Raw genomic sequence first — 72,089 nt, 5'->3', positions numbered from 1 at the left:
GAATGAGTTTTTTGGATGGAATACTGCACGACCTTTGGAGTGCAGTATATTCATCCGACAAAACGAGTTCATATTTTCCCATACAAATGCAGTAACGTTTTTATTATATGCTCATTTTGTTATTCAACCTAAGGCTTAATTATATAAACAAAATACACTATAAGAAACAACGTAAATGAATGTATGCCGTATTCCAAACTAAATGCACAAGCGCCGATTCATCATTACACAACAATAACATTATTAATGTGCACATAACTCCGTCCAGCTAAATTTGAACTTGTCTCCCGCTACCAAGTTTCGAAAGAAAATGGCGTTTTTGTCTACTTAAAATTGAAACTTGGAGTCATATTGTGAATGAATGCGCATTGTAACAAGATTTCCATTTGATCTGGAATGAATAAATTTTGGTATTTTTGCGATTCTACGAAATTTCATGATTTCGGACTGGATTCATCTGTGCAAATTGTACATGAAATACATCGGATTGAAGCGACGTGGGAGAGGCGTGTTTAATCTGCAAGTGTGATTGTTGTCGTTGACTATTTGAAATCATAATGTGGGAAAAATATTGAAGTGTTTTAATTGCAATTATCAAAAAGATGCTATTGAATTTAATGTTTATTTCATTTTGAGTGCTGTAAGGAGGATGTAATTGCACTTGGAATATAGTCGAAATTACAGTACAATTTCGAAATGTGTAATCAAGCTTGAGAATTCATGACATGGCTCATGTAATTCGGATTTTCAGAATTAAGAAATTACATTTTGAGGAAATTCAGAATGTCAAATTGTAAGTATGTTTTTGCCATTCTTATTACCAGCTAAAGGAGACAGTTTATGCCTTTATAACTTGCATGTTATTTGTAGGTACCAAGCAATTTTATGAAATCTGGCGTCTATAACCAAAATCCGAAACATTGTATCAAAAAAGTTAATGCAGAATGAAGCAAAGCAGATGGTATGTGGCAGTCCACAAAACATCTGCTTTAGTTCATTCAGAAACAAATTTAATCAACCAAAACGTAAAGCGTCTGCTACACGAGAGTACATGATTTGTTTACAAAGTAGTTCCTAATACACTATTGGGCACACATGTCCTGAGCATGAGTGCAACATGAAGGTGTGCAATATCGTAAAATACTGAACGATTCTGACAATGTAACGTTAACGGAGAAAAAAAATGAGCATATAATAATGTTTGTTTCATTGATCACTTAGAAACAGAACTTATCACATAGTAGGTATAGTTTTCCTATAGTATGTGCAGTTTCATATTTTTGATATTACCGAATGTTAAAATATCACTTTATGTGATTCTGATTGGCCCAAATAAGGCCATGAACTTACTGTGCAGTATCCTCTTTATTGATTGGTGGGGATCGTGGGAAAACATTTTTAACTCCGCCTTCTTGAATGTTTGGTTTTGAATGAACATTTTTGGCGGCCATTCTTGAACTCGACTCGCGAAAGGAAATTGAGGAAAAATTACCTCCGCTGTCTGAATTTGGATATGTTACCCCCACAGGGGTTTGGTATGTCATGTATAACAATATCATAATGAGAAACATGGGGTAAAACTACAAAACAAGAACAAACAATAAGAAGTAAAACTAAAGATATTGCTTATTTGAAGGCGGGTGGGGAGATGGAGTGGTATATCTGTAACATAGATTTAGAATCCACCGTATATACAAGCGAGGTTTAAATGTTAACTTACAGAAGTAAATAAACTCACCTCTGTTCACAGAAGAATTTGGACATATATGAGTCTCCTAAATGATAGAACTTTATCCAACCACAGCATCTTTACGCAGTATATATGGGATGCAAATCCGACTCAAAAAGAAATTTGTTTACATCTTCTGTACAGTTTATTGTTCTAGTCAAATACTGTAAATATCCGGTCACAAATGCATTGCATCAAATGTAGGAATTTCTGCATCCAGTAATCCTATTTCACATAAAAATCGCAACAATGTAACGTTTAGTTTACATGTACTCTAGGTCTACTGTTCGCTATATCAATGTGGCATTACATCGCATTAATCAATCTGTTTTGAAAAATGATTTTGTCGTCATAAAATGTTCTGTTAATTCGGATGGAGGCCTTTTGCTTGATTTGTAATTTGTAAAAATGTACAATCTACTTTCACTAGTTCAACTTTGTTTGGGACTATATTTTATGTACAACAAATGAAATTATTCGTTCTTCTTTCTATCTAAATAATTTCACTGAAATAAAAACTTTGCGATAAAAGGAATCTCAAATGGGTAATGATTTAATATTAAATTTACGAAACATGTTGATTAATGTCCAGATTTTGCTCGACAAGGCTCGCAAGAGACTTACATTATTCAACCCGTTTCATAAATTCAATATTAAATCGTGACCCATTTGAGATCCTCTATATATTTAATGACGAAAGCAATGATATTGAATTCAGTTTGAATTCAGTCTGATGAAGCATTAAAGCGAAACCGGTCACATATTCTACGTGTTGGTGTTGTTTATTTTATATATATATGTGTGTGTGTGTGTGTGTGTGTGTGTATGTGTGTATGTTTGTGTGTGTGTTCTTAGTTTAATTAAATGTACTTCAGATAGCGACATTGAAATATTTGGCTACGTTATTTATTGTTAAGGCCAATAAAGATTAGGCCCCTACTTGAACTTTGAATGTATATTAATATTGTTTACAAAGTATGTAGTGGCACGTGATTAATAGATTTTAAAACTACTGAGATATTGAAGAAAAATCAACCTTCACCGCAGGACTGGAAATGTGGCATGCACTGTAAATTTAGGTTATACAATAAAAATCAGCTGAGGTTTAGAACTGAACCTTTATTTTGTAGAATTTGCCTCTATTAGTGTATTTTGAACCACATTCAGGCCTTACTCAACTCGACCTACTTTACATTTATTTCACTTAAATTTATTTTCATCGTACTGTTATTATTTTAATACAACGGTTCCCATCCACCAGGTTGCGAGGACGTTCTGGAGGGTCGCCAGTATATTTTTTTGTTGTGGCAAAACTTATCAAAACTTGGAAACGGTGTCGTGCGGCTCAGAAAAAATATATTTTTTTTGGTCGCGGCCTAAAAAACCTGGGAACAGCTGTTTTAATGGAAACATGAGCATGCAGTTTGATAAATGACAATAAAGAATTCATTTAATTCATATGACCTAAATTCCCACAAAAAGCACCGAAAAAAGAAGAAGGAGAATGAGGAATATCCTTAGTGTGAATCTTTCATTACGTGTAATATTATGTCAAAATGATATGGTAGTAAAAAATAGGACAATGATGTAATCACTCATTATGCTTTAGGTGCTAACTTGTTGACATTCGCAATAACTATCCTATTTATTTTATTCTGTTTATATCTCTAAACCTGTAAATCAATGGATCGTCCTTACTCAAATGTTGTGCCCATGTGAAATAAACAAGGATTTAAAGTTCAATTTCAAATATTTATTCTTTTAGCATATAATGTCGACGAAGCGTGCTACGGTAGCCATCAAGATGATTACGTGCAGCCTGCATGTCCTGCTGGTCACGTGATCTATGTGTCAGATGTGTACACGTATGCCAAGAAGATAAAGACTGGGTGTTGGGAAGAGTCTTCATATTTTTTCCACAATGAAACATACTGCTGTCAATATGCCAATGCCACCGATGATTGCGGAATGAGGTAGGTCAAAGTCCGGTTCGTATAGAAGACATTTAACAAAATATGCAAGATGGTAGTAAAAAGATGTTACTGTAGAGATGTTTCGATTTCAAATTAAATTCCACCCATATACCTTAAAGTCAAGCCTTTATCAATCTTTAATAACCTGGACAAGAGTGTTTCATTTATAGTACCGTCCGACTTGCGACCTATTATAAAACGTTAGGTACCGTGATTGAAACAGAATTGTTTGACGTAACCGGATCTGAAGAGAGTTCTTTGCGAGTAGCTACTTTTCAGTTTGGAAAATAGTTTCAGTCTGCCCAGGTACTGGAAGGTTGTAGTGTATAAATCTTGTTATACAGCTATGAATCAAATATACAATTAATCCATTAATTATAATAATTAAATTGGAATATATATATTTCCAATAAAGGTTACAAAATAAACATCGCTCATTTTCGCAAAAAACAGCTACCATCAACTTCTGTGCCTGTGTAAATTTTTCAAAAAATTCGTAAGGTCCTTTATTTTGGCGTATGACTGCTGGGTGCAATTTTGGTTAAAATTATATAACTTGACCTTTCTTCAGATGTCCTCAAAACTGCTAGCTCCGCTGGGTCAATTTCACTTCTTGGATTTCAATGTAGGTTGTAAAGAATACTCGATCACAAAATTAGTTTTATTTTTATATATTGTATAATACATTCACTGCTCTTTCAAATGTTGGTATTTTCAAGTGTGTCATAAGTCGTTTTCCCTATTTTAATAACTGTTAAAGGTAGTGTAATTTAAACTAGTTCAGGCTGATTTTTCGTCATACCGGAGCAGCCGTTTTGGTCAGATGAGTGCTCAGAACCGACAAAAGGGGGAGGGGGAACGATGATATATCCCCGGGGCACTAAACCCGTAACGAGGCCCGGGCCGAACAACACTTTTTAATTTTATAAAAGAAAATTTTTCTTTGAACAAGAACTATGAGAAGCCAATGGTGTATGTTACTCCAGGGAACGTGATTGCTCTCTACGGCCCTGCGTGTGCTCAGATCATGCACAATTTCCACTTGTACAGAATCCAAAGAAATTTCAACCACATCGCATGAAAGTATCATTGAGGTATAGCAACATTCTTTCCACTGCTCATATTTCAAACGCAAATAACTTCACCTTACACCTGTCACACTGTCAGAAGTGCAAACTATCTGTAGAGTGCCCCGTACGTCGTAAATTTCATGCACAAGCACTTTTAAACTATATATATATATATATATATATATATATATATATATATATATATATATATATATATATATATATATATATATGTTACAAAACTTATAGCTACTGGCAAAACCATAAATAGCAGCAAATGTGAACGCCAACAATAGTGTGTTGCTGTCCTAGCACATACGCTAAGGGAGATAACTTTTATCGGTTAATCACAGTATTTTATCAGAAACTTATTTAATATCCTTTAGCGACTGAGACCAAAACATTGAGAAACATATGCCCTACGCTATGATACCTGGTTATATATGCAATAAAACTGTAGCTGAGACTACTTTCTCTCATAAAGGTGGAAATTTATTATTATTTGAAAAGAAAACATAGATAAAGCCCTTGCGTTGACCGAATAATTATTTCCAGAGATGCAGTAAGGAGCTCCAGTGATTTATTTGCAAATTTGCATAAATTAAAGGTATAGATGTCCTAAAACGTTTCGTGTCAATTTAGGAAAGGTATCCTTTCAGTTTCTGGTGTGAAAAAAGAAAACTAAAGGTGTACCGCTAAGGTCGCGACCCATATCAGGGTACCAAGGAACGTTTGGAGGGTCGTGGAGGGTCGCCAGGATGTTTTCCTGAGGTTAGCAATAAGGATCAAATTATTAAAACAGGACCGTGAGGCTTAGAAAGAATATTGTTTAGGGCCACCCCTCCACCAAGTAATCCTGCTATCCTTGATTGTACCTTAAATAATATATCAGGTTTTGATTTGGGAAACAATTTATTTTCAGAAGAGGATTTCCATATTGTCATAAATATATTATTTAATATTTTCAAGTAATAATTATACGTTGAAATGATCTAATTTAAGATACCAAAAATTGCAGGTCACAAGAAGTTAGAACAGTTAATTTGGTAGCTTTTAACATGAAAACCTGTTGGAAACGTTTTTTATTTTCTAAAATTAAGGTACAGGGGACTTCCGTCTGGGTTCAGCCATTACGTGAATTGTAATGGATACAACAACTGTACTGTCCCTGTGGCCTGGAACTACACACTGCTGTGTTGTGATCAGGACGTGTATTTGGCTAGGACAAATTACATGCGGATGCATTACCAGTGTATTGCAGGTACGATAGACCCATTATTACTCATGTGTACATTAAATTCATTCATAGATGAAAGGTAGGAAGACATTTATGCAACCTTCAGTCTGCTCATCAATCATTATTTATCTATTATTATTCGCAAAACTACAAGTCTTACAAGGTTTAGCTGCTTTATCTTATTGTTTCAGTTTATTGTTTGAAATGCTATAGTCAATCACTTGTGGACAGAACAAGAAGATGGGTTTCATTTGTCCGGATTTTGAGTCATCTTTTGAATCTATTAAAGTTAAATGTCGTCAATAGTTAAAGACTCATTCAAGTATTGCTGTTTTTTTGCGTGGAGTGTATTTCAGTTGCGGTTCATATTCATATTTCATAATACTGAAATTTGGACTGCGCAGTGTATTCATACATGAAATTGAAGCTAATATTAAAACCTTTTTTCTGTTCGTAAAAGAGTCCAGCATCGTAGAACTCCCCTCAACGCAAGATTTTGGCCCCATGAAAGAGGTACACATTCAGAATGTTGGCTATCCACGTCAGATTCAGTACTGTAATGTCACCTCAGGGCATATTGCCATGATAAAAAGTAGTTCTGGAGCCATCGTCATTAGGGCCCTCGATCTGAGGCTGGCTTTCAACGGGATGGGACGCTGTGCGCAGAAACTCCACATTATTGATGGGAATCAAGAAGCAGACATCACGTGTTATGACAATAACAACTTCAAGGAGACAATTTTGTACAATAGCACCACAAACAACATAACCATGATAATGGACAATACCTTATCTAATGATTCTGGCAACTTTTGGATCAAAGTAACAGGTAAAGAGCGACATAGTAATAATGTACTAATTCTTTATTTTCTGTTGTTGAAATGAACTTATTTTTTTCAACGAAGCAACGCTATTGTGCTGAAGTATTAATACGTATCTATACTCAGATTACAGAATCCAGAACGGAAGTTTGATACATATAATTAAATATAAATAAATGAAAACGTTTAACAGAAAGCAGAAAGAGATCTTCAAATCAACAGTGTTCTCCTAGATCATTACATTATTTAATGTCACGAGAAATGTCACTGCTTGTTTTACCTAGTCATCGCATTTTAGTTTTCAAAGCTTAACGTAAACGAATACTACAATTTACACAACGCTATGACACGATGCGCAATGATATGAATCAAATTGGTGAAGCGTAATCCCGTATATGGGCCTGGACTATAAATGACATTTTAATATTTGTCAAGCATCATCGTTCAGCTTATATTGATATGTCATATAATCGATAGATAAACACGAGGAAGATATTGATATATGTTAAACATATAACTGGAATCTTTAATATAAGTTACAACATATGTTAACATACTTTGAGTACCACCTGTGTTAAACATAAGAGAGGTTACACATATTAAATACCTATGGCGTCACATATGTTGAACATGACAAATATATTAAACAAATGTTTGGAATACAATGTGCAAATCATGCTAAACTCCTTCCATGCTAAAGTTGTTTCAAGTGGAGCATGTTTAAAATTTGTATTATCTAAAACATGTTTTGTATGTATTTAACAATAATGAGACTAAAAGATGTACAATATTTATGATACATAATGTACGTTTGCCACATAATCCGTCACAAATTTCACATAGTTACGTATATTAAAGATATGTTTTACATATATTGTCCTCTCCTATCGCTTTTATGCAGTCTTTACATTTACATTTTTAGATATTTTGTTGGTACATTGATACTTTTTCTGGTGACGTTCAGTTAAACCCCAACACACACACACACACACACACACACACACACACACACACCCCTACCAACCTACCTACCTACCTACCTTCTCCAAAATCTGACCTGTGCTGTATCTGGGCTCTCAAGTTTCTACATACCTCTAAATTCTACTGATTATCTTTAAAAATAACTTTGATCAGCTGTAATTATTGTAGCTAACGACACGAATGCCACTGTGTCCATGACCTTCGGCAAGGTGCTTGATATTCATGGCTGTGGAGATGATTTAAACGTTGAAGTTCCAAGTGACTCTTCCACAATACTGGCTGAATGTTCGTCTGGAAAAATAATTTTCATCAATGCCAGTCAACAAATAACCACAGAAAACCCAACCAGCGTCGCCGATCAAATTGGTACAACAACAAGCCAACAAACTCTGACCACTATGGAGACCGAAGGCTTCACATCCGCATCTCCTACCACCATGGCATCTGGAAATTCTTCGTCCTCTATCACTGGTAAGCTGATGCCATATAGTGATGAACACAAACTAATAAAATCGTCTGTCCAAGGAATCGTATCCTCAAAAATACTAGAAGATTAATGAGCATTATTTTTAAACTCGGAATACATATTTAAGAAAAGAGTCACTGTCAGAAATTTGGAGTGAAGATAACATGACCGTAATATCAAAATTGATTTAATTTCTTTCTGTCAACATGTTTCAAATTTTCTCCGATCTAAAATGATTTCAAGTACAAATATCACAATGCGTCGAGGCTGTGTTCAGATTTTGAGCATATGTATGTTTGTAAATAGTTTATGTTTCATATGAATTCGTTTTGGCAAGTACATTAGGTCTCAGATCCTGTAGAGCGTTTTAAAAGCAATTAAGCGAATACATAGGAAATGTATTTGCATGTATACTAGCAATTGAGGTCTGCAATAGGTTTTACTTAGTAGCAGTTGATTCTAGGTGGGTAATCAAAATATATAATGGAAATATATGGCTTTTAAACGACTTGCATGTACAATGTTCATCGTAACTAGGCCCATCTGCAGAAACATTTATTTTATTAGTCATAATTCTGCTGGACATATAGATTATAATATAGTGATTAGAATGGTACTTTTTATCCTGAACTACATGCAGGGAACGTCTTGATTTTGTTCCTGTCCGTCCGAACGTTTAAACAATTTGTGTGTATATATATATATATATATATATATATATATATATATATATATATATATATATATATATATATATATATATATATATATATATATATATATTATATCGGAATTCCACAATGACTACAAACATATATATATATATATATATATATATATATATATATATATATATATATATATATATATATATATATATATATATATATATATATATATATATATATATTTGTGAATATTTTTCGGACTTGAAATATGGGACGATATCGCTTTTAATGCGACCGTCCGTTTCGATATGCATTTAAGCACAATGACATAAAAACCACTCACCATTTACAAATCAAATCTGGCTAGTATATTTTTGTATGCATATCAAAATATTTTTTTCTCAGATCATTGCAGTTATTTGTTTTGTATATATTTTATATATTTGAGAATTGTTTGGACTTTTCGGACTTTAACTATGTGACGAAAACGCTTTTATGACGAAGAGAAGCAAAAACCACTGAAGGGAGACAAATGAGATACGTTTTCAAGCGATTGACGAAATTCGGTTTTCAGGCTACTATACTAACTTCTGCATATTGTAGACATTTATGAACTTTCTGAACTTACATCGTTTTGATGTAAACCTTGCTAGCACGATGGAACGAAGACCATGTAGGACTTTCGACATCTACATAAAACAGAAGACACTGACGGACATATTCAGCGCACTAAATGAAACTACATTATTTTGTGTACAATAAGCATTTATTATCATAATGCTGCGGAGATATAATAAACTACACTAGACTGGCCAATATACGATAACTAGGAACACAATGCACAAACACGCAACAAAATTTGGCCAGATTAAAGAAATAAAGCACACAGATACAATCATGACAACTACAGATATATTAGCATAAAATAAAGCATAATACTGTTGATAGGAATGATACGAGTCTGCATGCAAACAGACGTAACCTTGTAGATTTATGCCCAAATTTCCGTCCCTCAGGAAATATTTTATAGAACGCGTACACGAGTAGAGACAAGTCAAATGTCTGGTCCCCGAATAAGAAAAGTATTTTTAGCTTGGATTATACAAAGCACAGTTACAGAGAGAAGGTCTACAGTGAAGGACAGTAAAGCGCATACATGGATGCTATAAATAAAGGTGAGACGGATAAATATGTAATTAATCGTAAAGCTTTCTTTAAGTATCTTCCTCCATATATATCAGAACCAATTTTTCTCAAGTAGGCCATAAAACCAGCGGCAGTTTTCGGATCCCTGTTCCCTATTTTCCCCATCGGTGTGTGTGTGCGTGGGGGAGTGCGCCGTGTTTCATGACACTACTTTTTCTTGTCCATATATCTTGGATCCAGTTTGCACGAGAGGACACTGACTGCCTGTTATCACATGTCGCATAAGTGCAACATAGGATCTCAAAAGTTTCCGTGTCCTCAGCACAGGTTCACGGGAAATGAAGATGAAAAAATCCGGTAGCCCCAACTACAAAATCAGATGCCAAACGGATATTTTACTGTCTTTACGACTAACAGAATACATTAGGAGGGACGGACAAGTCGATGGCAGCTTCGGTTACGTATGAATTTTTATCAACGAGGTACACTAGGAAAGCACCAAATATCCTCATCGCAGTGATCGTATTTTGAAATCCCTTACATTGAAGAGAATTCCGTTTGATGAAACTGTATTTTTATTAAGTGAACATGCCGGAAATGATATCATTTCAATATGAAGCCAACCGTATTCCTAGTCAAGATCAGTCTAGTTACAATGCAGTCTATTCACTAAAGGCTTTAATTTATGAAAGTATTTTGACATTCTTCTCGCTGAGACACCACACTCTCTCCCCTCAATTAGGTTTCAAAATTTCACCGGCAGTCCCACATCACATTTTGTACCTAGTGTATACGCACAGTATTTATAGGTTACTGCATTTGTATGGGAAAATATGAACGAGTTTTGGGATGGAATACTGCACGACCTTGGGAGTTCAGTATATCCTTCCCACAAAAAGAGTTCATATTTTCCCATACAAATGCAGTAACCTTTTTATTATATTCTCATTTTTTTTCTACCTAAGGTTTAAATATATAAACAAAATACACTACAAGAAACAACGTAAATGAATGAACGCCGTATTCCAAACTAAATACACAAGCGCAGATTTGTCATTACAAAGTGACATCATTATTAATGCCCACTTAACTCCGCCCAGATAAATTTGAACTTAGTCGCGCGCTCGACATAACTTTCGAAAGAAAATAGCGTGTCTAGTTAAAATTGAAATTTGCAGTCATATTGTGAATGAATGCGCATTGCAACAGCTTTTCCATTTGATCTAGAATGAATATATTTTGGTATTTTGTTTCGATTCGACGAAAGTTTGTGATTTTGGACTGGATTCATCTCTGCAAATTATACATGAAATACATCGGATTGAAGTGGCGCGGGAGAAGCGTGTTTACATGTGCAAATGTGTTACTGTTTCTGTCATTGAATGTTTGAAATTATAATGTGGGAAAAATATGAAGTATTTCAATTGCAATTATCAAAAAGACGCTATGAAATTTAATGCTTATTTGATTTTGAGAAAATACATTTTGAGGAAATTCAGGATGTAAAACTGTAAGTATATTTTATTTTGCCATTCTTATCACCAGCTACAGAAGAGAGTATATGACTTGTCACTTGTATGTTATTTGTAAGGACCTTATCTTCCGTCTGTTATATAATGTAGCTAGCATAAATCCGTAATATTGTATCAACGCGTTATGTGCCAAAACAGCTGGGTTTTTTCAGTCCACGAAACATGTTTTAGTTCATTCAGAAACAAATTTAAACAACCACAACGTAAAGAGCCTCTTACGCGAGTGTACATGATTTGTGTACAAATCAAAAGTGCTGGCGTCTGCGTCCATTGTTTGTTTACAAAAGAAAGTAGTTCCTTTATGCATGTGAATGCTATATGTGTATTGTCGCGCGAGTTCAGTATCGGGTAATATTGAACGATTCTGACAATGTAAAGTTAACGGGGAAATAAATGAGCATATATTGAAAAATATTTAAGTTTTCTGTTTTCGTTTATAAATGTTAAAGCATTGTATTTAAAATGTGCAAGGATGTTTTCTAGCTGACTCCTTAGTTTGTACCTTTGGTGACTCTGACTTTGATAACAGTTCTATACTTAAGGTTTGAAATTTACCTACCAGCGTTTGCCGACAGTACTGCCAGTGGTATAGATAGTTAAATACTTTTACTGCGGCTTTGTAGATCATATAGGATAAGGAAGATGTCACATGCAGCGACTACCATTGCTTCAATTTCACTAAAACGCAAGCATTTGCAGCTTTTCCTGTTTACACAACACACAACTACGTTTTATTTGTCATTACCGTTTCCAATGGTCGTTTCAGGACTGAATACATCAATATCGTAGCATGGCATGATGAAGACATCGCAAGGGACGATGTGGCTAATACAGCTTTGCATATTTCATTCTTAGCACGTCTCAAGGCGTATTGTAACCAGGGTAGAACGACTGAATGGACACATAGAACATACGTTTTGGCAATATTGGGTGCGCTATCTCAAATACAAGACACAAGAATATGACCGTGAAAGGCTTTTGATGCCGATAAACACTATGACTGTTTTGCAGACGTACAAGCGATGACCGGACGCGCAGAAACATCAATGAGCCGTCGAATAAGTAGGAGGAATTGCCTGGATATGACTTGAGCAGGATGACTGACATCATTGTGGACGACATTTACAAGTCCCAAGTAGCACAGAAACTAGCAAAGTGTACTATGTGTTGTGTAACAGCAAACTACTTAGAGTGGATAAGAACATGACCCTAGGCAACAACACTGATGCTAATTCGGTAAGGGCGACTGTACAAGTGTTCAAGCAGGTAGAAAGTACCAGAATGATCGCAGTCAACAATGCAAAGAAGATGTAAAACGTTGACTCGTTTCTCTGCTGCTGAAATGCGAGATGGGTGAACGGCAATTAAAAAATCCGCGTTAGTGATGACTGCAACCGTTTTTAAGAAAACAACTATTGGTTGTGCCACTCGTAAATCGATCTTTAGTTGATAATTGCGTACCAGCTCCAGACCTGCAATGCGATTTCGTATCTCTCGGCTCATAGTTTCATCTTCTGCTTTGGTCAGCTTTCTCGTCTCTTCAATTAGACGTTCATCTCGCTATGCGGTCTTCGCGAGGGTAAGCCAAAGTGCATCGCGGTAAATCTAAAGTGTTTTGGTAAGGTCGAAGATATCTTGCATCCGAAGGCTGTAAGATTCTTATCCTGCCGCTTCTTTGAGAACTGTGTCCTCGGATTCATATGCAGCGATGAGATCTATATATTATAGTCTGAATGTGTCGGTTGGGATCTTTTCCCGAACTTTGTTTAACTGTTTTCGTGTTTGGTCGGTAGCTTACCCTCTTTGAGCCCTATCGCTTGAGTAATGTGAGCCTGCGTCCCCTAGCATGAATGGGGCAAAGAAGTACTCGGGTAGATTCTACGTTGTAGAAAATTCCATTTGCACCATCAGTTTACTGCGAAGCTGCAGACTTATTCGTTTTAAAATTGAGTTTGATTGTGCTTTATTGTTGCGATATTCATCTATGCGTTGCACTAGTCACCTTCCTGTAGACATGTTCAAACTTTCGGCCAACTTGCACGTCATCACTGATTGCCCAAGAAGGAATTTCAATCTGAATCTTCTGAAATGATGTTTAATCTTGATCGGTAAAAGCATCTTCAAGACCAGTAATGTCTTTCACTTGAAAATCGCCGCCTTCATACATATATTAACAAAAACTCATGAAACACAAAATCAAGTCTTTACATAATAATAAAGGAAGATCACGTAAACCCCAACAACATCACAGTTTAATACGTCTCAGTATAGATCCCGTTTCACACTCTGCTCCACGAACAAAATGTGAATAGAATTTGGAGCTCAGTCGCAGTGATGAATACCAACATCAGCTGCTTGTAGTCAGATGTTAAAACTTCAACAGCAACGATGTCATTGTACCAGGCAGTTTTAGTCTAGCGTTTACAATTATTCTGAGCAGTTGAGCACCATCGCCGGAAGCAAACCGTACATTGATAAAAAAATCCTCCGCCACGCCATCATCAAACGGATCAGAGTAAGTTGGATAAGGACGAAGTGTCCTGCTTAGAAGATGTCTATGTTTGTGGGTTTCTTTCAGAGATATCTGGCTTATGAACCATGAGCGCACTAATGCAGCTTATGAGGATGTACAGAATATCGATACTTCCGCCACATATGTAAGTTCTGACAGTGCCGTCACTAATACCTAGCTCAGTTCTTTCTCCGCTGACGTATTTTAAACTGATTTGAGTGCCATTTTACTTCGAGAGGACATGTAGTGGCTAGGGCAGGATAATCCATAGTTCGTGTGAACGGGCCAGCTACACCTTAGCTGGCATTTCTCTAGAGTTAGATGCTCTGGCCCACTCGGAACTCGCAAGCATGATCCGTCAGCAGTACACTTGAAAGGGCTTTCACAACTTAGGCTGTGCAATCAAGATGAACAAGAACGAGCATGTGTGGAACATTACCTTGTATGGAACATTAACTCGAACATGCCGACAAAATACACGAACACATTAGTTTTGCACTTTGAGGGTGGCACAAAGTTCATTGAGCCTGAGCGTGATATGGAGCATTTCTACAACCCCTTATATGCTGGTGACGATTGAAGGCATCAAACACCAGATCTATGGTAGCTGAAGTATCAGCAGTCAGAGGAGGCCTAAATCTGTTGGCGAGGATTTCTCTCAAGGAAGCGAATGCATCGTTACTTGATGTTGGCACATTTTAACAAAGCAGATTTGCTCTAGTCCTCAGCATGAAGTCAGCAGAAAATCACCCAATCCATGTGTCGGGAATAGACATATAAAACGCAAGCAGAGGTGTATCGCTGCAGATGGAAAAGATGGTCCAGGAGGTAGGTGTGTTGCACAATGGGCATCTGAACCGACAGAATGTCGTACATCTATTAGTTAGCGTTAGATCTTTGACAACTTACAACCACACTTAGCCATAATCGCCGGGCGCAGCAGCTGCACGAGTAATAACACCATTGCGTCCGGCATGAGGAAACGGTCCTCGCTAAACTTGCATATATTAGTTGAGACGCCGTCACAAACAATTGGGTTTATTACCCAGAAGTACAACGCCATCTCACGTGCTATTCGCAAGCGAATCTTGCGACTAAATCAAATTTACTGTAAAGGTTATGACTCAAGACATAAACCCTGTTGTCGTTGAATGGCTGAAATTGAACAAACATATTTTCGTTGCAGCTGTATATAATCGCTCTGATATACGGCAGATCTAGTGCCTGGATTCGCTATGTAAACGTCACGCAAATAGTTTTCAAGGTTTCAGATCCGTCTAACCTAGTGCCGACTTTGATCTTCTTGCCTCTCTTTGCTTACCAATTGCACATGTACAGCTTAGTGCGCTCTGGCTGCAGTCGGTACGTCTTGAAGCATGTATTCTTAAATGTCCCATGAATCTATACACAAGTATGTACACAACGACTCTTTAATCGAATGGAAGGTCTCTGACCACTGAGATGCACTTTCTTTGGCAAAACCTACTCAGTTATTTATGTGGTATACCAGTATTGGTTAGCTCTCCGAACGGGCTAAGGATGTTAAACGGGTGTTGGCGTCAATGGAGAGATTCCTGGTATCTTGTCATCGGCATAAGCTCATTCTGGCAAATTTAAAACAGTCCTCTCCCAGGAGGTCTCATCATGAATGTGATAATCCTATCTTTGGGGCCGTGCGTGGTTCCTACTACCAATAACGTATGGTTGAGACTGTTCGATCTGCCGTTCAAAATGCCTAGTCAACGAACTTACTAGCGAACCCCTCATGCCCTTAGTGCGGTAGCTAGTCATACTGTCTACCTTTTCGGAAATGACTAGTTTAAACGTGTTAAGAGTAGACATCGTTTTCCTAAGTGGGAATTTAATCACTTATCTGTTGTGGAAAAGTACATTTAGTCCTTCTTTTAAAGGAGGTATATCTAAATAGGCATTATCTTTTGCGAAAAACCTCATAAAGACAGTTTATTAAGTTGCTGCTTATATCTAAAAGGGCGTTATTTTGAGTACAAACTATTAAATCACTTCTAAATATGCCTTTCTCGCTCTTCTCCCTTTCCTCAAGGGTATGTGACACATATTACGCCTACAACCCAAGCATAGGTTATATCCTTTCCCTATCAGTTATTGGAAGTTTGTGTAACATGTTTGTGCTGAGGCACAGAAATTCCCACACTGTTCAGAGCTTCCAGCTTGCGCCAGGTAGAAACACTTGTTTCACTTGGCATATTAACAACTCAGGCGTATAGTGTCTATATTATTGGGGTTATTCCTCAAATTCGTGAGATATTATAATTTGTACCGACAAATATTACGACCATTCCCCTTTTTGGCCTTTGGGTCTGTTCTGAGAACCCCCAGCGCATGCACAATTTTGACCTGCTACCACATACAGAAACGGGACTCTGAGAGTCATTGCAAGACCAATATCCATCGCGTACAAATTGAATCCGAAATCTGGACATGAAAGGTGACTGTGATTTTTCTTAACACCCATGACCACGTTTTGTGGCATTGGAAACATACCAGAACATGTTTTCGGGATCTACCGCTGGTCTCATGCTCCATTCGAACAAACTGGATCAGAGGTATATGGAGACATGTGGTATTAGATTCTATCATAAACAAACATTTAACCCAGTTTCGCAAATATTTCCTTAGAAGAAATTGTGAAGTAGGCTTACAATATCAATAATGTTGCCCGTTTGAGGCTTGAGTATTTGAGTACTTGCCCAATGTCAGAATTTCATGCATTACTCGCACTGATACATCTGTAATCAATAAGAAGTGAAATCTATGCAATTAAGAGAAGATTTAGAATATTCGATAGAATGTATAAAATATACGTTTTCGTAGGGTCCTTTTAGTTGATGAATGTAGATTTTCAGCCTAAGATACTCAGAAGTCTTGAAAATAAACATCAGGTGAACATCTTCGAGGGGTAATTTCAAGTCCGCCTTATCAGTCAATCGTCTAGGAGTAAAGATTTTCATGGAGGCGATTTATGCAAAATATTGGCTTGTTGGAAGTCAATAAAGAAAATGGTCAAACGCATTTCTTCACGCTTTATTGATCTTGTAGGCTGTACTACTCGATAAATTATTAAATGTAAAAACTGAGGTTTCCACATGTAACACTATTGGTGTAACATGATGTAGGCAAGTCGAATTTATGTGAAATAAGTATTGTATCTTTTGAAAAGACAAGAAAGCATCAACAACAAACACTCCTTTACATGCAGAATCGTGTAGGCCTGATAAAAAAATGAAATAGCATGTATGTTGATATACGAAAGAAAGTTTTGGTATGGGAGAATTACGGACTATAAGGAGTGTGCTTGGCATAAACCCCAGCCTGTTCCTCAAACTATCGTACTTTTTATGCTGCACGTTATGCATTTTCTATGATGACCTTTTGAATAAATACTGTATTTGTGTGTGTGTGTGTGTGTATTCTTTGACATATACTGTAATTATATCTGCTTCTCGAATGTACATTATATAACCACTTTGAAACATTTGGCTCTAGTATGTGTTGTTAGTGGCATTTCATATTGGGATGGGGGGCTTCTAATGTACAATGGTATAATCTACAAAGTATTTTGTTGCACGTGATCAATACGTTTTAAAACTACTGTCATATTGTCACATCAAACGTACCTTTTGATCTGAAATAGAACATTCTTCAATTAGGACATAGAAGTAACCACACAAGTATGCATATTTTGTCAATATTAGTGTATTCTGAAATAAAGTCTAACGCAATAACACTGGGGTTTGTTGGTGATGGGTCATGCTTTTCACTTCTATTATTTTGGCTAAGGTAGGATGACAATATTGTTGGATTCGTTGCAGCTTTGATGCTAATTGCTTAGTGGCTTTTAGGGTTAAAAGTGGAAGTAATTTTTGTTTTCATATTCCTAAACAAACCGGGGTAGTAGTTCATCAAAAGTATTTGATACCATACTGAAAGGTATGCTTATCTGTAAATTACGTTAGATAGCAATCATACTTAACTAACCAATAAACTATCCAATCTGTGTACCAAGGTGGAATGAATGTTAATTAAGAAACGTCATTAATATACAAAATCTAAAGATTCCAATACAATTTTCCCATTTATTTCGGACCTTTAAATCTGCAAAACAGTGGATTGTCCTGATTATAATATTGTGCCCATACAATGAGACATATTTAAATGCCATCTATCTCATTTTTGTAGCATATCATGTATACGAAGCGTGCTACGGTAGTTATCAAGATGATTACCTTCAGCCCTCATGTCTTGCTGGTCACGTGATCTATGTGTCAGATGTTTACACCTACGCAAAGATGATTAGCACGGGCTGTCAGGAGGAGTCTTCCTCTCATTTCCATAATGAAACATACTGTTGTCGATATGTCAGTGACACAGATGATTGCGGAATGAGGTAGGTCATAGTAAAATGCGTCTAATAGGCATTTCACAGATATAAAAATGGTAGAAAAAGATTTTGACTTAGAAACATTTCGATTTCAAATTTTATTCCGATCATCAATTTTAAAGGCAAGCCTTTAGCAACTTATAATAACCTGGACAACAGAGTTTCGCTTATATTACTGTTCCGTGCGATTTTAAAATGGTAAGTTACGTGTTTGAAAATGAAGTGTGCTTCTTGACAGGACTACCGTTTGTTTTCGGATAGCTGCTAATTAGTTTGGAAAATAGTTCGAGTCTGTCCAGGTACCAGAAATTAGAGATGTGGAAATATATTAGTGCTGCATTAATATCTAACACATAGATCAGCATTGAGCAACGATAACGAGTATTATCATTGCTAAATTTAATCAACGGTTGTATCATTTCACTTGGAATATATATCTGTCCACGAGAACGTACAGATGTACCGTCATCCTTTAATCTGAAAACAAGAGCTATCTATACCTTCTGTCTCTCAATACATCACTAATTCGTGTGGTTATAATTAAGGAAGAGATAAGAGTCGTACGTTTCATGCACAAGTGTTAAAACTTTATAAATATTTCATTAAAAGGAATCAGAATTCATAACAAGAATATAAAAGCACTCATATGACAGGATAAACTAAACAATAATATTACCGGGAAAAAACTTATAATAATAATTGATGACATATGCAATAAAAGATTCAGTTGAGGATCAGTTTATGTCTTATGTCTGAGAGTTACATCTAAATTTATATTTTAAAAGTCGCTTGATATATATAAATCACAGGTCTAGATCTTCAACGAAGATTGGGGCAAATGGCGCAAATATTTAGTAAGAAACTAGTCAGAACAAAATATATAATTTAAGTATTACCAACAACTTTGCTGAATTTATATTTCATCGTGTTGAATAACTTCTGTCGCAGTCGTGAGAAAAAATATATGGGCTTTGATTGAGGTTAGAAAATCTTTTCATATGAACTCACAATCAAGCTCAAAAGTCTGGATTTAAATCGCTCTCATATATTTCGATTTACAACAGATTGATTAAGCGAATTTACTCAAGACACTCTCTTTTGCATTGCTTTAGATTTTATAGAAAATGACAGAATCTAATATTTGAGTGCACAGTTTATGACCCCAAAAGCAAAGATTGCGCTCGTACTCAGTACGGTTTATTGTATTCTTCGCCAGTGCCCCAAAATGTGCGAAATGCTTTTCAGAAACCATATTTATGGTATTCTTATGTTTGTAAACAGTCTAGATGATAGTTTCGAAATCTTGAATGTAATTGAACACTATGTTACACAATTATACAATACGTTTAGATTGTTTACTGATGTTTTAAACATTTGATTAAATAAATCGGCATGGATAAAGATCGTTAGGTGACTAGGAACATCATGGCCGACTGTTGATTGTATTTCTTCAATTTTTATTAATTAAATATTTGAAATCGGTACATGGCTTTACATCAAATAATTTCGTGCTTGTTATATTTCAAAGAACATATGAGAGAAAAGCGAAATGAATTATTAATAAATTTAGTGCAGACACTTCGAATTTACCACATTTTGGACATTGTATCAAGCATAATGATTTTCATTTCCATTTGTCAGTGCCATTTGATGGCTGAATGGGAGTTTAAATAATGAAATGTTGAAACAACATAATATGCAAATATAAGAAGACAATCTTTACGAAATAAAAAATCCTTTCAGAAGTTATCTCCGCTATCCAAACGTTTGTGAAGAAAACTAGGTATGAGATGATTTTGAAAATGCTAAGGTGCAATTTTGGATACAAGGTAAAGCCTCTAAAGGAAGCCTAGTCCTGTTTGTACCTGAAATGAATTCAGTAACAAAAATCGTATTATTGCAGCACGAATCGTAGCAGCAAAGATCAGGTCTTACTGATCCGTACCAATCAATGGGTGTTTATTTTTATTACACCAGGGGTAGCCTGATCATGTAACAGACTCACTCATTGAATCCTCTCAGCGCCGGTAGGTGGCAGAGGCGACGTTGACATATCCATTGCTGCCGGTTATTGTTTCCCAATTTAAACCACTGCTTTTTAGATATTGATCTGATATTCCTAGCCATGTTTCCTTTAGCCTGCTTCGTTTTCTTTTGACCTGAGGTGTCCATTGAAGGGACACTAAGGAAGGTACAGTAGATGGCATTCTGCATACATGTCCCAACCATCGCCATCCTACAGATCTCATCAAATTACTATGGTTTCCACTCAAGCATTTCTTTGGAGCTTTACATTTGATATGGCGTTAGGCTAGAAAATTATTCTTTTTCTAAGCAGGCATTTAGTTTTAAATGTTTCTAACCACTTTTCGAAGGAAATTATTTCTTAGCTGTCAGAAACTTATAACCTTATAATAGCACGAGGAAGACGTTACTTTTAAAGATTTTTATCTTGATCAACCGTGAATGGTTTTGTTGATTACAGACAGTTGTAAGCATGGCAAAGGCCTTTTCTGCTTTGCTGAGTATCGGAGTCACTTTCCGTCCGCAGTTGCCATCTGTTGACATTTAGCTGCCTAAATAGTGAATTAAATTTTCCTATTGTAGTGGCTTATTGTTCATTGACAGGTTGATTGACATTGGTAAAGACCTTCATAAATGGTTTCTTCTCTATGTTTAAAGTTGAGACCAATCTCTTAGAAGTTATGTTTTCCGTAGCATGTCATGATGTCATCTGTAATGGTGCTAACCACTATTTGATTTAAGCTGTTTTGCTGGAGTCAGAACCATATAATACAACACCGAGGAATAATATTATATATTATTTTAATTTATTCAATAGGTTACCTCTGTTGCATATGGTCTTCACTGCAGCTCTTAAGTTTTCAAGATATCTGTTGTTCCCCATTCCAGGGCATGCGGATAGTCTTAAATTTTGGTGTCCAAGATTCTTTGCCATGTTATGGCTGTCGTCTTGTTTTGCCATTCCTTATGGGTTCCAATCCAGGGCATGGTGAGCAACGGTACCTTGGTCTCTTTACTGGATATGCCTAATCCATAACTTCTTGAGATCTTTAATAGTCTCAGATGTAGGTTTCAGTTGTGTTCTTATGCAGAACTCCAGGCTGGGTATTCAGTCTGGCAATCTGATGCGCAGGATCTCTCGGAGACAACTATTTATGAAGACCTTCAGCTTATGTTCGAAGTTCTTTGTTTGTTTCCTGGTCTCTACCCCGTAGATCATTACTAATTAACCTGGAGTAAAAGTCAGATATTTGTTTTCAGGTGGATATTAACGTTCCTTGAAACTGGCCTGAGATCGGTAGAGGCATCGCATTCTATCGCAATCCTAGCCTAGCCATCCTCGTCAATTCCTCCTCATTTGTTCACAATGCTGCCAAGGTATGCGAATTTGTCAATATCATTTATGGCTGGTTCCTTTAGAAGAATATGTGCATCATGACTGTTTTGACTCAAAGGCACGTTGTCTCTTCGAAATTGATCTCCAGGCTGCTAGTTCGGGCTATGATATGTAGGTTCTCTGTATTTAGTTGGATATGCTAAAACGTATGTGGTAATAGGAAAATAACATCTGCAAATTTTTCAAGCTTTTGAGTCAAGGTCCACTGCATATCTCGCGGTGGATCCCTGTAATTGTTCATTACCTATCATCTATCACTAATGAGAAGATTAAAGTGGAAAGTATTCATCAATGCCAGATCCCCGTTTCAACAGAATAAGAAGGGGACAAGCCTATGCTATGTATGGCATTACATGTCTTGTCTTTTTGTAAAGGTACAATCTTCGCTGGTATGCCGTAGTATCTCACTCTATTCCATATGGCGCTTCTATTTTCCACGTCAAACGCTTTCTTGAAGTATACAAAATTTACAGACAGGGATTACTGCCATTGTACAAAGTGTTGATATCTGGTTTGTGCAGGATCTGCTAGCACGGAACCCTATTTGTGCTTTACTCAATTTGGAATATACTGCAGACTTGATCTTTTCCAAAATCAGCATCGTGAAAATCTTGATCGGTATGGATATTACTTGGATATCCCTACAGGTATCGTAATGTCAGTCACTCAGGTCGCATGTCTTATAAATCTCGAGAATGTAGTCCTCCCTTCACTCTTGCGGTACCTCCTTTTCTATCACATATTTCCTGTAGAAGGTCATTTAAGGTGTCCACTGTAACTGTGACATATACTAGTAAGGCTTCTGCTGGATGTTTTCCAGGGCAGAGGATATGCATTCTTGATTTTCCTATGGCCCTTATGAACTCATCCCTGGCACTGAATCCTACGTTGATGTCCAGATCCTCTCCATCCCCAATGATGGGTTGATTATCCTCAGGTCTACCCAAAAGCAAGCTGCCGAGATTGTCCTTCCACCTGTGGAGTGTTTCTGCATGTTTGCTCGGAATATTCCCATCCCTTCCGTGTGCAGGCGTGTTTGTTGAAATTTCTTTTCCCCGGTAATTGCCGCGTGATGTTACTTATTAATTTTACAGTAATCTGTGGCATGTTTATCAGCAAGTTCCAACTTAGGTTTCCTTGCACTCTTCCTGACTTCCTTATACTTCGTCTTGTATTCTTAATATAGACACTGTTTCTTGACTTTGGCCGTTGACTTTATATGTGTCTGCATCAGTCTATTTAACGGTATATCGTGACAGCCGGACCTTAAGCTTACATTTTATGAATTACATCTTCACGCAGGTTGACGTGAATGTGCATTTGGCTAGCTGACACTTCTTTTCTATTGAGTTAACATCAAGGTCTGCAACAGCCTGGAATCTGTGGAGTAGGAAATAGGGAACACCTCTTCTTTGCATAGTGTCTTCGCGGAAACCGGCTTGGCCTTAGCGATTGTGCTCCTCGACGGTGACTATTATTTGTTTCAAGATGATGCGACTCTAGTCATTGCTGGTGAGAGATAGTAGAGTGACCTATCTCCAATTGTTGCTGTTTCCAAGATAATCTTTCATCATTCTTTGGTATAAATTCTTTCTTCCATATCTGTTTAGCATTTCCTATTCAGCTGGCTTTCTATTTTTTTTTGTTCTTAATTACTTTGTTCGCCTCCTTCACCGCATATTCGGTGATGTCATCGAGACATAGATCAAGGTCTTCGTCATCTTCAGATCACATTTCTGCTGACTAAAGTTTGAAACGTCTAATTATAAAGTTCTAGTTTTCTGTTTCAACAGAGAAGTTTTGCCTTTATATCTTCTACTGGGATGTCCCGATGTATTTGCAGATTGTCGATAATTCTTTGAGTTTTGTTGTAGTTGTAGCTTCACTCGCGAGGGTTTACTAACACTTCCAATTTTAACTTCTCGCTGATGTATATATATCTGTATACTTCTTCCTTATCAGTTCCATTAACCTAGGACATTTTCTGGTCAGTATGCGTTTCTTAGTAACTTTTCGGTCCTTTAATTTGTCGAAATTGTTACTGAAATCCACTCTGCCCTCTTTGGTTTGTCCGTTGCCAAATAACCATTTCCCCTGCGTCGTCTGTTGCATTGTTAAAGTTATAGATTATAAGCGCTGTTTCATCTTTTAGAGAGAGCTGAAATTGGTTTTTATGGTCATATTAAGCCTTTATTTCTAAACTTAAGGTACAGTGGATATCCCTCTGCGTTTAGCCATTATGTGAGGTGTACTGGATACAGTAGTTGTACAGTCCCTGTGGGTTGGAACTACACTCTGGAGTGCTGCGATCAAAACGTGTACCTGGCGAGGACAAATTATATGCGGATGTCTTATCAGTGTATTGCAGGTACGATCGTCACACGCTATAATGATACATAAATCAAATTCTTATATATATATATATATATATATATATATATATATATATATATATATATATATATATATATATATATATATATATATATATATATATATATATATATAAAAGCAGGTGGGAACATTTTGATCCGTCATTTTTATTCCAAATTATGCATAAACCATTGCTTGTTTATGATTATTAGGAAAATAACAGATAACATTTCTTAGTTTTCATGTCATATTTTCACGCACCCTAGATAGACACTAGAAAGAACTATGAATCAAAGGTTTCATTTGTCTAGAACGTACTTTATCCTTGAAATTCCGTACACGAGTATGTTGCTAATGGTTTATGACTGATTCAGGTATTGTTACACTTTGTGTTGTTCACGATATGTTTCATCTTCACCCCCATTAGTTTTTCATAGTATTGAACATTGGACTATGCGCAGTATATTCAGAGCTAAAATTGAATGAAGCTAATATTTGAAGCTTTTATTTTGTGTGTGATAGAGGCCAGCATAGTTGAACTTCCCTCAACGCAAGGTTTGGGCCCCAGTAAAGAGGTTCACATTCGCAATGTTGCCTATCCACGACAGATGCAGAACTGTAGTGTCACCACCGGGTATCTTGCCATGATAAATAGCAGTTCTGGGGCCATCGTCATTAAAGCTCTAGATATGAGACTGGCTTTCAACGGCACGGGCCGCTGTGCCCAGAAACTTCACATTGTGGATGGGAATCAAGAAAAAGACATAACTTGTTATGACAATAACAACTTCAAAGAGACGATTGTATACAACAGCACTACTAACAACATAGGTATAAGAATAGACAACACTTTATTCAATGATTCAGGCTACTTTTGGATCAAAGTAACAGGTAAATTACTGCATACTATTTGTTTTTTATTTTGTAAGCTATTCAAATGCCCATAATCGGGAAGAGTTATTCTATACCTACAGTAATGCTATCATGTATGTGTATTAACCAGAGCTGAAGTAGGATGTATATACTAAATATAAATTGCGTGAACAAGGTTCTCACATTAGAAATAGAGATTTAGATTGCTAGTTCTGTCCTAGTTAATTTCTATATTTATATTAAAGAGAAGTGTTATAAAGGCGAGACATTTCGATACTGTTCATCAAAATTTAACGAATAAGAAAATTAGAATTTACACCAAGTTATCACACTAGGTGCATTGATAAGAATAACATAACTAAAACTTGTATTCATGTCTCGGCAAAAATTGTATGTGGAATTTTAACGCTTTTCAAATTTGAATTTTTAACGGTAGTTGACATGTCATACAACCAGTAGGAAAACAGGAAATGTAGGAATGGACATTGAACACACGTTGGAATTCATAGAAGCTTGACCGATGTTACGATATATGTCTAACGCACATTGATTACCACTTACAATGAACACAAGAGACGCATCAGACAGACATACATGGCGTCGCACACTGTTTTTGTTAAAATATGTAAAGCGTATTTAAAGAGCTGTATTTCTAATATATATATATATATATATATATATATATATATATATATATATATATATATATAACACGTTTGTATACCTTGAAGCTACTATCATGTGACTAAATTATTTACAATACTGATGACAATTAATGTATTTACATTAGATGACGCCACATATTTACATACATTAAACATAAGTTTTACTAAATTTATGTAAACTGTTTCTTTTCCTCTCATAACGTTGTTCATGCAATTTGTTTATTTACAATTTTAGAAAGATGTCTTTAATTGGCATTATAGAGCCATTATTGTTCTGAAATAAAGTTAAAGCCCAATGCATACATACATACATACATACATACATACATACATACATACATACATAGACACTTTTCCTTTCGAGAAAATGAACTAATTCTACATTTCAAATCTCCACCTTTATCATACCTCTGAACCGTATTGAGTTTTATGAAAATAACTCTTGAGCACATTTTACAACTGCAGCCAATGACACGAATGCCACGATATCCGTAACCTTCAACAAGGCGCATGCAAGTTATAACTGTGGAGATGATTTAGATGTTGAAGGTCCAAGTAACGCTACAACCATGCTGCTACAATGTTCTCCTGGAAAAATAATTTCCTCAACTGCCTCTCCACTAACAACCACAGTAAATCCAACTAGCATCACCAGCCAAACCCTGATCACAAGTGACCAAACGACTGCGACCTCTCTGAGGACTACAATCATCATAGCAGCATCTCCTACCACTACTCCATTTTTCAGTTCCTTCTTTCCTACCACTGGTAAGATTTCGCCAAATAATTTTGTAGTAAAAATGGTATAATCATATGTAAAAGTAATGAGTCAGACAATGACGGTAAGTCACCAGTACTGTACTATTTACTGTAGGTACTATGAATTTGTCATCGCCCAAATGATTGAATACAGACGTCGTTGCGTCTTCCACTGAAGAAATATTAAATGGTGTACTTCTTCAAGAGTAGGTTTTGAAAGCTATTTAATACTGGTTTCTGCTCATGTCGTCTGCGAAATTTGAAATCTACATGTTAAGGGTGCTAGCGTGGGTACGTGGGAAAGCCTGCCAGTAGCTTCTCATGGGTCGGTGGTTCTTCCCTGGGTTTTCCAGGGTTCTTCCTCCACCAGTTATACTGGCCGCCATGTATAGCCTATCTTGTGCTGAAAAATGGCGTTAAACCCTAGAACAACAACAACGCCATATTAAGGGTAGAGGCAATAATATAAAATGGAATGGTTGAAAGTTACATCCTATCTAATTTTGGCTGAGTAGAGAATATTTGGATGTTAGACATGGGGTCGCGGCGCACAATGATCGATAGATGAAGCTTAACAAATAATTGACCGCGTGTTATTGTTTGTTAGCTATTGAGGAGGCTAATTACACATGCATTCTTTCTTATTTAGTCTAGTATGACACAATTATGTATTTACATTCCACTTACTCGACCAGTGATATGTCGTATGTAGCACTTACAACCAACCCTACTAGCGACCAATATGTTTGAAACTGGGGTCTTGTAAGGAGACGTATGATAAAGGAGCAACTCAGGGGTGCAACTATTACTTATTAATTGAGAAACATTACATGTTCAGAGTTTTCCCTCTCTTAAATCATATTTGTCCTTAAGATATGTCCGATCTCGAATAATTCCACTGACTGTCATTTCACCTTGCTCTCTACAAACAGTCTATCTTTTCTGAAGCGTGATTCTTGCCATAAATTATATTTACTCATAAATCGTCTCTTACAATATCTGGCACAATACTGTACACAATCGTATAAGACTTGACATTTTCTTTGCTATGTCAGTTAATATTCTTTATGATCCTTTAAAATCATTAACTGTCAGTGCCAGCTATATTAGCTGAATTAGGGAATGGGCCTGTATTTTTAGTAACTTCAATGTAACATAAAGTATTTCAATTTTGTCGGAACTAATACCATGAACTTTACTAATAAATAATATTGCTGTTATCAGGAGAACGTTCTAATTTCTTTCTTTTTCATAAATTTGCCGATGAATATACGAGTGGTCAATTTTTCAAATATCAGTGATGATTTACGCATGCAAATAGTCCTCTATGACATTGCTGCTTCATCGTTATTGTGGAGATTTAATTGTCACCACTGAAAGTTTACACGTCAGAATCCAAAGCTAAACCCAGACTACAAGTAAACAACCGACTGTGACCACTCTGAACACTTAGCGAACTAGTGGGAGAAATGAAGAAGAGAGAGAGAGGGACAGACATAGATTGGTGGGGTAATTAGAACACCAGGATAACATAAGACAATGGGAATGGGTAAAAGAAGCTATTGAGAAAGTGCAACGAGAACAAATGAAGCACTAAGGAGAAAATCATTCAAATAGAAAGTACGATAGGTGAATACCTATGTAATATAACAAGCAAAACAACAGCCAGAGATGAAGGAGAGATGACAGAAAGTGAAGAGAAAAGCATTGACCTAAAACCAAAATGTTCCATTTAGCCAGACTCACAATTCCAGTGCCAACACGGAAATATAGAAAAATATATTTCTGGTGAACAACACAAGGATAGAAGAAAATCGAGAACTCAGTATAGGAAAGAAACGTGCATCGCACACAATTATAAACAAAACCTGAGACAGACAATATTCGAAAAAGAGAGAAAATAAAGGTGCAAAAATAAGACAATGATGAAAATATATCTGGAAAACGAAAAGAGAAAAATGGAGCAGTAGTTTGATTAACAGAAATATAAAAATAATATGTTTTCTCGGTATAATATGTTTCTTATATTGTACATAAGATAACTGATACAAATTATTCAATTAATAACATGTTTAAGGATAAATCATATGATATGGGATTCTTATAAGAAGTTGGAAAATCACACGAAAGGACAATAATATGTACGAACATAAATAAATCGTGATAGGTGTGGTATCTGTGAGAAACGATATGGGAGGAGCAATTATAATCTTGTCAGAAAATACTCGTAAATAAACGTAGAGAAATAAAGAAGTTGATACTTTACATAAAGGGGTAATGATTCATTTAAACGTTCTGAATACGCTTCTATAAACCTAGATTTATCTCTCAGATGCGGCAAAATATTTTGAGATAAAAGAAGCAAAACATTTAATCATAGGATTAGATTTTAGCTGTATGAACTGATTTTCACAAAACCAAAGGACACCAATATAAGAATAAACGACTGGCTAATAGAATTGTCCCAATGATTGGAAATAGATCAGAAGGGAATGTTTAGAAAATTAAATCGTAATGAAAGAAAAGTTACTTACAATCACGAAAATAGTGAAAGAGGCGGACTGGATACATTTTATATTTGTAAACCACTAGAAAATGAACATTATGTATAAAATATAATGAGAGATACATTTACAAATAATTTTCCAGTAGCATTTTACTTTTCGATGAAAGAGTAACTAAAAACCGGGTAGAGGAAAATGGCAAATGAAAAACACTGTGTTAGAAAAAGAATGATATACAGTAAAAATAAAATAAATACATTATTAGTTAGCAATGGTAGTATGAAAGACTGGGAAGAAAATAAATTGCAAAATGAGGTAAGCAACTTTGTAACATTGAATATGATAAATGAAAATGTTGGGAAAAAGGTCAAAAGTTAATATAAAGCAGGACGAGGAAGGAACCGCAAAGTTAAGCCTGAATCAAATTAGAATGATCAAGAAAGGGAGGGAGATAAATAAGAACAGGTCGATTTGTTGAGGATAAGTCGTTTACAAAAGGGAAAATATGAGACGAAATGATAATAGAGAATTAAGCTAAACTAATACAGAATGAGACGTAGTAATGATTAAAGATACAGTTATATAAAGAATAGATAATTATTATAAAACTAAATGTAACACAAAACATACACCCTGAACTAATATTAGCAATATTTTACTCAATAATGTAGGACGTCGTATTGAGTAAACGTTGTTTCTATGCCATTTAATAATGTCCCGAATCGTTAACAATAGTGTGAGGTAGAACGTTGTGCGAACGCATCTCACTAAATGTAACAAATGCAAGGAAATGTGCGGTAAGCATAGGATGAGAGAAAGAAAGAGAATAACATTATGTTCTGGTTAAACGTCAATCCTCCCCTACTTTGATTTTGGTTAAGTTGTAAAATCTTAGATTTCATAATTTTTCAAATATTACAAAAAAATCGTTGGTACAAATAAACGTCAAATCTATGACAAAAATGCATAAGCGTCTTGCTGGTATAATGTTCTCTATTCTTTCTCAACAAATAACGACAGAATATCCAAACATCACCCTCAGTTCAACTCAGACCACAGCTAACCAACTGACACCTACTACTAGTAGCAGTACAAGCGCAGCAACGACTGTTTCTACCAGTCCTCCGTCTCCGAGTTCGTCGTTGTCTTCCACTGGTAAGATGACGCCGAATAATTATGAAGATTAAGTGGTATACATATACAATTAATGTATATTAATGGTATACTATATCTACAACACTATATATATCTAGTGTAGGCACAGTGGGTAGAAGTACAAGTAAACGTATATCGAATATAAGTTTTCCTTATCTAATTAGATGTGAGACTTTGTAATGTTAGTGAGACAATGATGAATGGGTGAATTTAACACGTGATTTATGACGGATCATTGTTAGTTTGCTGCCAATGAACATAAATAGCTTTGGATTTAAGGAGAAATTCTTTTGAGAGATTTTGTCTTATTATCACTTGTGAGACAAATTGGCGTAACGAAATCATCTTACATAGGTAGCCTTTGCTTCCAACCACATACTGTTGACCAGTGGTTCTCAAACGTAATAACATAAGGCATTGTATATTGAAATAACCATTCACTGATGCAAATGTCTATGCCAATTTGATTATCATTACCTGTTATGAGTGTACTAGGTCTTAAACGACATTTCACCTTGAAATATGTCCCTTCCGGAATAATTCCAGTGACTGTCATGTCACCCGGCAAACAGCGTGATCTATTCCCAAGCTCGATCGATTAAATATGTTTGTTTGACAGATAACGTATCTGAGAATGTTACACACAGACAAGTCGTGTGCAGCAGTAATATGCCTAATATATCAGGACGACGTTTGATCGGAAGCCTTTTGCGATGTTATTTATACTTGTTTAGGATCGTTTAATATCATTTCGTATTGCCAGTGACAAGGCTTTAAGACGAAGTAGGATACGGCGTCTATCCATATAGCTACACTGTGTTGGGAAACGTTATGCGAATCTATCCCAATAATTGTTGAAAATGCAGGAAATGTTCCGGAGCATTAGAATGGGATGAAGTAGATAAGAATGTCTTGTTACGATCAGAATACAGCCTTCCCCTCTCTTTAGATTAAGTGCAATCTAAGTTATAATCAGGATGAATTCAAGTGAACGCATGTTGAATTTAGATTTTCATACAGGACATGTGCTCCTTGTACATTATCTAATTAGATGTTCGATGTTGGGAGGTTAGTAATACACTGACGGCTAGGTGAATTTAACGCTTGATTGATAACTAATCATTGCTATTTAGCTGCTGATGGAGGCATAATAGTATTGCATTTTAGAAACAAAGAGTTTGAGAGAAATTATCTTTTTTCCACTTGTGTGACATAGATATTTATCTTTAAGATATTTGAAATGTGGCATCTACTTCCAACCAATTACCATCGAAAGTTGTGGTTGAAAGTTTGGTATTAAAGGAATTTTGTGATGAAGGAGCCATTTAGGTATGCATATGTTTATGGCAATATAGATAACAGTACCTGTTATTGGAGTTCTCTGCCTTAAACAACATTTAATCTTGAAATGTGTCCATTTAGGAATAATTGCACCGACTGTAATGTTAACTTCTTATCGATCATCAGGATGATATAGTGCAACACTTGATTTGGCAGATGGTTCACTAGCATAAAGTATATAGAGATAAGTCGTTGGTAGCAATATTTTGCTGGACAATGTATGACGTCGCATTGTGTTAACATGCTTGCTTTATTATTTAATCCTGCCCGGAAACATTTAATATCATTCAATATTGCTGTTGCAAGATAACATCTGATGTAGGGTGTCCATTCTGTATCATAACAACAGTGTGTAGTAGAAAGTTTTCGGAACGTGTTCCACATATTCCAAACAATGAAGGCTATGTGCGGTAAATATAGTATGAGAGAAAGGAGGAATGTAATTAGTTTCTGGTTAATCTTCATTCTTTCCGACCTTTCTTTTCGTTAAGTTGTGAAAGTTTAGATTTCGCAGTTTTTCAAATATTACAAATGATATACTATTATAAATAAAAGGTCGAATCATTTATGACAAAAACGCCCAGATGTTGTGTTGCTTGTTTAATGTTCTCCATTCTTTTTCAATAAATAACCACAGGATATCCAACTATCAGCCCCAGTCCAACCCTGAGCACAAGTAAGCTACCGCCAGGAACTACTATTAGCAATATAAGTGGTACAACGACTATTTCTATCAGTCCTCCGTCCACGAGTTCGTCATTGTCTTCCACTGGTAAGATGATGGCATATAATTATTAGGATTATGTGGTATTCCTATATAAATACTGCCTGCTAATGTTGTAATATATCTTCAGCACTATATATTTATATTTAGTGTAGGTACTGTGAGTTTGAGTTATTTCATCGTCCCGAATGTTTTGGAGAAATTCATTCAGTCTTGAACTGAATAAAGTTTACATAGTTTGCTTGTTGAGCAGTAGGTATTTAAGTCTCTTTAGGACTCATTTATACGCATGGTGTTTACAGAATATGCAACTAGTTTGTTAAGGGCTGAGGCAACACTACAGTGCGTAGAAGTACGAGGTAACTTATGTCGAATATAAGTTTGCCTTATCTAATTAGATGTTAGACTTTGGAACGTTTGTGACATGACGATGAATGGGTGAATCTAATACATGATTGATGACGGATGGTGGTTAGATTGCTGACAATGATAAAGAAATAGGTTTTAATTTAAGAAAAATGGCGTTTGAGAGATGCTGTCTTATTATACCTTTTGTGACAAACTGACGGAATAAAATCATCGTACATATTCTTCTTTGAACCGTTTTCTATTTACCAGTGTTTCTCAAACTTAATAATATACGGAATTTTATAATGAAATAGCCATTCACTGATGCCAATTTCTTCTCTAATGTAATTATCATTACCTATTCTGAGGGTTTTCTGCCTTACACGACATTGCACCTTGAAATGTTTTCGTTTTGGAATAATTACAAGTTCTGTTATGTCACCTCCTATTCAATCATCAGCATGATATAGTGCAACACTTGATTTGGCAGATGACACACCTAAAAATGTGAATAGAGATATGTCGTTGATACGAATAATTTGCTGAATACTGCAGGTAGTGGTATTCAGTTAACTTGCTTGCTATGTCATTTAATCCTGTCCCACATATTTTAATATCATTCAATATTGCTGTTCTAAATAACCATCCGAAGTAAGGTGTCGATTCTGTATCGTTAGAAAAGTGTGTAGTAGAACGTTGCTGGAATGTGTTCCACTAATTCCAAAAATTGCAGGCAATAGGCGGTAAATATAATATGAAAGAAAGGAGGAGTATAATTATTTTCCGGTTTAACTTTATTCTTCCCTTTCTTTCGTTTTGCTAACTTGCGAAATTTTGCAATCTCGCTGTTTTTCAAATTTTACAAATTAAATAATATTACAAAGAAAACGTTGACTGTATGATACAAATACGTAAATGTTGTCTTGCTTTCATAATGTTCTCCATTTTTTGTCAACAAATAACCACAGGATATCCAACCATCAGCCCCAGTCCATCCCTGAGCACATATAACCAACCGACGGCAACTACTGGTAGCAATACAAGCGGAACAACGACTATTTCTACCGGCCCTCTGTCCCAGACTTCGTCGTTGTCTTCCAATGGTAAGATGACGCCTAATAACTATGAAGATTAAGTGGTATACATATATAATTAATGCCTATTAATGTTGTATTATATCTGCAGCATTATATATATATATATATATATATATATATATATATATATATATATATATATATATATATATATATATATATATATATATATATATATATATATATATATATATATATATATATATATATATATTAGTGTAGCTACTGTGAGTTTGAGTTCTGTGATTTTCTGATTGGTTTGGAAATTTGATTTTGAGTCTTGAATTGAATAAAGATTACATCGCGTGCTTGGTCAAGAGTAGGCATTTAGATTTATGTAGAACTCGTTTATACGCATTCTGTTTGCAGAATATGGAACTTGTTTTGTTAAGGGCTGATGTAAAAACACTACAGTGGGTAGAAGTACAAGATAACTTAAATCGAATATAAGATTTGCCTTATCTTATTAGATGTTAGACGTTGGAACGTTAGTAAAACAATGATGAATGTGTGGATCTAACACGTTATTGATGACGCATCATTGTTAGTTTGCTGCTAATGATAGAGAAATAGGTTTGAATTTAAGGAACAAAAGCGTTTGAAAGATGTTATCTTATTATTCCTTGTATGAGAAATTGACGTAACGAAATCAACTAACATCGGTAGTCTTTGCTTCCAACCACATACTATTGATCAGTGGTGCTCAAACTTAATATCATATGGAACCTTATAATGAAATAACCATTTAGTGATGCAAATGTCTCTGCTAATATAAACATCATTACCTGTTCTGAGAGTTCTCTATCTTAAAAGAGATTTTACCTTGAAATATGTCCCTTCCGGAATAATTCCAGTGACTGCCATGTCACCCTGCTCTCGGCCCAAATCGGGATCTATTCCCAAGGTCGATCCATTCAATATATTTCTTTGAAAGATAACGTATTCGAGAATGTTATACACAGACATGTGGTGTTAAGCAGTAATTTGCCCAATATATCAGGAAGTCGTTAGAACGGAAGCCTTGTGCGGTGTTATTTACACTTCTTTAGGATCGTTTAATATCATTTCTTATTGACAGTGACAAGGCTATAAGCTGAAACAAGGTGTGGCTTCCATTCATTTAGCTACACTGTGTTGGGGAACGTTGTGAGAATTTATCCCAATAATTGGAGAGAAATACAAGAAATGTTCTTGAACGTTAGAATGAGAACAAGTACATAAGAATGCGTTGTTTTGATAAAATACAACCTTCTCATCCTCTCTTTGGATTAATTGCAATCTATGATACAGGCAGCATCAGTACAAGTGAACGCATGTTGAATTTAGGTTTTCGTAAAGAACACCAGCTCCGTTTTCATTATCTCATTAGATGTTTAATATTGGAAGGTTAGTAACACAATGATGCATTGGTGATTTTGACACGTGATTGATAACGGATCAGTGCTATTTAGCTGGACATGGAGCCGAAATAGGTTTGGATTAAAAAAAAAGAGTTTGGGAGAAAATGCCTTATTTTCTCTTGCATGACACAGTCACGTATATGCATCACATTTGATATATAGCATCTTCTTCCAGCCACTTACTATCAACCAGTCAGTTTCAAAGTTGGGTATCTAAGGAGATTTATGATGAAGGAGACATTTAGGGATGCAAATTATTTGGGCAATATAGATAACCTTACCTGTTATGGGAGTTCTCTGCCTTAAATGACATTTCACCTTAACATGTGTCCATTTACTAATAATTGCACCGACTGTAATGTCACCTTCTTTTCGATCATCAGCATGATATAGTGCAACACTTGATTTGGCAGATGGTTTACCAGCAAAAAGTATATAGAGATAAGTCGTTGGTAGGAATATTTTGCTGGACAATGTATGACGTCGTATTGTGTTAACATCCTTGCTATATGATTTAATCCTGCCCGGAAACATTTAATATCATTTCATATGGCTGTAGTAAGACAGCATCTGAAGTAGGGTGTCGATTCTGTATCATAAGAACAGTGTGTAGTAGAACATTGTTGGATTGTTTTCCATTAATTCCAAACAATATAGGCAATGTGCTGTAAATATAGTATGAGTGAAAGGAGAAGTATATTTGTATTCTGGTTAATCTTCATTCTTCCCCTCCTTTCGTTTCGTTAAGTTCTGAAAGTTTAGATTTCACAGTGTTGGAAATATTACAAATGAAATACTATTATGAATAAAAGCACGATCATTTACGACAAATATGCCCAGATGTTGTGTTGCTTGTATAATGTTCTCCATTCTTTTTCAATAAATAACCACAGGATATCCAACTATCAGCCCCAGTCCAACCCTGAGCACAAGTAAGCTACCGCCAGGAACTACTATTAGCAATATAAGTGGTACAACGACTATTTCTATTAGTCCTCCGTCCACGAGTTCGTCATTGTCTTCCATTGGTTGATTGATTGATTGATTGATTTATTTTTAACGGCGCATCGGCAGTGTTAGGCTATTTAGCGCCAAACAAAGTGTTGCTTGTATAATCTTTTAAAACTTATAAAAGGTTCTATATCGACCAGCGATATAAAAGAACAAATGGTTGAAATTAAAAACGGTAAGATGGTAACGGTGCAAAATAAAGCTTCCCGATCAACGGGAGATGTAAAAAAGATGAATAGGTATTAAAATGGGACGGTATGTATATTGCATAAAACTGTACAAGGTGATAGCATAAAAGTCAGAGTTTAGAGTAAATATTTACGGCTTTCAAGAACTCGATAATACGAGTGATGTTTATATTATCAAAAAGTTCTTTCAGGTCATGCACAACGTAATAACGATCGCGCGTAGGTTGTAGGTCAAAGCACTCTATCATAAAGTGCTTGACAGTGAATGGTTCATTGCAAGAAACGCACTCTGGTGGGTCTTCACCTTTTAGTATGTGGGTGTGGGTGATATAAGTATGATCAATTCGGATTCTTGCAATGACTACCTCCTCCCTACGAATGGTTCTGTAGGAAGGAGTCCATTCTCCTAGAGTTGGTTTGATTGCATGAAGTTTGTTATTTACAGCATCATTCCATGATGCCTGCCACTTCTGACGTAAGAACTTTCTGATACAAGGTTTAAAATCAGTATATGGTATCTTAAAATCAGATGGTTCTTGAGAAAGGGCCACTTTAGCAGCGCGATCTGCTTTTTCGTTACCTTTAATACCAATGTGGCTAGGTAACCAACAGTATATTATATTGTGGGAGACACTCAGCTCGGTATTTTTTACGAGTATGCTTTTCGATAATGGGTTCTCCAGTTTTCTATTGTGTAGTGACTGGAGTGCTGATAGCGAGTCGGAGAAGATGATACTGTTTAAAATACGGTTCTTTTCTATATGTTGCAGAGCAAGGTCTATTGCTCTGATTTCTCTGTAAAAATTGATGCTCCATTTGGTAAGCGAACTTGCGTTGTGTGATTTCCACAAACAAAGGCTGCAGCAGCCTTTTCCTCATCCTTTGATCCATCAGTGTAAATTCTGGTGTAGTTTTTAAATTCGGTGAGGAGTTCATGGTAAGAGTTGTGGAAGATAGAAGGGTTTGTTTCGGATTTTTTTCCATCGTGTAGCGTAAAACGTACTTTTGGTTGTTTAATTAGCCAGGGTGGTGTTTCGGAGATGGATGTTTTCTGAATTTTTGAAAGATCTATATTTGTAGTGTCAAGGCTGGATGATATTCTAATGCCAAAGGAAGGTATGGCGTTTGGTTTATTTTCGTATAAAGTTTTGTATTTGGGTTGAAAAACAGCCGAAAAAGCAGGATTCTGAGGGTTTGATTTTAATTTGAGAGCATACTGTGCGGAAAGCATTTCTCTACGATGCGATAACGGTGGTTCATTCGCCTCAGCTAGAAGGCTTTCACACGGGGATGTTTTAAATGCTCCCAGAGCCAGTCTTATTCCCTGATGATGAATTGGATCAAGCATTTTAAGATACGATTTTCTGGCAGAACCATACACAACGCAACCATAGTCTAGTTTGGAGCGAATAAACGTTCTATATAAATTCAGGATGACTTTTCTATCAGCACCCCAGTCAGTGTGCGCTACTACTTTAAGTAGGTCAAGTGCTTTTAAGCATTTGGCTTTCAAGTTTTTTAGGTGTGGAATAAAAGTCAGTTTTCTGTCAAAGATAATACCCAAAAATTTTGTTTCCTCAACAACTGGAATAGGTGTTCCGTCCAGCGTGAGTTTAGGTTCATCGTGGTGTCGTCGTAATTGACAGAAATGCATACATACCGTTTTTGATTTCGAGAATTTGAAACCGTTCGTACTAGCCCAATTTTGAATCTTGTTGATATTTTGCTGTAGTTGTCTTTCAATTGTATGCATGTGCTTTGACCGATAACATATTAGAAAATCATCAACGTATAACGAGCAATCCACACCAGGAGTCAAACACTTGGTGATGCTATTAATTTTGATGTTAAAGAGCGTCACAGATAAAATACTGCCCTGGGGCACACCCATCTCTTGCTCGTGCAGATCTGAGAGGGTAGAGCCCACTCGTACTTTGAATTCTCTGTCGGAGAGAAAGTTGGATATGAAAGAGGGCAGACGGCCTTTTAGACCTAGATCGTGCAGGTCATTTAGTATCCCGTACTTCCATGTCGTGTCATAGGCCTTTTCTAAATCAAAGAAAACCGCTACTAAGTGTTCTTTCTTGATAAATGCATCTCGAATAATATGTTTCTAGTCTAACCAGATGATCGTTGGTGCTCCGGCCATATCGAAAGCCACTTTGGAAAGGAGATATTAAATTATTAGTTTCCAAGTACCAGACAAGCCGAGAATTGATCATTCGTTCCATTGTTTTGCACACACAGCTTGTGAGTGCAATTGGTCGATAGCTGTTAGGATCTGCGCTATCTTTACCGGGTTTGGGAACTGGTATTACTGTTGCCTCTTTCCAGATTTTAGGTACATTACCAGTAATCCATAAATTGTTGAAAATTTCTAGAAGGGCTGTTAATGAAGGTTCTGGGAGATGTTTCAAAAACTGGTAATGTATTTCGTCAGGCCCAGTGGATGTATCGTGGGCCTTATTCAGAGATTCCTTCAGCTCATACATTGTAAACGGTTGATTATAACTTTCTGAGTTATTCGATGTGAATTTCAACCGTGTCTTTTCTTTGTGAGTTTTTGATCTTCTGAATGCTTCTGAGTAATTAGAGGATGAGGAATTTTTTGAGAAGCTATCAACAAGTATGTTAACAATGTCATGTTTGGAATTGATATTCTTGTTGTTTACTTTGAGATGTCGAAAGGAATTGTATTTCCTATTTCCATTGATTTTGCGGATCGTGTCCCAAACTTTCTTTATAGAGGAACGAGAGTTTAGAGTTGAAACATATTTTTTCCATGATGTTGTTTTACTTTGTTTAATCGTGCGGCGAGCATTGGCTCGAACAATACGGTACTTAGTTAAATTTTCGGGTGTTGGACGATTATTAAAATTTTTCAGTGCTTCTCGGCGTTGTCTAATGGCCTCTTTACATTCTTTTGTGAACCATGGTTTTGAGAGTTTTTTACCATTTGGTGAGGACTTGGGAATGGATTCTTCTGCATTGTCGATTAAAATAGAAGTAAAATATTGAAAAGGGTTATTGTCGTTTAAGACAGTATCCCTATTAAGTCTAGTTGTACAAAGTGTTTCAAATTTGGCCCAGTCGGCCTTCTTTAAATTCCAATGTGGAACTGCTTCGTCAATTGTAACGTTGGTATTGTTAAGAGAGATTGGAAAGTGATCACTGCTGTGAAGGTCATCAGCGACCTTCCATTCATAGTCCAAAAGCAGCGATGGGGTACAAATTGTCAAATCAATACACGTGTATGTACCAGTTCCTGGGTGTAAATATGTCGGTGATTTGGTATTATATAGACACAAATCGTGTCTGGAAATGAAGTCTTCTATTTTGTGACCTCTGTCACTTATGTGATTTGAACCCCATAAAATGTTATGGGCATTAAAATCACCGAGTAGAATAAAGGGTGCGGGGAGTTGTTGAACAAGGTCGTCTAATTCATTTGTTACTAAATTGGTGTTTGGTGGTATGTAGATAGAACAAAAGGTAATCACCCGATGCAGAGTGACGCTCACAGCAGTGGCTTGTAAATTTGTGTTTAGAGGGATAACGCTATGAGGGGCTCTGTTGTTCACAATAACAGAGACTCCTCCTGAGGCTCTGTCAACATTATGAGAGTAGCTGTTAAACAGGGAGTAGTTTTTAAGTGTGATGTTATCTGTATCTTTCAAAAATGTTTCCTGAAGACATAGTACTGCAGGATCACGTTCGTTTAAGAGCAAAAGAATATCATTGTAGTTGGCTTTAAGTCCTCTACAGTTCCATTGTATGATGGTGTTCTTCATTACAAGTTTATATTGAAGATTCTGGAGCTAGGTTAGACCTTTCGCGGAGGCAATGTCTTTGGTTATTTATCTGGAGGAAGTACGGGGGTGAATTTTTTGTTGTTAGGTCTGGAGCCACCTTGAGGACATGGAGCAGATTCTTCTGCATCCATATCCTCAAAGTCTCCAAACCTATTGTGCAGTTTTATTGGGTCATCAGACCCTTTTTGCTGCCTATTTGCTGTCGACCTTTTCTTACTGTTTGGTGATTTTGATGGTGGAGGATTGTTGAACGTTGTTTGCGTCGATGTTGAGTTTTTTGGGGGTTTGTAATGCGATATGTTCGATACGGAAGGAGATTCAGGTGGGTCTGTTTGAGTTTGGGCGTCCTTCGTTGCTTTTTGATTGCTCTTTACTATGGTTGAGAAGGATGGGCCGGGGAGTGATGTTCTATTTTGTACAAGCTTCCTGGCCTCTGGATACGGGATGTTGGATGTGTATTTGATCCTTTGGATTTCCTTCTCCTGTTTCCATGTATCGCAATCTTTTGAATTTGCATGGTGTTCCTTGTCGCAGTTGACGCAATGCGGAGAGGCTTTGCACTCGGATTCCCGATGAGAAGGGTCTCCACATCGTCCACATGCTTGGTTTCTGGAACAGCGGTCTTCATGATGACCGTATTTTTGACATTTGTAGCATCGGAGGAGATTTGGTATGTATATCTCAACCTTAACTTGTAGGAACCCAACTTTGACAACTTTAGGTACCGTTGGTTTGTTGAAGATGAGTATAATGGTGTTGGTGTCCTGCAGATCGTTGTTTCGTTTGATACGAATCCTACGAACTGCAGTGACATCTTCACTTTTCATCCCCTCTACGATGTCTTTGTCGCTGACTCCAGCCAAGTCACGGCAACGAATGACGCCTTTTGATGTATTTAGAGATGTGTGTGCGAAACAAGTCACTGGCATGTCATGAAATACCTTAATTTTTTGAATGTTCTCAGTGTGTGCTTTACGTTCGCACTCCACAAGCAGACCACCTGATTTAATCTTTTTAACGCTTTTTGGTTTGCCGACTAATCCAAGTATAGTCTTTTCGATTATAAATGGCGATAGTGCGGCTAGGGGTTTGGTTTCATCTTTTGATTTGATGACCATGAAGCGAGGAAACGATTCCACACTACATGGTTCATGATCTGAGTCAGTTCCCGTTTTGGTACGCTTATTTTGATTTTTTTGATTTTCCATTTTGGCTTGAATAAAAATTCAGCACCCGTGCTCCCCACCCACCAAGGAGCCCAACAAGGGGACACTTTTCAAGTGCCAGGGATACACAAATGCCATACTCAGTTGATAAAAGTACCTTTGATTGACCCTGAAGTCGCCAATTTCTAAGGTCGGTAAAATTACCCCCCGATTGACCCGTTAAGCCACCGCCTTCTAGGAAGTCTTCTAAGACTTGGAAAAGGGAAAGATAAAGGAAGAGAATTTAGGGGCAACGGTGGTATCAAGAGAGATACAAGGAGACAGATAAAGAAGGTGAGAGAGTAAATAAAGTCCTCCTAGGGCTCGGCGTGACCAGCCGATTTGTCGGAACCGGGCCCATCCCGACCACCCGTCTAAGAGAAGTAGAGGCCAAAGTAGTGTGTTGCAGGGAAAGCCTCTGCTCAACTACCAGGATCCTTTCCTCCTCCGACACGGGACGCAACCCACGGCAAACAGGTTGCCTCTACTTAGTCGCCTTTTACGACACGTAGCGAGGCACGTCGGGCCAATTCTACAACCCCGGACCCGCAGGGGGAGTCTTCCATTGGTAAGATGACGACTAATAATTGTTAGGATTATGTGGTATTCCTATATAAATAGGGCCTACTAATGTTGTAATATATCTTCAGCACTATATATTTATATTTAGTGTAGGTACTGTGAGTTTGAGTTATTTCATCGTCCTGAATGTTTTGGAGAAATTCATTCAGTCTTGAACTGAATAAAGTTTACATAGTTTGCTTGTTGAGCAGTAGGTATTTAAGTCTCTTTAGGACTCATTTATACGCATGGTGTTTGCAGAATATGCAACTAGTTTGTTAAGGGCTGAGGCAACAGTACAGTGCGTACAAGCACAAGGTAACTTATGTCGAATATAAGTTTGCCTTATCTAATTAGATGTTAGACTTTGGAACGTTTGTGACATGACGATGAATGGGCGAATTTAGCACGTGATTGATGACGGATGATGGTTAGGTTTGCTGCCAATGATAAGGAAATAGGTTTTAATTTAAGAAAAATGGCGTTTGAGAGATGCTGTCTTATTATCCCTTTTGTGACAAACTGACGTAATAAAATCATCGTACATATTCTTCTTTGAACCGTTTTCTATTTACCAGTGTTTCTCAAACTTAATAATACACGGAATTTTATAATGAAATAGCCATTCACTGATGCCAATTTCTTCTCTAATGTAATTATCATTACCTGTTCTGAGGGTTTTCTGCCTTATACGACATTTCACCTTGAAATGTGTTCGTTTTGGAATAATTACAAGTTCTGTTATGTCACCTCCTATTCAATCATCAGCATGGTATAGTGCAACACTTGATTTGGCGGATGATACACCTACAAAATGTGAATAGAGATATGTCGTTGGTACTAATAATTTGCTGAATACTGTAGGTAGTCGTATTGAGTTAACTTGCTTGCTATGTCATTTAATCCTGTCCCACATATTTTAATATCATTCAATATTGCTGTTCTAAATGACCATCCGAAGTAAGGTGTCGATTCTGTATCGTTAGAAAAGTGTGTAGTAGAACGTTGTTGGAATGTGTTTCACTAAATCCCAAAAAATGCAGGCAATAGGCGGTAAATATAATATGAAAGAAAGGAGGAATATAATTATTTTCTGGTTTAACGTTATTCTTCCCCTTCTTTCGCTTTGTTAAGTTGCGAAATTTTGACTCTCGCTGTTTTTCAAATATTGCAGATTAAATAATATTACAAAGAAAACGTTGACTCTATGATACAAATACGTAAATATTATCTTGCTTTTATTATTTTCTCCATTTCTTGTCAACAAATAACCACAGGATATCCAACCATCAGCCCCAGTCCAACCCTGAGCACATATAACCAACCGACGGCAACTACTGGTAGCAATACAAGCGGAACAACGACTATTTCTACCAGCCCTCTGTCCCAGACTTCGTCGATGTCTTCCAATGGTAAGATGACACCTAATAACTATGAAGATTAAATATTATACATATATAATTAATGCCTATTAATGTTGTATTATATCTGCAGCACTATATATATATAGTGTAGGTTCTGTGAGTTTGAGCTTTGTCATGGTCATGATTGGTTTGGAAATTTGTTTTTGAGTCTTGAATTGAATAAAGATTGCATCGCGTGCTTGGTCAAGAGTAGGCATTTAGGTTTATTTAGAACTCGTTTATACTCATTCTGTTTTGTAGAATATGGAACTTTGTTTTGTTAAGGGCTGATGTAAAAACACTACAGTGGGTAGAGTACAAGATAACTTATGTCGAATATAAGATTTGCCTTGTCTTATTAGATGTTAGACGTTGGAACGTTAGTAAAACAATGACGAATGGTTGAATCTAACAAGTTATTGATGACGCTTCATTGCTAGTTTGCTGATAATGATAGAGAAATAGGTTTGAATTTAAGGAACAAAAGCGTTTGAGAGATGTTATCTTATTACTCCTTGTATGAGAAATTGACGTAACGAAATCAACTAACATCGGTATCCTCTGCTTCCAGCCACATTCTATTGATCGGTCGAACTCAAAACTTAATATCATAAGGAATCTTACAATGAAATAACCATTTAGTGATGCAAATGTCTCTGCTAATATAAACATCATTACCTGTTCTGAGAGTTCTCTATCTTAAACGAGATTTTACCTTGAAATATGTCCCTTCCGGAATAATTCCAGTGACTGCCATGTCACCCTGCTCTCGGCCAAAATCGGGATCTATTCTCAAGGTGGATCCATTCAATATCTTTCCTTGAAAGTTAACGTATCCGAGAATGTTATACACAGACATGTGGTGTTCAGCAGTATTTTGCCCAATATATTAGGAAGTCGTTAGAGCGAAAGCCTTATGCAATGTTACTTATGCTTGTTTAGGATAGTTTAATATCATTTCTTATTGACAGTTGCAAGGCTATACGCTGAAATAAGGCGTGGCTTCCATTCATTTAGCTACACTGTGTTGGGAAACGTTGTGAGAATTTATCCCAATAATTGGAGAGAAATACAAGAAATGTTCTGGAACTTTAGAATGAGATCAAGTAGATAAGAATGTTTTGTTATGATGAATTACAGCAGTTTCATCCTCTCTTTAGATAAAGTGCAATCAAAGTTATAGCCAGGATCAGTACAAGTGAACGCATGTTGAATTTAGCTTTTCGTACAGAAGACATGCTCCCTTTTCTTTACCTCATTAGATGTTTGATGTTGGGAGGTTAGTAACACAATGATGCATTTGTGATTTTTAAATTTGATTGAAAAAGGATCAGTGTTATTTAGCTGCTGACGGAGCCGAAATAGGTGTGGATTTAAAAAAAAGATTTTGAGAAAAAATGCCTTATTTTCTATTGTATGACACAGTTACGTATATGTATCATATTTGATATATAGCATATTCTTCCAGCCACTTACTATCAACCAGTCACTTTCAAAGTTGGGTATCTAAGGACATTTATGATGAAGGAGACATTTAGGGATGCAAATTATTTGGGCAATATAGATAATTTTACCTGTTATGGGAGTTCTCTGCCTTAAATGACATTTCACCTTAACATGTGTCCATTTAGGAATAATTGCACCGACAGTAATGTCACCTTCTTTTCGATCATCAGCATGATATAGTGCAACACTTGATTTGGCAGATGGTTTACCAGCAAAAAGTATATAGAGATATGTCGTTGGTAGGAATATTTTGCTGGACAATGTATGAAGTCGTATTGTGCTAACATGCTTGCTATATCATTTAATCCTGCCCGGAAACATTTAATATCATTTCATATTGCTGCTGCAAGACAGCATCTGAAGTAGGGTGTCGATACTGTATCATAAGAACAGTGTGTAGTAGAACGTTTTTTGATTGTTTTCCATTAATTCCAAATAATATAGGCAATGTGCTGTAAATATAGTATGAGTGAAAGGAGGAGTATATTTTTTATTCTGGTTAATCTTCATTCTTCCCCTCCTTTCGTTTTGTTCAGTTGTGAAAGTTTAGATTTCGCAGTGCTTGAAATATTACAAATGAAATACTAATAGCACGAATCATTTATGAGAAATATGCCCAGATGTTGCGTTGCTTGTTTAATGTTCTCCATCCTTTTTCAATAAATAACCACAGGATATCCAACTATCAGCCCCAGCCCAACCCTGAGCACATATAACCAACCGACAGCAACTACTGGTAGCAATACAAGCGGAACAACGACTATTTCTACCAGCCCTCTGTCCCAGACTTCGTTGATGTCTTCCAATGGTAAGATGACGCCTAATAACTATGAAGATTAAGTGGTATACATATATAATTAATGCCTATTAATGTTGTATTATATCTGCAGCACTATATATATATTTAGTGTAGCTACTGTGAGTTTGAGTTTTGTCATTTTCCTGATTGGTTTGGAAAATTGATTTTGAGTCTTGAATTGAATAAAGATTGCATCGCGTGCTTGGTCAAGAGTAGGCATTTAGGTTTATTTAGAACTCGTTTATACTCATTCTGTTTGCAGAATGTGGAACTTGTTTTGTTAAGGGCTGATGTAAAAACATTACAGTGGGTAGAAGTACAAGATAACTTATGTCGAATATAAGTTTGCCTTATCTTATTAGATGTTAGACGTTGGAACGTTAGTAAAACAATGATGAATGTGTGAATCTAACACGTTAGTGATGACGCATCATTGTTAGTTTGCTGCTAATGATAGAGAAAAAGGTTAGAAGTTAAGGAACAAAAGCGTTTGAAAGATGTTATCTTATTATTCCTTGTATGAGAAATCGACGTAACGAAATCAACTAACATCGGTAGTCTTTGCTTCCAACCACATACTATTGATCAGTGGTGCTCAAACTTAATATCATAAGGAATCTTATAATGAAATAACCATTTAGTGATGCAAATGTCTCTGCTAATATAAACATCATTACCTGTTCTGAGAGTTCTCTATTTTAAACGAGATTTTACCTTGAAATATGTCCCTTCCGGAATAATTCCAGTGACTGCCATGTCACCCTGTTCTCGGCCCAAATCGGGATCTATTCCCAAGGTCGATCCATTCAATAGATTTCTTTGAAAGATAACGTATTCGAGAATGTTATACACAGACATGTGGTGTTAAGCAGTAATTTGCCCAATATATCAGGAAGTCTTTAGAACGGAAGCCTTGTGCAGTGTTATTTATACTTCTTTAGGATCGTTTAATATCATTTCTTATTGACAGTGACAAGGCTATAAGCTGAAATAAGGTGTGGCTTCCATTCATTTAGCTACACTGTGTTGGGGAACGTTGTGAGAATTTATCCCAATAATTGGAGAGAAATACAAGAAATGTTCTTGAACGTTAGAATGAGATCAAGTAGATAAGAATGTGTTGTTTAGATAAAATACAGCCTTCTCATCCTCTCTTTAGATTAATTGCAATCTAAGTTACAGGCAGTATCAGTACAAGTGAACGCATGTTGAATTTAGGTTTTCGTAAAGAACACCAGCTCCTTTTTCATTATCTCATTAGATGTTTGATGTTGGGAGGTTAGTAACACAATGATGCATTGGTGATTTTGACACGTGATTGATAACGGATCAGTGCTATTTAGCTGCTTATGGAGCCGAAATAGGTTTGGATTTAAAAAAAAAGAGTTTGGGAGAAAATGCCTTATTTTCTCTTGTATGACACAGTTACGTATATGCATCACATTTGATATACAGCATATTCTTCTAGCCACTTACTATCAACCAGTCAGTTTCAAAGTTGGGTATCTAAGGACATTTATGATGAAGGAGACATTTAGGGATGCAAAAGTCTCTGGCAAATAGATAACCTTAATTGTTATGGGAGTTCTCTGCCTTAAATGACATTTCACATTGAAATGTGTCCATTTAGGAATAATTGCACCGACTGTAATGTCACCTTCTTTTCGATCATCAGCATGATATAGTGCAAAACTTGATTTGGCAGATGCTTCACCAGCAAAACGTATATAGACATAAGTCGTTGGTGGCAATATTTTGCTGGACAATGTATGACATCGTATTGTGTTAACATGCTTGCTATGTCATTTATTCCTGTCCGGAAACATTTAATATCATTCAATATTGTTGTTGCAAGATAACATCTGAAGTAGGGTGTCGATTCTGTATCTTAACGACAGTGTGTAGTAGAAAGTTTTCGGAATGTGTTCCACATGTTCCAAACAATGTAGGCAATGTGCGGTAAATATAGTATGAGAGAAAGGAGGAGTATAATTTTTTTTCTGGTTAATCTTCATTCTTCCCGTCCTTTCTTTTGGTTAAGTTGTGAAAGTTTAGATTTCGCAGTTTTTCAAATATTACAACTGATATACTATTATAAATAAAAGGTCGAATCATTTATGACAAAAACGCCCAGATGTTGTGTTGCTTGTATAATGTTCTCCATTCGTTTTCAATAAATAACCACAGGATATCCATCTATCAGCCCCAGTCCAACCCTGAGCACAAGTAAGCTACCGCCAGGAACTACTATTAGCAATATAAGTGGTACAGCGACTATTTCTATCAGTCCTCCGTCCACGAGTTCGTCATTGTCTTCCACTGGTAAGATGATGGCTAATAATTATTATGATTATGTGGTATTCCTATATAAATACTGCCTACTAATGTTGTAATATATCTTCAGCACTATATATTTATATTTAGTGTAGGTATTGTGAGTTTGAGTTATTTCATCGTCCTGAATGTTTTGGAGAAATTCATTCAGTCTTGAACTGAATAAAGTTTACATAATTTGCTTGTTCAGGCGTAGGTATTTAGGTCTCTGTAGGGCTAGATTATACGCATGGTGTTTGCAGAATATGCAACTAGTTTGTTAAGGACTGAGGCAACACTACAGTGCGTAGAAGTACAAGGCAACTTATGTCGAATATAAGTTTGCCTTATTTAATTAGATGTTAGACTTTGGAACGTTTGTGACATGACGATGAATGGGCGAATCTAACACGTGATTGATGACGGATGATGGTTAGTTTGCTGGCAGTGATAAAGAAATAGGTTTTAATTTAAGAAAAATGGCGTTTGAGAGATGCTGTCTTATTATACCTTTTGTGACAAACTGACGTAATAAAATCATCGTACATATTCTTCTTTCAACCATTTTCTATTTACCAGTGTTTCTCAAACTTAATAATATACGAAATTTGATAATGAAATAGCCATTCACTGATGCAAATTTCTTCTCTAATGTAATTATCATTACCTATTCTGAGGGTTTTCTGCCTTACACGACATTTCAGCTTGAAATGTGTTCGCTTTGGAATAATTACAAGTTCTGTTATGTCACCGCCTATTCAATCATCAGCATGGTATAGTTCAACACTTGATTTGTCGGATGATACACCTACAAAATGTGAATAGAGATATGTCGTTGGTACTAATAATTTGCTGAATACTGTAAGTAGTCGTATTGAGTTAACTTGCTTGCTATGTCATTTAATCCTGTCCCACATATTTTAATATCATTCAATATTGCTGTTCTAAATAACCATCTTAAGTAAGTTGTCGACTCTGTATCGTTAGAAAAGTGTGTAGCAGGACGTTTTTGGAATGTGTTTCACTAAATCCAAAAAATGCAGGCAATAGGCGGTAAATATAATATGAAAGAAAGGAGGAGTATAATTATTTTCCGGTTTAACTTTATTCTTCCCTTTCTTTCGCTTTGTTAAGTTGCGAAATTTTGAATCTCGCTGTTTTTCAAATATTGCAGATTAAATAATATTACAAAGAAAACGTTGACTGTATGATACAAATACGTAAATATTATCTTGCTTTTATAATTTTCTCCATTTCTTGTCAACAAATAACCACAGGATATCCAACCATCAGCCCCAGTCCAACCCTGAGCACATATAACCAACCGACGGCAACTACTGGTAGCAATACAAGCGGAACAACGACTATTTCTACCAGCCCTCTGTCCCAGACTTCGTCGTTGTCTTCCAATGGTAAGATGACGCCTAATAACTATGAAGATTAAGTGGTATACATATATAATTAATGTCTATTAATGTTGTATTATATCTGCAGCACTATATATATATTTAGTGTAGGTACTGTGAGTTTGAGATTTGTGATGGTCATGATTGGTTTGGAAATTTGTTTTTGAGTCTTGAATTGAATAAAGATTACATCGCGTGCTTGGTCAAGAGTAGGCATTTAGGTTTATTTAGAACTTGTTTATACTGATTCTGTTTCGTAGAATGTGGAACTTTGTTTTGTTAAGGGCTGATGTAAAAACACTACAGTGGGTAGAAGTACAAGATAACTTATGTCGAATATAAGATTTGCCTTATCTTATTAGATGTTAGACGTTGGAACGTTAGTAAAACAATGACGAATGGTTGAATCTAACAAGTTATTGATGACGCTTCATTGCTAGTTTGCTGATAATGATAGAGAAATATGTTTGAATTAAAGGAACAAAAGCCTTTGAGAGATGTTATCTTATTACTCCTTGTATGAGAAATTGACGTAACGAAATCAACTAACATCGGTATCCTCTGCTTCCAGCCACATTCTATTGATCGGTCGAACTCAAAACTTAATATCATAAGGAATCTTACAATGAAATAACCATTTAGTGATGCAAACGTCTCTGCTAATATAAACATCATTACCTGTTCTGAGAGTTCTTTATCTTAAACGAGATTTTACCTTGAAATATGTCCCTTCCGGAATTCCTATATAAATACTGCCTACTAAGGTTGTAATATATCTTCAGCACTATATATTTATATTTAGTGTAGGTACTGTGAGTTTGAGTTATTTCATCGTCCTGAATGTTTTGGAGAAATTCATTCAGTCTTGAACTGAATAAAGTTTACATAGTTTGCTTGTTGAGCAGTAGGTATTTAAGTCTCTTTAGGACTCGTTTATACGCATGGTGTTTGCAGAATATGCAACTAGTTTGTTAAGGGCTGAGGCAACACTACATTGCGTAGGAGTACGAGGTAACTTATGTCGAATATAAGTTTGCCTTATCTAATTAGATGTTAGACTTTGGAACGTTTGTGACATGACGATGAATGGGTGAATCTAATACATGATTGATGACGGATGGTTGTTAGTTTGCTGACAATGATAAAGAAATAGGTTTTTCTGAGGGTTTGCTGCCTTACACGACATTTCACCTTGAAATGTGTTCGTTTTGGAATAATTACAAGTTCTGTTATGTCACCTCCTATTCAATCATCAGCATGATATAGTGCAACACTTGATTTGGCAGATGACACACCTTAGAAATGTGAATAGAGATATGTCGTTGATACGAATAATTTGCTGAATACTGTAGGTAGTCGTATTGAGTTAACTTACTTGCTAGGTCATTTAATCCTGTCCCACATATTTTAATATCATTCAATATTGCTGTTCTAAATAACCATCCGAAGTAAGGTGTCGATTCTGTATCGTTAGAAAAGTGTGTAGTAGAACGTTGCTGTAATGTGTTCCACTAATTCCAAAAAATGCATGCAATAGGCGGTAAATATAATATGAAAGAAAGGAGGAGTATAATTATTTTCCGGTTTAACTTTATTCTTCCCTTTCTTTCGTTTTGTTAAGTTGCGAAATTTTGCAATATCTCTGTTTTTCAAATTTTACAAATTAAATAATATTACAAATAAAACGTTGACTGTATGATACAAATACGTAAATGTTGTCTTGCTTTCATAATGTTCTCCATTTTTTGTCAACAAATAACCACAGAATATCCAACCATCAGCCCCAGTCCATCCCTGAGCACATATAACCAACCGACGGCAACTACTGGTAGCAATACAAGCGGAACAACGACTATTTCTACCGGCCCTCTGTCCCAGACTTCGTCGTTGTCTTCCAATGGTAAGATGACGCCTAATAACTATGACGATATATATATTGTAGCTACTGTGAGTTTGAGGTTTGTCATTTTCCTGATTGGTTTGGAAAATTGATTTTGAGTCTTGAATTGAATAAAGATTGCATCGCGTGCTTGGTCAAGAGTAGGCATTTAGGTTTATTTAGAACTCGTTTATACTCATTCTCTATGCAGAATATGGAACTTGTTTTGTTAAGGGCTGATGTAAAAACATTACAGTGGGTAGAAGTACAAGATAACTTATGTCGAATATAAGTTTGCCTTATCTTATTAGATGTTAGACGTTGGAACGTTAGTAAAACAATGACGAATGTGTGAATCTAACACGTTATTGATGACGCATCATTGTTAGTTTGCTGCTAATGATAGAGAAATAGGTTTGAATTTAAGGAACAAAAGCGTTTGAAAGATGTTATCTTATTATTCCTTGTATGAGAAATTGACGTAACGAAATCAACTAACATTGGTAGTCTTTGCTTCCAACCACATACTATTGATCAGTGGTGCTCAAACTTAATAGCATAAGGAATCTTATAATGAAATAACCGTTTAGTGATGCAAATGTCTCTGCTAATATAAACATCATTACCTGTTCTGAGAGTTCTCTATCTTAAACGAGATTTTACCTTGAAATATGTCCCTTCCGGAATAATTCCAGTGACTGCCATGTCACCCTGCTCTCGGCCCAAATCGGGATCTATTCCCAAGGTCGATCCATTCAATATATTTCTTTGAAAGATAACGTATTCGAGAATGTTATACACAGACATGTGGTGTTAAGCAGTAATTTGCCCAATATATCAGGAAGTCTTTAGAACGGAAGCCTTGTGCGGTGTTATTTATACTTCTATAGGATCGTTTAATATCATTTCTTATTGACGGTGACAAGGCTATAAGCTGAAATAAGGTGTGGCTTCCATTCATTTAGCTACACTGTGTTGGGGAACGTTGTGAGAATTTATCCCAATAATTGGAGAGAAATACAAGAAATGTTCTTGAACGTTAGAATGAGATCAAGTACATAAGAATGTGTTGTTTTGATAAAATACAGCCTTCTCATCCTCTCTTTGGATTAATTGCAATCTAAGATACAGGCAGCATCAGTACAAGTGAACGCATGTTGAATTTAGGTTTTCGTAAAGAACACCAGCTCCTTTTTCATTATCTCATTAGATGTTTGATGTTGGAAGGTTATTAACACAATGATGCATTGGTGATTTTGACACGTCATTGATAACGGATCAGTACTATTTAGCTGCTTATGGAGCCGAAATAGGTTTGGATTTAAAAAAAAGAGTTTGGGAGAAAATGTCTTATTTTCTCTTGTATGACACAGGTATGTACTATCAACCAGTCAGTTTCAAAGTTGGGTATCTAAAGACATTTATGATGAAGGAGACATTTAGGGATGCAAATTATTTGGGCAATATAGATAACCTTACCTGTTATGGGAGTTCTCTGCCTTAAATGACATTTCACCTTAACATGTGTCCATTTAGGAATAATTGCACCGACTGTAATGTCACCTTCTTTTCGATCATCATCATGATATAGTGCAACACTTGATTTGGCAGATGGTTTACCAGCAAACAGTATATGGAGATAAGTCGTTGGTAGGAATATTTTGCTGGACAATATATGACGTCGTATTGTGTTAACATGCTTGCTATGTCATTTAATCCTGTCCGGAAACATTTAATATCATTCAACATTGCTGTTGCAAGATAAGATCTGATGTTGGATGTCGATTCTGTATCTTAACAACAGTGTGTGGCAGAAAGTTTTCGGAATGTGTTCCACAGATTCCAAAGAATGTAGGCTATGTGCGATATATATAGAATGGGAGAAAGGAGGAGTATAATTTCTTTTCAGGTTAATCTTCATTCTTCCCGTTCTGTCTTTTGGTTAAGTTGTGAAAGTTTAGATTTCTCAGTTTGCCAAATATTACAAATGATATACTATTATAAAGAAAAGGTCGAATCATCTATGACAAAAATGCTCAGATGTTGCGTTGCTTGTTTAATGTTCTCCATTCGTTTTCAATAAATAACCACAGGATATCCATCTATCAGCCCCAGTCCAACCCTGAGCACAAGTAAGCTACCGCCAGGAACTACTATTAGCAATATAAGTGGTACAACGACTATTTCTATCAGTCCTCCGTCCACGAGTTCGTCATTGTCTTCCACTGGTAAGATGATGGCTAATAATTGTTAGGATTATGTGGTATTCCTATATAAATATTGCCTACTAATGTTGTAATATATCTTCAGCACTATATATTTATATTTAGTGTAGGTACTGTGAGTTTGAGTTATTTCATCGTCCTGAATGTTTTGGAGAAATTCATTCAGTCTTGAACTGAATAAAGTTTACATAGTTTGCTTGTTGAGCAGTAGGTATTTAAGTCTCTTTAGGACTCGGTTATACGCATGGTGTTTGCAGAATATGCAGCTTGTTTGTTAAGGGCTGAGGCAACACTACAGTGCGTAAAAGTACAAGGTAACTTATGTCGAATATAAGTTTGCCTTATCTAATTAGATGTTAGACTTTGGAACGTTTGTGACATGACGATGAATGGGCGAATCTAACACGTGATTGATGACGGATGATGGTTAGCTTGCTGCCAATGATAAAGAAATAGGTTTTAATTTAAGAAATATGGCGTTTGAGAGATGCTGTCTTATTATCCCTTTTGTGACAAACTGACGTAATAAAATCATCGTACATATTCTTCTTTCAACCGTTTTCTATTTACCAGTGTTTCTCAAACTTAATAATATACGGAATTTTATAATGAAATAGCCATTCACTGATGCCAATTTCTTCTCTAATGTAATTATCATTACCTGTTCTGAGGGTTTTCTGCCTTATACGACATTTCACCTTGAAATGTGTTCGTTTTGGAATAATTACAAGTTCTGTTATGTCACCTCCTATTCAATCATCAGCATGATATAGTGCAACACTTGATTTGGCAGATGACACACCTACAAAATGTGAATAGAGATATGTCGTTGGTACGAATAATTTGCTGAATACTGTAGGTAGTCGTATTGAGTTAACTTGCTTGCTATGTCATTTAATCCTGTCCCACATATTTTAATATCATTCAATATTGCTGTTCTAAATAACCATCCGAAGTAAGGTGTCGATTCTGTATCGTAAGAAAAGTGTGTAGCAGGAGGTTGTTGGAATGTGTTTCACTAAATCCAAAAATGCAGGCAATAGGCGGTAAATATAATATGAAAGAAAGGAGGAGTATAATTATTTTCTGGTTTAACGTTATTCTTCCCCTTCTTTCGCTTTGTTAAGTTGCGAAATTTTGAATCTCGCTGTTTTTCAAATATTGCAGATTAAATGATATCACAAAGAAAACGTTGACTGTATGATACAAATACGTAAATATTATCTTGCTTTTATAATTTTCTCCATTTCTTGTCAACAAATAACCACAGGATATCCAACCATCAGCCCCAGTCCAACCCTGAGCACATATAACCAACCGACGGCAACTACTGGTAGCAATACAAGCGGGACAACGACTATTTCTACCAGCCCTCTGTCCCAGACTTCGTCGTTGTCTTCCAATGGTAAGATGACGCCTAATAACTATGAAGATTAAGTGGAATACATATATAATTAATGCCTATTAATGTTGTATTATATCTGCAGCAATATATATATATTTAGTGTAGCTACTGTGAGTTTGAGCTTTGTGATGGTCATGATTGGTTTGGAAATTTGTTTTTGAGTCTTGAATTGAATAAAGATTGCATCGCGTGCTTGGTCAAGAGTAGGCATTTAGGTTTATTTAGAACTCGTTTATACTCATTCTGTTTTGTAGAATATGGAACTTGTTTTGTTAAGGGCTGATGTAAAAACACTATAGTGGGTAGAAGTACAAGATAACTTATGTCGAATATAGGTTTGCCTTATCTTATTAGATGTTAGACGTTGGAACGTTAGTAAAACAATGACGAATGTTTGAATCTAACAAGTTATTGATGACGCTTCATTGCTAGTTTGCTGATAATGATAGAGAAATAGGTTTGAATTTAAGGAACAAAAGCCTTTGAGAGATGTTATCTTATTACTCCTTGTATGAGAAATTGACGTAACGAAATCAACTAACATCGGTATCCTCTGCTTCCAGTCACATTCTATTGATCGGTCGAACTCAAAACTTAATATCATAAGGAATCTTATAATGAAATAACCATTTAGTGATGCAAATGTCTCTGCTAATATAAACATCATTACCTGTTCTGAGAGTTCTCTATCTTAAACGAGATTTTACCTTGAAATATGTCCCTTCCGGAATAATTCCAGTGACTGCCATGTCTCCCTGCTCTCGGCCAAAATCGGGATCTGTTCTCAAGGTGGATCCATTCAATATATTTCCTTGAAAGATAACGTATCCGAGAGTGTTATACACAGACATGTGGTGTTCAGCAGTATTTTTGCCCAATATATTAGGAAGTCGTTAGAGCGGAAGCCTTATGCAATGTTACTTATGCTTGTTTAGGATAGTTTAATATCATTTCTTATTGACAGTTACAAGGCTATACGTTGAAATAAGGCGTGGCTTCCATTCATTTAGCTACACTGTGTTGGGAAACGTTGTGAGAATGTATCCCAATAATTGGAGAGAAATACAAGAAATGTTCTGGAACTTTAGAATGAGATCAAGTAGATAAGAATGTTTTGTTATGATGAATTACATCATTTTCATCCTCTCTTTAGATAAAGTGCAATCAAAGTTATAGCCAGGATCAGTACAAGTGAACGCATGTTGAATTTAGCTTTTCGTACAGAAGACATGCTCCCTTTTCTTTACCTCATTATATGTTTGATGTTGGGAGGTTAGTAACACAATGATGCATTTGTGATATTTAAATTTGATTGAAAAAGGATCAGTGTTATTTAGCTGCTGACGGAGCCGAAATAGGTGTGGATTTAAAAAAAAGATTTTGAGAAAAAATGCCTTATTTTCTATTGTATGACACAGTTACGTATATGTATCATATTTGATATATAGCATATTCTTCCAGCCACTTACTATCAACCAGTCACTTTCAAAGTTGGGTATCTAAGGACATTTATGATGAAGGAGACATTTAGGGATGCAAATTATTTGGGCAATATAGATAATCTCACCTGTTATGGGAGTTCTCTGCCTTAAATGACATTTCACCTTAACATGTGTCATTTAGGAATAATTGCACCGACTGTAATGTCACCTTCTTTTCGATCATCAGCATGATATAGTGCAACACTTGATTTGGCAGATGGTTTACCAGCAAAAAGTATATAGAGATAAGTCGTTGGTAGGAATATTTTGCTGGACAATGTATGAAGTCGTATTGTGCTAACATGCTTGCTATATCATTTAATCCTGCCCGGAAACATTTAATATCATTTCATATTGCTGCTGCAAGACAGCATCTGAAGTAGAGTGTCGATTCTGTATCATAAGAACAGTGTGTAGTAGAACGTTTTTTGATTGTTTTCCATTAATTCCAAATAATATAGGCAATGTGCTGTAAATATAGTATGAGTGAAAGGAGGAGTATATTTTTTATTCAGGTTAATCTTCATTCTTCCCCTCCTTTCGTTTTGTTCAGTTGTGAAAGTTTAGATTTCGCAGTGTTTGAAATATTACAAATGAAATGCTAATAGGAATAAAAGCACGAATCATTTATGAGAAATATGCCCAGATGTTGCGTTGCTTGTTTAATGTTCTCCATCCTTTTTCAATAAATAACCACAGGATATCCAACTATCAGCCCCAGCCCAACCCTGAGCACATATAACCAACCGACAGCAACTACTGGTAGCAATACAAGCGGAACAACGACTATTTCTACCGGCCCTCTGTCCCAGACTTCGTCGTTGTCTTCCAATGGTAAGATGACGCCTAATAACTATGAAGATTAAGTGGCATACATATATAATTAATGCCTATTAATGTTGTATTATATCTGCAGCACTATATATATATTTAGTGTAGCTACTGTGAGTTTGAGTTTTGTCATTTTCCTGATTGGTTTGGAAAATTGATTTTGAGTCTTGAATTGAATAAAGATTGCATCGCGTGCTTGGTCAAGAGTAGGCATTTAGGTTTATTTAGAACTCGTTTATACTCATTCTGTTTGCAGAATGTGGAACTTGTTTTGTTAAGGGCTGATGTAAAAACACTACAGTGGGTAGAAGTACAAGATAACTTATGTCGAATATAAGTTTGCCTTATCTTATTAGATGTTAGACGTTGGAACGTTAGTAAAACAATGATGAATGTGTGAATCTAACACGTTAGTGATGACGCATCATTGTTAGTTTGCTGCTAATGATAGAGAAATAGGTTAGAATTTAATTAACAAAAGCGTTTGAAAGATGTTATCTTATTACTCCTTGTATGAGAAATTGACGTAACGAAATCAACTAACATTGGTAGTCTTTGCTTCCAACCACATACTATTGATGAATGGTGCTCAAACTTAATATCATAAGGAATCTTATAATGAAATAACCATTTAGTGATGCAAATGTCTCTGCTAATATAAACATCATTACCTGTTCTGAGAGTTCTCTATCTTAAACGAGATTTTACCTTGAAATATGTCCCTTCCGGAATAATTCCAGTGACTGCCATGTCACCCTGCTCTCGGCCAAAATCGGGATCTATTCTCAAGGTGGATCCATTCAATATATTTCCTTGAAAGATAACGTATCCGAGAATGTTATACACAGACATGTGGTGTTCAGCAGTATTTTTGCCCATTATATTAGGAAGTCGTTAGAGCGGAAGCCTTATGCGATGTTACTTATGCTTGTTTAGGATAGTTTAATATCATTTCTTATTGACAGTGACAAGGCTATACGCTGGAATAAGGCGTGGCTTCCATTCATTTAGCTACATTGTGTTGGGGAACGTTGTGAGAATTTATCCCAATAATTGGAGAGAAATACAAGAAATGTTCTGGAACTTTAGAATGAGATCAAGTAGATAAGAAGGTTTTGTTTTGATGAAATACAGCATTTTCATCTTGTCTTTAGATTAAGTGCAATCAAAGTTATAGCCAGGATCAGTACAAGTGAACGCATGTTGAATTTAGCTTTTCGTACAGAAGACATGCTCCCTTTTCTTTACCTCATTAGATGTTTGATGTTGGGTGGTTAGTAACACAATGATGCATTTGTGATTTTTAAATTTGATTGAAAAAGGATCAGTGCTATTTATCTGCTTAAGGGGCCGAAGTAGGTTTGGATTTAAAAAAAAAAGATTTTGAAAAAAATGCCTTATTTTCTATTGTATGACACAGTTACGTACATGTATCATATTTGATATATAACATATTCTTAAAGCCACTTACTATCAATTAGTCAGTTTCAGAGTAGGGTATCAAAGGACATTTATGATGAAGGAGACATTTAGGGATGCAAATTATTTGGGCAATATAGATAATCTTACCTGTTATGGGAGTTCTCTGCCTTAAATGACATTTCACCTTCACATGTGTCCATTTAGGGATAATTGCACCGACTGTAATGTCATCATCTTTTCGATCATCAGCATGATATAGTGCAACACTTGATTTGGCAGATGGTTTACCAGCAAAAAGTATATAGAGATAAGTCGTTGGTAGGAATATTTTGCTGGACAATGTATGAAGTCGTATTGTGTTAACATGCTTGCTATATCATTTAATCCTGTCCGGAAACATTTAATATCGTTTCATGTTGCTGTTGCAAGACAGTATCTGAAGTAGGGTGTCGATTCTGTATCATAAGAACAGTGTGTAGTAGAACGTTGTTGGATTGTTTTCCATTTATTCCAAACAATATAGGCAATGTGCGGTAAATATAGTATGAATGAAAGGAGGAGTATAATTTTATTCTGGTTAATCTTCATTCTTCCCCTCCTTTCGTTTCGTTCAGTTGTGAAAGTTTAGATTTCACAGTGTTTGAAATATTACAAATGAAATGCTAATATGAATAAAAGCACGAATCATTTATGACAAATATGCCCAGATGTTGTGTTGCTTGTATAATGTTCTCCATTCTTTTTCAATAAATAACCACAGGATATCCAACTATCAGCCCCAGTCCAACCCTGAGCACAAGTAAGCTACCGCCAGGAACTACTATTAGCAATATAAGTGGTACAACGACTATTTCTATCAGTCCTCCGTCCACGAGTTCGTCATTGTCTTCCACTGGTAAGATGATGGTTATAATTATTGGGATTATGTGGTATTCCTATATAAATACTGCCTACTAATGTTGTAATATATCTTCAGCACTATATATTTATATTTAGTGTAGGTACTGTGAGTTTGAGTTATTTCATCGTCCTGAATGTTTTGGAGAAATTCATTCAGTCTTGAACTGAATAAAGTTTACATAGTTTGCTTGTTGAGCAGTGGGTATTTAAGTCTCTTTAGGACTCGTTTATACGCATGGTGTTTGCAGAATATGCAACTAGTTTGTTAAGGGCTGAGGCAACACTACAGTGCGTAGAAGCACAAGGTAACTTATGTCGAATATAAGTTTGCCTTATCTAATTAGATGTTAGACTTTGGAACGTTTGTGACATGACGATGAATGGGCGAATCTAGCACGTGATTGATGACGGATGATGGTTAGTTTTGCTGCCAATGATAAAGAAATAGGTTTTAATTTAAGAAAAATGGCCTTTGAGAGATGCTGTCTTATTACCCATTTTGTGACAAACTGCCGTAATAAAATAATCGTACATATTTTTGTTTCAGCCGTTTTCTAATTACTAGTGTTTCTCAAACTTAATAATATACGGAATTTTATAATGAAATAGCCATTCACTGATGCAAATTTCTTCTCTAATGTAATTATCGTTACCTGTTGTGATAGTTCTCTGCCTTACACGACATTTCACCTTGAAATGTGTTCGTTTTGGAATAATTACAAGTTCTGTTATGTCACCTCCTATTCAATCATCAGCATGATATAGTGCAGCACTTGATTTGGCAGATGTTACACCTAAAAAACGTGAATAGAGATATGTCGTTGGTACTAATAATTTGCTGAATACTGTAAGTAGTCGTATTGAGTTAACTTGCTTGCTATGTCATTTAATCCTGTCCCACATATTTTAATATCATTCAATATTGCTGTTCTAAATAACCATCCGAAGTAAGGTGTCGATTCTGTATCGTTAGAAAAGTGTGTAGTAGAACGTTGCTGGAATGTGTTCCACTAATTCCAAAAACTGCAGGCAATAGGCGGTAAATATAATATGAAAGAAAGGAGGAGTATAATTATTTTCCGGTTTAACTTTATTCTTCCCTTTCTTTCGTTTTAAGTTGCGAAATTTTCAATCTCGCTGTTTTTCAAATTTTACAAATTAAATAATATTTCAAATAAAACGTTGAGTCTGTGATAAAAATACGTAAATGTTGTCTTGCTTTCATAATGTTCTCCATTTTTTTATCAACAAATAACCACAGGATATCCAACCATCAGCCCCAGTCCAACCCTGAGCACATATAACCAACCGACGGCAACTACTGGTAGCAATACAAGCGGAACAACGACTATTTCTACCAGCCCTCTGTCCCAGACTTCGTCGTTGTCTTCCAATGGTAAGATGACGCCTAATAACTATGAAAATTAAGTGGTATACATATATAAGTAATGTCTATTAATGTTGTATTATATCTGCAGCACTATATATATATGTAGCTACTGTGGGTTTTAGTTTTGTCATTTTCCTGATTGGTTTGGAAATTTGTTTTTGAGTCTTGAATTGAATAAAGATTGCATCGCGTGCTTGGTCAAGAGTAGGCATTTAGGTTTAGTTAAAACTCGTTTATATTCATTCTGTTTGCAGAATATGGAACTTGTTTTGTTAAGGGCTGATGTAAAAACACTACAGTGGGTAGAGTACAAGATAACTTATGTCGAATATAAGTTTGCCTTATCTTATTAGATGTTAGACGTTGGAACGTTAGTAAACAATGAGGAATGTGTGAATCTAACGCGTTATTTATGACGCATCATTGTTAGTTTGCTGCTAATGATATAGAAATAGGTTTGAATTTAAGGAACAAAAGCGTTTGAAAGATGTTATCTTATTATTCCTTGTATGAGAAATCGACGCAACGAAATCAACTAACATCGGTAGTCTTTGCTTCGAACCACATACTATTGATCAGTGGTGCTCAAACTTAATATCATAAGGAATCTTATAATGAAATAACCGTTTAGTGATGCAAATGTCTCTGCTAATATAAGCATCATTACCTGTTCTGAGAGTTCTCTATCTTAAACGAGATTTTACCTTGAAATATGTCCCTTCCGGAATAATTCCAGTGACTGCCATGTCACCCTGCTCTTGGCCAAAATCGGGATCTATTCCCAAGGTCGATCCATTTATTGTGTTGTAAGGTTGACATTGCCCGGGGTGGAAGTGGCAGACAAGCGCCCCAATTTTCCAAAATGCCCCATAGAGCCTGCGTCTCTTACTGCCTCTGTCAACTAAAATGCAGCTCCTGGCCTTCTCGAGTGGCTTAGATTTGACGCCCGGCAAACCATGTTTTCTACTAACAGGAGAGGGGGTGAAGGCGACCCACTGGCGCCTTAAAACCAGTTGCTTCAAATAGATGGGACTCATAAACCTTTGATGGTAGCTCATTTAGGAGAAGGAAAACTCCGATTCCAAACCACTGTTGCGTTGTGGCTATACCCACTGATGGGAAAGGCTAAGGGAGTAAACCCCGACAGAAAATCCGGAGATGGAGTCCCTACGGCGGTATGACATTGACTTCAACGTCATTTCGGCAACTCCTGCGACGCCGTTGGTGCCAAGCTGTATCGGCATTCGTCGTTCCCTTGGGCACACCAGCTGCGTGGAGAGGGGGGATCTACTGCATGGGCAACAGCTGATTATCAATACCACCCCGCCCACGCTTCATAGCTCCACTGGAGAGGACACTCCAGCGTCGTCGTACGGCGTCGTCACAACACGAGAAGTAGCGGTTTACCGGTTCTAAGTCAAAGCTCCATTGGCGTAGAGCTTGGCGCCAGGGGTTACTTCTGACGGTGGGAGAGTTCACCAGGTCTCACTGGACAGCTACCGCCCGCCTCAAGCTGGGCAGCCCGCAGTCAGTAAGGTGCTGCCCGCCATGGCCTGCCTGCTTCACTGGGTGCGAGGAGCTTAGAGAACCATCTCGACAAGTGGGCCACAAAACTCTGCACCAGGAAAGACTAAAAGAAGAAATAAAAAGGCTCCAACTCTTCGTTTTGCAACCTGGAACATCAGGACCATGTGTCCTGGATTGACCACTGACATACAGCAGATCGACGATGCACGGAAGACTGCCGTCATTGACAGAAAACTCTCCCGACTGAACATCGACATTGTCTGCCTCCAGGAGACCCGACTGGCTGACAGCAGCTCCATCAGGGAAGCCAATTACACATTCTTTTGGCAGGGGAAGCCCTTGGATGAACCTAGGCAGCATGGTGTAGGCTTTGCCGTTAAGAACACGCTAAACGCCTTCATTGAACCTCCATCATCAGGTACTGAGAGAATCCTTGCCCTCCGACTGTCAACATCCTTAGGCCCGGTCAACATCTTCAGTGTGTACGCCCCAACCCTCTGCTCCACCTACGAGGAGAAAGACAAGTTTTATGAGGCTCTGGATCAGGCAATATCCAGTATCCCCAACAATGAAAGCCTTTTACTTACTAGGAGATTTCAATGCTAGAGTGGGAGCTGACCATGAGGCCTGGTCCACCTGTCTCGGCTTTTACGGAAGGGGCAAGATCAACGAGAATGGTCAGCGACTGCTGGAGATGTGCTGCTCCCACAGTCTATGTGTGACCAACACTTTCTTCAAATGCAAGGAGATCCACCAGGTGTCGTGGAGACACCCACGTTGACGCCACTGGCACCATCTAGACCTCGTCATGACCAGGCGTGCAGAACTGGCCAGTGTCCTCCTTACTCGCAGCTACCACAGTGCCGATTGTGACACGGACCATTCCCTCGTGGCCAGCAAGGTGCGAATATTACCCAAGAAGCTGCACCACGCCAAGAAGATGGGTCACCCACGCATCAACACCTGCTGTGCAAGCAACCCAGAGAAAACACAGCAGTTCATCAGCAAACTGAAGGAAGCCCTCACCAAAGTGACACCTGATGATACCATTGACTCCAAGTGGTCCCATATCCGTGACTCTATGTACAATTCAGCCATCACAGCTTACGGGAAGAGGGAGCGAAAGAATGTCGACTGGTATGAGGCAAACTGGGAGGAGATGGAGCCCGTGACTGAGGCAAAGAGGAAAGCCCTCCTGGCATACAAGGCTGCACCTAGCCCCAGAACACTACAAGCCCTCAGGATTGCAAGGAATAACGCCCAGAAGACCGCCCGCCGCTGTGCCAACACCTACTGGCTGAACCTTTGCAACAGTATACAGGCAGCTGCTGACACCGGAGATACAAGAGGAATGTATGAGGGTATCAAAAAGGCGACAGGCCCCCCCCAACTACAAGACCGCCCCCTCAAGTCCAAGACGGGTGAAGTCATCACAGACCAGGGGAAACAACTGCAGCGATGGGTTGAGCACTATCTCGAACTATATGCAACCCAAAACAATGTCACTGGAACTGCCCTGGACGCCATTCCAGACCTGCCTGTCATGGAGGAGCTAGACACACAGCCCACTCTGGAAGAGCTCGGAAAAGCCATCGATTGCCTTACCTGTGAGAAGGCTCCTGGAAGCGACGGCATTCCGCCTGAAGTCCTCAAGAGCGGAAAACCAGCACTGCTCCAGCCCCTACACACACTCCTCTGCCTTTGCTGGGAACAGGGATACATCCCACAGGACATACGTGACGTCAACATCGTCACTTTGTACAAAAACAAAGGAGACCGTAGCGACTGCAACAACTATCGGGGCATCTCCCTCCTCAGCATCGTCGGAAAGGCTTTCGCCCGTGTTGCCTTGGCGCGCTTGCAGATCCTAGCCTCCCGCGTCTACCCAGAGTCCCAGTGTGGATTTCGAGCCGGCAGGTCAACTGTAGACATGATCTTCTGACTACGTCAGCTGCAGGAGAAGTGTCGCGAGCAGCGGATGCCCCTCTACATTGCCTTCATAGACCTGACGAAGGCGTTTGACATGGTTAGTCGGAGTGAACTCTTCAGACTCCTGCAGAAGATTGGCTGCCCCCCACGTCTGCTTGCTGTCATTATGTCGTTCCACGAGAACATGCACAGCACAGTGTGCTTTAGTGGCGCAACATCTGAAGCATTCCCAGTCATTAGCGGAGTCAAACAAGGCTGTGGCCTTGCACCGACGCTCTTTGCCGTCTTCTTCTCCATGCTTCTCCAGTACGCATTCAAGGACTGCAGTGAGGGAGTGTACATCCATACCAGGGCTGACGGCAAGCTGTTCAACATCGCCCGTCTCCGTGCTAAGACTAAAGTCACAGAGGTACTCATCCGTTAATTGCTCTTTGCCGACGATGCAGACTTGACATCACACACGGAAGATGGACTTCAGCAGCTGGTATGCCGCCTCTCCCATGCATGTAAGGAATTTGGACTGACCATCAGTTTGAAGAAAACGAATGTCATGGCACAGGACACAGACTCCCCTCCCTCTGTCTCCATCGTTGGGTACAATTTGGAAGTTGTCGAGAACTTCACATACCTCGGGTCTAACATCTCCAGCTCACTCTCCATTGATTCTGAGGTGGGCGGCAGGATTGCCAAGGCAGCAGCAGTGATGGCCAGACTTAACCAGAGGGTCTGGAACAACCCCATGCTCACAGAGAAGACTAAACTGCGTGTCTACCAAGCCTGCGTGCTCAGCTCACTTCTCTACAGCAGCGAAACATGGACCACCTATGCAAGACACGAGAGGAAACTCAACAGCTTCCACCTGAAATGTCTGCGGCGCATTCTGCACATCCAGTGGCAGGACAAAGTGCCCAACACAGAGGTTCTAGAACGCGCCAACATGAACAGCAGAGAGGCACCTTCGCTGCCTCGGCCATGTCAAGAGAATGGACCCAGGTCGCATTCCCAAGGACCTGTTATATGGGGAGTTAGCAGAAGGTGCACGACCAACTGGATGACCACATCTGCGCTACAAAGATGTTTGCAAGAAGGATATGAAGACAGCAAACATCAATGTCAACGACTGGGAGAGCTGTGCAAACAACCGTTCCAGCTGGCGTCTAGCTGTTAGGCAGGGAGTTCAAAACGCAGAGGAAAAGAGAAGAATAAAACAAGCTGCAAAGAGAGCTAAAAAGAAGGATAAGCAAAAGCGTACTTTGGAGCTTCGCCATCGTCTCCCGTAGACGGACGGATGCCAAGATTCCCAAGGTCGATCTATTCAATATATTTCTTTGAAAGATAACGTATCCGAGAATGTTATACACAGACATGTGGTGTTAAGCAGTAATTTGCCCAATATATCAGGAAGTCGTTAGAACGGAAGCCTTGTGCGGTGTTATTTATACTTCTTTAGGATCGTTTAATATCATTTCTTATTGACAGTGGCAAGGCCAGAAGCTGAAATAAGGTGTGGCTTCCATTCATTTAGCTACACTGTGTTGGGGAACGTTGTGAGAATTTATCCCAATAATTGGAGAGAAATACAAGAAATGTTCTTGAACGTTAGAATGAGATCAAGTAGATAAGAATGTGTTGTTTAGATAAAATACAGCCTTCTCATCCTCTCTTTAGATTAATTGCAATCTAAGTTACAGGCTGTATTAGTACAAGTGAACGCATGTTGAATTTAGGTTTTCGTAAAGAACACCAGCTCCTTTTTCATTATCTCATTAGATGTTTGATGTTGGGAGGTTAGTAACACAATGATGCATTGGTGATTTTGACACGTGATTGATAACGGATCAGTGCTATTTAGCTGCTTATGGAGCCGAAATAGGTTTGGTTTTAAAAAAAAGAGTTTGGGAGAAAATGCCTTATTTTCTCTTGCATGACACAGTTACGTATATGCATCACATTTGATATATAGCATATTCTTCCAGCCACTTACTACCAACCAGTCGGTTTCAAAGCTGTGTATCTAAGGACATTTATGACTAGGGAGACAATTAGGGATGCAAATGTCTCTGGCAAATAGATAACCTTACTTGTTATGGGAGTTCTCTGCCTTAAATGACATTTCACCTTGAAATGTGTCCATTTAGGAATAATTACACCGACTGTAATGTTAACTCCTTTTCGATCATCAGCATGATATAGTGCAACACTTGATTTGGCAGATGCTTCACCAGCAAAAAGTATATAGACATAAGTCGTTGGTGGCAATATTTTGCTGGACAATGTATGACGTCGTATTGTGTTAACATGCTTGCTATGTCATTTAATCCTGTCCGGAAACATTTAATATCATTCAATATTGCTGTTGCAAGATAACATCTGATGTTGGATGTCGATTCTGTATCTTAACAACAGTGTGTAGTATAAAGATTTCGGAATGTGTTCCACAAATTCCAAACAATGTAGGCTATGTGCGGTATATATAGAATGGGAGAAAGGAGGAGTATAATTTTTTCTAGTTAATCTTCATTCTTCCCGTTCTTTCTTTTGGTTAAGTTGTGAAAGTTTAGATTTCGCAGTTTTTCAAATATTACAAATGATATACTGTTATAAAGAAAAGGTCGAATTATCTGTGACAAAAACGCCCAGATGTTGTGTTGCTTGTATAATGTTCTCCATTCTTTTTCAATAAATAACCACAGGATATCCAACTATCAGCCCCAGTCCAACGCTGAGCACAAGTAAGCTACTGCCAGGAACTACTATTAGCAATATAAGTGGTACAACGACTATTTCTATCAGTCCTCCGTCCACGAGTTCGTCATTGTCTTCCACTGGTAAGATGATGGCTAATAATTATTAGGATTATGTGGTATTCCTATATAAATACTGCCTACTAATGTTGTAATATATCTTCAGCACTATATATTTATATTTAGTGTAGGTACTGTGAGTTTGAGTTATTTCATCGTCCTGAATGTTTTGGAGAAATTCATTCAGTCTTGAACTGAATAAAGTTTACATAGTTTGCTTGTTGAGCAGTAGGTATTTAAGTCTCTTTAGGACTCGTTTATACGCATGGTGTTTGCAGAATATGCAACTTGTTTGTTAAGGGCTAAGGCAACACTACATTGCGTAGAAGAACGAGGTAACTTATGTCGAATATAAGTTTGCCTTATCTAATTAGATGTTAGACTTTGGAACGTTTGTGACATGACGATGAATGGGCGAATCTAGCACGTGATTGATGACGGATGATGGTTAGTTTTGCTGCCAATGATAAAGGAATAGGTTTTAATTTAAGAAAAATGGCGTTTGAGAGATGCTGTCTTATTATCCCTTTTGTGACAAACTGACGTAATAAAATCATCGTCCATATTCTTCTTTCAACCGTTTTCTATTTACCAGTGTTTCTCAAACTTAATAATATACGGAATTTTATAATGAAATAGCCATTCACTGATGCCAATTTCTTCTCTAATGTAATTATCATTACCTGTTCTGAGGGTTTTCTGCCTTACACGACATTTCACCTTGAAATGTGTTCGTTTTGGAATAATTACAAGTTCTGTTATGTCACCTCGTATTCAATCATCAGCATGTTATAGTGCAACACTTGATATGGGAGGTGACACACCTACAAAATGTGAATAGAGATATGTCGTTGGTACGAATAATTTGCTGAATACTGTAGGTAGTCGTATTGAGTTAACTTGCTTGCTATGTCATTTAATCCTGTCCCACATATTTTAATATCATTCAATATTGCTGTTCTAAATAACCATCCGAAGTAAGGTGTCGCTTCTGTATCGTTAGAAAAGTGTGTAGTAGAACGTTGCTGGAATGTGTTCCACTAATTCCAAAAAATACAGGCAATAGGCGGTAAATATAATAGGTAAGAAAGGTTGGGTATAATTATTTTCCGGTTTAACTTTATTCTTCCCTTTCTTTCGTTTTAAGTTGCGAAATTTTCAATATCGCTGTTTTTCAAATTTTACAAATTAAATAATATTACAAATAAAACGTTGAGTCTGTGATAAAAATACGTAAATGTTGTCTTGCTTTCATAATGTTCACCATTTTTTTGTCAACAAATAACCACAGGATATCCAACCATCAGCCCCAGTCCAACCCTGAGCACATATAACCAACCGACGGCAACTACTGGTAGCAATACAAGCGGAATAACGACTATTTCTACCAGCCCTCTTTCCCAGACTTCGTCGTTGTCTTCCAATGGTAAGATGACGCCTAATAACTATGAAGATTAAGTGGTATACATATGTAATTAATGCCTATTAATGTTGTGTTATATCTGCAGCACTATATATATATTTAGTGTAGCTACTGTGAGTTTGAGCTTTGTCATGGTCATGATTGGTTTGGAAATTTGTTTTTGAGTCTTGAATTGAATGAAGATTGCATCGCGTGCTTGGTCAAGAGTAGGCATTTAGGTATATTAGGACTCGTTTATACTCATTCTGTTTGCAGAATATGGAACTTGTTTTGTTAAGGGCTGATGTAAAAACACTACAGTGGGTAGAAGTACAAGATAACTTATGTCGAATATAAGTTTGTCTTATCTTATTAGATGTTAGAACGTTAGTAAAACAATGCTTAATGTGTGAATCTAACACGTTAATGATGACGCATCATTGTTAGTTTGCTGGTAATGATAGAGAAATAAGTTTGATTTGAAGGAACAATTGATTGATTGATTTTATTTTTAACGGCGCATCAGCACTGTAAGGCTATTTGGCGCCAAACAAAATGTTATATGTATAACGTTTTAAAAATTATGATAAGTCTCATATCGACCAGCGATATTAAAACACAAATAGTTGAAATTAAAACGGTAAGATGGTAATGGTGAAAAATAAAGCTTCCCGATGAACGGGGGATGTAAATGTTGTATGTTAATGAAAAATGATGAGAAGGTGTTAAAAAGGGACGGTATATATTTTGCATAAAACTGCACAAGGTGACAGCATAAAAATTAGAGTTTAGAGTAAATATTTACTGCTTTCAGGAACTCTATAATACGAGTGATATTTATATTATCAAAAAGTTCTTTCATGTCATGCACTATGTAATAACGATCGCGCGTAGGTTGCAGATCAAAACACTCTATCATAAAGTGCTTGACAGTGAATGGTTCATTGCAAGAAATGCACTCTGGTGGGTCTTCACCTTTTAGTAGATTGGAGTGGGTGATATAAGTATGACCAATTCGGATTCTTGCAATGACTACCTCCCCCTACGCATGGTTCTGTAGGAAGGTGTCCATTCTCCTAGAGTTGGCTTGATTGCATGAAGTTTGTTATTCACGGCATCATTCCATGATGCCTGCCACTTCTGACGAAAAAACTTTCTGATACAAGGTTTAAAATCAGTATACGGTATTTTAAAATCAGATGGTTCTTGAGTAAGGGCCATTTTAGCAGCGCGATCTGCTTTTTCGTTACCTTTAATACCAATGTGGCTAGGTAACCAACAGTATATTATATTGTGGGAGACACTCAGCTCAGTATTTTTGACGAGTATGTTTTTCAATAATGGGTTCTCCAGTTTTCTTTTGTGTAGTGACTGGAATACTGATAGCGAGTTAGTGAAGATGATACTGTTTAAAATATGTTTCTTTTCTATATGTTGCAGAGCAAGGTCTATTGCTCTGATTTCGTCTGTAAAAATTGATGCTCCATTTGGTAAGCCAACTTGCGTTATGTGATTTCCACAAACAAAGGCTGCAGCAGCCTTTCCTCATCCTTTGATCCATCAGTGTAAATTCTGGTGTAATTTTTAAATTCGGTGAGGAGTTCATGGTAAGAGTTGTGGAAGACAGAAGGGTTTGTTTCGGATTTTTTTCCATCGTGTAGCGTAAAACGTTCTTTTGGTTGTTTAATTAGCCAGGGTGGTGTTTCGGAGATGGACGTTTTCTGAATTTTAGAAAGATCTATATTTGTAGTGTCAAGGCTGGATGATATTCTAATGCCAAAAGAAGGTATGTCGTTTGGTTTGTGTTCGTATAAGGTTTTGTATTTGGGTTGAAAAACAGCCGAAAAAGCAGGATTCTGAGGGTTTGATTTTAATTTGAGAGCATACTGTGCGGAAAGCATTTCTCTACGATGCGATAACGGTGGTTCATTCGCTTCAGCTAGTAGGCTTTCACAAGGGGATGTTTTAAATGCTCCCAGAGCCAGTCTTAATCCCTGATGATGAGTTGGGTCAAGCATTTTCAAATATGATTTTCTGGCTGAACCATACACAACGCAACCATAGTCCAGTTTGGACCGTATAAACGTTCTATATAAACTGAGTATGACTTTTCTATCAGCAATCAGCACCCCAGTCAGTGTGCGCTACTACTTTAAGTAGGTCAAGGGCTTTTAAGCATTTAGCTTTCAAGTTCTTTAGGTGTGGAATAAAAGTCAATTTTTGTCAAAGATAATACCTAAAAATTTTGTTTCGTCTACAACTGGAATAGGTGTTCCGTCCAGCGTGAGGTGAGGTTCTTCGTGGTGTCGTCGTATCTGACAGAAATGCATGCATACCGTTTTTGATTTTGAGAATTTGAAGCCGTTCGTGCTATCCCAATTTTGAATCTTGTTGATATTTTGCTATTGTTGTCTTTCAATTGTATGCATGTGCTTTGATCGATAACATATTAGAAAATCATCAACGTATAACGAGCAATCCACACCAGGAGCCAAACACTTGGTGATGTTATTAATTTTGATGTTGAAAAGAGTCACAGATAAAATACTGCCCTGGGGCACACCCATCTCTTGCTCGTGCAGATCTGAGATGGTAGAGCCCACTCGTACCTTGAATTCTCTGTCGGAGAGAAAGCTGGATATGAAATAGGGCAGACGGCCTTTTAGACCTAGATCGTGCAGGTCATTTAGTATCCCGTACTTCCATGTGGTGTCATAGGCCTTTTCTAAATCAAAGAAAACCACTACTAAATGTTCTTTCTTAATAAATGCATCGCGAATAAATGTTTCCAGTCTAACCAGATGATCATTGGTGCTACGGCCATATCGAAAGCCACTTTGGAAAGGAGATATTAAATTGTTAGTTTCCAAGTACCAGATAAGCCGAGAATTGATCATTCGTTCCATTGTTTTGCACACACAGCTTGTGAGTGCAATTGGTCGATAGCTGTTGGGGTCTTCGCTATCTTTACCGTGTTTGGAGACTGGTATTACAGTTGCTTCTTTCCAGATTTTTGGTACATTACCAGTAATCCATAAATCATTGAAGAGTTTCAAAAGAGATGTTAATGATGATTCTGGAAGGTGTTTCAAAAACTGGGCCTTATGTAAAGCCTCCCTAAGCTCCGATAGTGAGAACAATTGAATATAACTTTCCGAGTTGTTGGATGTGAATTTTAAACGTGACTTTTCTTTTTGAGTTTTAAGTTTTCGGAAGGCTTCTGAATAATTAGATGATGATGAATGTTTGGAGAAAGTTTCAGCAAGAGTATTTGCAATGTCACGTTTTGAACTAAAGTTGTTATTGTTCAGTGTCAGATGTCGGAGAGGGTTTTGTTTTCTCTTTCCGTTTATTTTGCGTATAGTGTCCCAAACTTTCTTAACAGAGGAACGAGAGTTTAAAGAAGAAACATATTTCTTCCATGATGCTCTTTTACTTTCTTTGATTGTGCGGCGAGCATTGGCCCGGACAATGC

The sequence above is a fragment of the Sinohyriopsis cumingii genome, chromosome 6, assembly GCF_028554795.1.
Source record: "Sinohyriopsis cumingii isolate HCF-2022 chromosome 6, ASM2855479v2, whole genome shotgun sequence".
NCBI classification, from domain to species: Eukaryota; Metazoa; Mollusca; class Bivalvia; order Unionida; family Unionidae; genus Sinohyriopsis; species Sinohyriopsis cumingii.
This window is presented reverse-complemented; position numbering follows the sequence as displayed.